The sequence below is a fragment of the Triticum aestivum genome, chromosome 1A (genome assembly GCF_018294505.1).
Source record: "Triticum aestivum cultivar Chinese Spring chromosome 1A, IWGSC CS RefSeq v2.1, whole genome shotgun sequence".
NCBI classification, from domain to species: Eukaryota; Viridiplantae; Streptophyta; class Magnoliopsida; order Poales; family Poaceae; genus Triticum; species Triticum aestivum.
In genome coordinates, this window is record NC_057794.1 from 133,402,187 (window position 1) to 133,474,275 (window position 72,089).

Here is a 72,089-nt window from a genome sequence, read left to right on the forward strand (position 1 = left end):
CTGTTTTTCACGTGTTGTTTGCTTATTTTGATGCATCTATGGCTAGTATAGAGGGTATGAACCAAGGAAAAGTTGGAATACAGTATATATTACACCAATATAAATAAAGAATGAGTTCACAACAGTACGAAAAATGGTGATTTATTTTCCTACACTAACGGAGCTTATGAGATTTTCTGTTGAGTTGTGTGTTGTGAAGTTTTCTAGTTTTGGGCAAGGATTTGATGGACTATGGAATAAGGAGTGGCAAGAGCCTAAGCTTGGGGATGTCCAAGGCACCCCAAGGTAATATTAAAGGAGAACCAAGAGCCCAAGCTTGGGGATGCCCAGGAAGGCATCCCCTCTTTCGTCTTCGTCTATCGGTAACTTTACTTGAGGCTATATTTTTATTCACCACATGATATGTGATATGTCCATTTTGCATCATGCTTTTATATCGATATTTATTGCATTATAGGATGTTATTACACATTATGTCACAATACTTATGCCTATTCTCTCTTATTTTACAAGGTTTACATGAAGACGGGGAATGCCGGCAGCTGGAATTCTGGGCTGGAAAAGATGCAAATATTAGAGACCTATTCTGCACATCTCCAAAAGTCCTGAAACTTCACGGGAGCACGTTTCAGAATATATAAAAAATATTGGGCGAAAGAAGTACTAGAGGGGAGCCACCCACCTTCCACGAGGGTGGGGGGCGCGCCCTACCCCCCTGGGCCCCCTGGTGGCCCTCTGATGCCCATCTTCTGCTATATGAAGTCTTTCATCCAAGAAAAAATCATAAGCAAGCTTACGAAGCGAAACTCCGCCGCCACGAGGCGGAACCTTGGCGGAACCAATCTAGGGCTCTGGTGGAGCTGTTCTGCCGGGGAAACTTCCCTTTGGGAGGGGGAAATCATCACCATTGTCATCACCAATGATCCTCTCATCGAGAGGGGGGTCAATCTCCATCAACATCTTCACCAGCACCATCTCATCTCAAACCCTAGTTCATCTCTTGTATCCAAACCTCAGATTGGTACCTATGGGTTGCTAGTAGTGTTGATTACTCCTTGTAGTTGATGCTAGTTGGTTTGTTTGGTGGAAGATCATATGTTCAGATCCATTATGCATATTAACACCCCTCTTATTATGAACATGAATATGTTTTGTGAGTAGTTACGTTTGTTCCTGAGGACATGTGAGAAGTCTTGCTATAAGTAGTCATGTGAATTTGGTATTCGTTCGATATTTTGATGAGATGTATGTTGTCATCCCTCTAGTGGTGTCATGTGAACGTCGACTACATGACACTTCACCATTGTTTGAGCCTAGAGGGAGGCAATGGGAAGTAATAAGTAGATGATGGGTTGCTAGAGTGACAGAAGCTTAAACTCTAGTTTATGCGTTGCTTCGTAAGGGGCTGATTTGGATCCATATGTTTCATGCTATGGTTAGGTTTACCTTAATACTTCTGTTGTAGTTGCGGATGCTTGCAACGGGGGTTAATCATAAGTGGGATGCTTGTCCAAGTAAGGACAATGCCCAAGCACCGGTCCACCCACATATCAAATTATCAAAGTACCGAATGCGAATCATATGAACGTGATGAAAACTAGCTTGACGATAATTCCCATGTGTCCTCGGGAGCGCTTTCCTTCAAATAAGAGTTTTTCCAGGCTTGTCCTTTGCTACAAAAAGGATTGGGACATCTTGCTGCACCTTATTTACTTTTATTACCTGCTACTCGTTACAAATTACCTTATCACAAAACTACCTGTTACCGATAATTTCAGTGCTTGCAGGGAACACCTTACTGAAAACTTCTTATCATTTCCTTCTGCTCCTCGTTGGGTTCGACACTCTTACTTATCGAAAAGGCTACGATAGACCCCCTACACTTGTGGGTCATCAAGGATCTTTTCTGGCGCCGTTGCCGGGGAGTGAAGTGCCTTTGGTAGGTGGAATTTGGTAAGGAAAAATTTATATAGTGTGCTGAAATTTACTGTCACTTGTTACTATGGAATATAATCCTTTGAGGGGCTTGTTCGGGGTATCTTCACCCCGACCAGTAGAGCAAAGAGTTGCTCCTCAACCTACTGAACCTACTGAAACTGTTTACTTTGAAATTCCTTCGGGTATGATAGAGAAACTGCTAGCTAATCCTTTCACAGGTGATGGAACATTACATCCCGATTTGCACCTAATCTATGTGGATGAAGTTTGTGGATTATTTAAGCTTGCAGGTATGCCCGAGGATGTTATCAAGAAGAAGGTCTTCCCTTTATCTTTGAAGGGAGATTCATTGACATGGTTGAGGCTATGTGATGATATTGGATCATGGAACTACCAACGATTGAAATTGGAATTTCATCAGAAGTTTTATCCTATGCATCTTGTTCACCGTGATCGTAATTATATATATATATTTTGGCCTCGCGAAGGAGAAAGCATCGCTCAAGCTTGGGGGAGGCTTAAGTCAATGTTATATTCATGCCCCAATCATGAGCTCTCAAAAGAAATGATTATTCAACAAAATTATGCTCGGCTTTCTCTCAATAATCGCTCCATGCTCGATACTTCTTGTACTGGATCTTTTATGATGAAGACTATTGAATTCAAATGGGATTTATTGGAAAGAATTAAACGCAACTCTGAATATTGGGACCTCTACTAAGGTAAGGAGTCAGGTATAATACCTAAGTTTGATTGTGTTAAATCTTTTATGGATACCAATGCTTTCCGTGAATTTAGCACTAAATATGGACTTGACTCTGAGATAGTAGCTTCTTTCTGCTACTCATGTTGATCTCCCTAAGGAGAAGTGGTTTAAATATAATCCTCCCACTGAAGTAAAAGTAGTTTCACCTATTAAAGTTGAAGAAAAGAGTATCACTTATAATGATCATGTTGTTCCTACTACTTATATTGAGAAACCACCTTTCCCTGTTAGAATAAAGTATCATGCTAAAGCTTCAACCGTGGTTAACAAAAGTAATATTAATACACCCAAACCCCCTGAGCAAATTAAAGTTGAACCTAGTGTTGCTATGGTTAAAGATCTCTTGGCCGATAATATTGATGGGCATGTTATTTACGTCTGTAATGAGTTTGCTAGAATTGCTAGACCTGATACTAAAAATAAACATAGACTTGTTGTAGGCATGCCTGTTATTTCTGTTAAAATAGGAGATCATTTCTATCATGGCTTATGTGATATGGGTGCTAGTGCAAGTGCAATACCCCATTCCTTATACCAAGAAATTATGCATGATATTGCACCTGCTAAGATAGAAGAGATTGATTTTACAATTAAGCTTGCCAATAGAGATACTATTTCACCAGTTGGGATTGTTAGAGATGTTGAAGTCTTGTGTAGGAAAGTTAAATACCCTGTTGATTTTCTTGTTCTCAGTTCCCCACAAGATGACTTTTGTCCCATTATATTTGGTAGACCCTTCTTGAATACTGTTAATGCTAAGATAGACTGCAATAAGGATATTGTTTCTGTTGGTTTAGGTGATATGTCTCATGAGTTTAATTTTGCTAAATTTCGTAGATAACCCCATGATAAAGAATTGCCTAGTAAACATGAAATTATTGGTCTTGCTTCTATTGCCATGCCTCCTACTGATCCTTTATAACAATATTTGCTAGACCATGAAAACGATATGTTTATGAATGAAAGAAGGGAAATAGATGAAGTATTCTTTAAACAGGGACCTATTTTGAAACACAACTTGCCTGTTGAAATCCTAGGGGATCCCCCTCCACCTAAGGGTGATCCCGTGTTTGAGCTTAAACCTTTACCTGATACTCTTAAATATGCTTATATTGATGAGAAAGAGATATATCCTGTTATTATTAGTGTTTACCTTTCAGAGCACGAAGAAAAGAAATTATTGAAAACTCTGAAGAAGCACCGTGCTGCTATTGGATATACTCTTGATGATCTTAAGGGCATTAGTGCCACTCTCTACCAGCACAAAATAAAATTGGAGAAGGATGCTAAACCGGTTGTTGATCACCAACGACGGTTAAATCCTAAGATGAAAGAAGTGGTAAGGAAAGAAATACTAAAGCTTCTTGAGGCAGGTATAATTTATCCCGTTGCTGCTAGTCAGTGGGTAAGTCTTGTCCATTGTGTTCCTAAGAAGGGAGGTATTACTGTTGTTCCTAATGATAATGATGAATTAATCCCACAAAGAATTGTCAGAGGTTATAGAATTGTAATTGATTTCCGCAAATTAAATAAAGCCACTAAAAAGGATCATTACCCTTTACCTTTTATTGATCAAATGCTAGAAAGATTATCCAAGCATACACATTTTTGCTTTCTAGATGGTTATTCTGGTTTCTCTCAAATACCCGTGTCAAAAGAGGATCAAGAAAAGACATCTTTTACTTGCCCTTTTAGTACCTTTGCTTATAGACGTATGCCTTTTGGTTTATGCAATGCACCTGTTACTTTTCAAAGATGTATGACAGCTATATTCTCTGACTTCTGTGAAAAGATTGTTGAGGTTTTCATGGATGATTTGTCCGTTTACGGAACTTCTTTTGATGATTGCTTAAGCAACCTTGATCGAGTTTTGCAGAGATGTGAAGAAACTAATCTTGTCTTGAATTGGGAGAAGTGCCACTTGATGGTTAATGAAGGTATTGTCCTGGGGCATAAAATTTCTGAAAGAGGTATTGAAGTTGATAAAGCTAAGGTTGATGCTATTGAAAAGATGCCTTGTCCTAAGGAAATTAAAGGTATAAGAAGTTTCCTTGGTCATGCCGGTTTTTATAGGAGGTTCATTAAGGACTTCTCTAAAATCTCTCGGCCTTTGACTAATCTCTTACAAAAAGATGTCCCTTTTGTCTTTGATGATGACTGTGTAGAAGCATTTGAAATACTTAAGAAAGCTTTGGTTTCTGTACCTATTGTTCAACCTCCTGATTGGAATTTACCATTTGAAATTATGTGTGATGCTAGTGATTATGCTGTAGGGGTTGTTCTAGGACAAAGAGTTGATAAGAAATTAAATGTTATCCAATATGCTAGTAAAACCCTAGACAGTGCCCAAAGAAATTATGCTACTACTAAAAAATAATTTTTAGCAATTGTATTTGCTTGTGATAACACTACAAAAAATACACTTCCGTGATGATACGTGTTTGTCACAGTAGGTCATGTTTTCTGTCATACATGTACATCCATGACAAATTTATGACAAAATCAAGATAGTCATACCTATGCTGTCGTAGAAGTGTTCCATGACATTACCAAAATTATCATCACGGAAGTGTCTGATATGTCCATTTTGCATCATGCTTTTATATCGATATTTATTGCATTATGGGCTGTTATTACACATTATTTCACAATACTTATGCCTATTCTCTCTTATTTTACAAGGTTTACATAAAGAGGGAGAATGCCGGCAGCTGGGATTCTGGGCTAGAAAAGGAGCAAATATTATAGACCTATTCTGCACAGCTCCAAAAGTCCTGAAACTTCACGGAAGTCATTTTCAGAATATATAAAAAATACTGAGCGCAAGAAGTTCCAGAGGGGGGCCACACCCTAGCCACAAGGGTGGGGGCGCGCCCTACCCCCCGGGCGCGCCTCCTTCCTCGTGGGCCCCTTGTGGCCCTCCGATGCCCATTTTCTACTATATGGAGTCCTTCATTGAGGAAAAAAATCATAAGCAAGCTTTCGGGACGAGACTCCGCCGCCACGAGGCGGAACCTTGACGGAACCAATCTAGGGCTCTGGCGGAGCTGTTCTACCGGGGAAACTTCCCTCCGGGAGGGGGAAATCATCACCATCGTCATCACCAATGATCCTCTCATCGGGAGGGGGTCAATCTCCATCAACATCTTCACCAGCACCATCTCCTCTCAAACCCTAGTTCATCTCTTGTATCCAATTCTTGTCTCCAAGTCTGGGATTGGTACTTGTGGGTTGCTAGTAGTGTTGATTACTCCTTGTAGTTGATGCTAGTTGGTTTACTTGGTCGAAGATCATATGTTCAGATCCTATATGCACATCAATACCCCTCTGATTATGAACATGAATATGCTTTGTGAGTAGTTACGTTTGTTCCTGAGGACATGGGAGAAGTCTTGCTATTAGTAGTCATGTGAATTTGGTATTCGTTCGAAATTTTTATGAGATGTATGTTGTCTCTCCTCTAGTGGTGTTATGTGAACGTCGACTACATGACACTTCACCATTATTTGGGCCTGGAGGAAGGCATTGGGAAGTAATAAGTAGATGATGGGTTGCTAGAGTGACAGAAGCTTAAACCCTAGTTTATGCGTTGCTTCATAAGGGGCTGATTTGGATCCATATGTTTCATGCTATGGTTAGGTTTACTTTAATACTTTTGTTGTAGTTGCGGATGCTTGTAATAGAGGTTAATCATAAGTGGGATGTTTGTCCAAGTAAGGGCAGCACCCAAGCACCGGTCCACCCACATACCAAATTATCAAAGTACTGAACGTGAATCATATGATCGTGATGAAACCTAGCTTGACAATAATTCCCATGTGTCCTCGGGAGCGCTTCACATCATATAAGAGTTTGTCCAGGCTTGTCCTTTGCTACAAAAAGGATTGGGCCACCTTGCTGCACTTTATTTACTTTTGTTACTTGTTGCTCGTTACAAATTATCTTATCACAAAACTATCTATTACCTACAATTTCAGTGCTTGCAGAGAGTACCTTGCTAAAAACCGCTTATCATTTCCTTCTGCTCCTCGTTGGGTTCGACACTGTTACTTATCGAAAGGACTACGATAGATCCCCTATACTTGTGGGTCATCAAGACTCTTTTCTGGCGCCGTTGCCGGGGAGTGAAGTGCCTTTGGTAGGTGGAATTTGGTAAGGAAAAATTTATATAGTGTGCTGAAATTTACTATCACTTGTTACTATGGAAAGTAATCCTCTGAGGGGCTTGTTCGGGGTATCTTCACCTCGACCAGTAGAGAAAAGAGTTTCTCCTGAACCTACTGAACCTACTGAAAATGAAAATGTCTGCTTTGAAATTCCTTCGAATATGATAGAAAAACTGCTAGCTAATCCTTTTGCAGGAGATGGAACATTACATCCTGATGAGCACCTAATATACGTGGATGAAGTTTGTGGATTATTTAAGCTTGCAGGTATGCCCGATGATGTTATCAAGAAGAAGGTCTTCCCTTTATCTTTGGAGGGAGATGCATTGACATGGTATAGGCTATGTGATTATATGGGATCATGGAACTACAAACGATTGAAATTGGAATTTCATCAGAAGTTTTATCCTATGCATCTTGTTTATCGTGATCGTAATTATATATATAATTTTTGGCCTCGCGAAGGAGAAAACATCGCTCAAGCTTGGGGGAGGCTTAAGTCAATGTTATATTCATGCCCCAATCATGAGCTCTCAAGAGAAATGATTATCCAAAATTTCTATGCTCGGCTTTCTGATAACAATCGCACCATGCTCGATACTTCTTGTGCTGGCTCTTTTATGATGAAGACTATTGAATTCAAATGGGATTTATTGGAAAGAATTAAACGCAACTCTAAAGATTGGGATCTCGATGAAGGTAAGGTGTCAGGTATGACACCTAACTTTGATTGTGTTAAATCTTTTATGGATACCAATGTTTTCCGTAAATTTAGCACTAAATATGGACTTGACTCTGAGATAGTAGCTTCTTTCTGTGTATCTTTTGCTACTCATATTGATCTCCCTAAGGAGAAGTGGTTTAAATACTATCCTCCCATAGAAGTAAAAGTAGCTACACCTATTAAAGTTGAAGAAAAGACTATCACTTATAATGATTCTATTATTCCTACTGCTTATGTTGAGAAACCACCTTTTCCAGTTAGGATGAAAGATCATGCTAAAGCTTCAACTGTGGTTCGTAAAAGCAATATTAGAACCTATACACCTCCTGATCAAGTTAAAGTTGAACCTAATATTGCTATTGTTAAGGATCTCTTGGCTGATAATATTGATGGGCATGTTATCTATTTCATTGATGAAACTGCTAGAATTGCTAAACCTTGTGCTAAAGATAAACATATACCTGTGGTAGGCATGCCTGTTATTTCTATTAAAATAGGAGATCATTGTTATTATGGCTTGTGTGATATGGGTTCTAGTGCTAGTGCAATACCTATTGACTTATACAGAGAAATTATGCATGATATTGCACCTGCTGAGTTAGAAGAAATTGATGTCACCATTAAACTTGCCAATAGAGATACTATTTCACCAATGAGATTTGTTAGAGATGTTGAAGTCTTGTGTGGGAAAACTAAATATCCTACTGATTTTCTTGTTCTTGGTTCCCCACAAGATAGCTTTTGTCCCATTATATTTGGTAGACCCTTCTTAAACATTGTTAATGCTAGGATAGACTGCAAAAAGGATGTTATTACTATTGGTTTAGGTGATATGTCTCATGAGTTTAACTTTTCTAAATTTCGTAGACAACACCGTGAAGAAGAATTGCCTAGTAAAGATGAAATTATTGGTCTCGCTTCTATTGCCATACCTCCTAGCGATCCTTTAGAACAATATTTGCTAGACCATGAAAGTGATATGTATCTGAATGAAAGAAGGGAAATAGATGAAGTGTTCTTTAAATAAGGACCTATTTTGAAACACAACTTGCCTGTTGAAATCTTAGGGGATCCTCCTCCACCCAAGGGTGATCCCGCGTTTGAGCTTAAACCATTGCCCGATACTCTTAAATATGCTTATCTTGATGAAAAGAAGATATATCCTATTATTATTAGTGCTAACCTTTCAGAGAAGGAGGAAGAAAAATTGTTGACAACTCTGAAGAAGCACCGTGCTGCTATGGATATACTCTTGATGATCTTAAGGGCATTAGTCCCACTCTATGTCAACACAAAATAAATTTGGAGAAAGATGCCAAACCAGTTATTGATCACCAACAACGACTGAATCCTAAGATGAAAGAAGTGGTAAGAAAAGAAATACTAAAGCTCCTTGAGGCAGGTATAATTTATCCCGTTGCTGATAGTTAGTGGGTAAGTCATGTCCATTGTGTTCCTAAGAAGGGAGGTATTACTGTCGTTCCTAATGATAAAGATGAATTGATTCCGCAAAGAATTATTACATGTTATAGGATGGTAATTGATTTCCGCAAATTAAATAAGGCTACTAAAAAAGATCATTACCCCTTACCTTTTATTGATGAAATGCTAGAAATATTATCTAAACATACACATTTTTGCTTTCTAGATGGTTATTCTGGTTTCTCTAAAAAACCTGTGTCAGCTGATGATTAATCTAAGACCACTTTTACTTGCCCTTTCGGTACTTTTGCTTATAGACGTATGCCTTTTGGTTTATGTAATGCACCTGCTACCTTTCAAAGATGCATGATGGCTATATTTTGTGATTTGTGTGAAAAGATATGTGAGGTATTCATGGATGATTTCTCTGTTTGTGGATCCTCTTTTGTTTATTGCTTAAGCAACCTTGATTGAGTTCTGCAGAGATGTGAAGAAACTAACCTTGTCTTGAATTGGGAGAAATGCCACTTTATGGTTAATGAAGGTATTGTCTTGGGCACAAAATTTCTGAAAGAGGCATTGAAGTTGATAAAGCTAAAGTTGATGCTATTGAAAAGATGCCGTGTCCCAAGGAGTTGATACGTCCATTTTGCATCATGCTTTTATATCGATAATTATTACATTATGGGCTGTTATTACACATTATGTCACAATACTTATGCCTATTCTCTCTTATTTTACAAGGTTTACATAAAGAGGGAGAATGCCGGCAACTGTCATTCTGGGCTGGAAAAGGAGCAAATATTAGAGACCTATTCTGCACAGCTCCAAAAGTCCTGAAACTTCACGCAAGTCATTTTCAGAATAATAAAAAATACTGAGTGCAAGAAGTTCCAGAGAGGGGCCACACCCTAGCCACGAGGGTGGGGGGCGCGCCCTACCCCCTGGGCGCGCCCCCTGCCTCGTGGGCCCCCTGGTGGCCCTTCGATGCCCATCTTCTACTATATGGAGTCCTTTGTTGAGGAAAAAATCATAAGCAAGCTTTCGGGACAAGACTCCACTGCCACGAGGTGGAACCTTGGTGGAACCAATCTAGGGATCTGGCGGAGCTGTTCTGCTGGGGAAACTTCCCTCCGGGAGGGGAAATCATCGCCATCGTCATCACCAACGATCCTCTCATCGGGAGGGGGTCAATCTCCATCAACATCTTCACCAGCACCATCTCCTCTCAAACCCTAGTTCATCTCTTGTATCCAGTTCTTGTCTCCAAGTCTGGGATTGGTACTTGTGGGTTGCTAGTAGTGTTGATTACTCCTTGTAGTTGATGCTAGTTGGTTTACTTGGTGGAAGATCATATGTTCAGATCCTATATGCACATCAATACCCCTCTGATTATGAACATGAATATGCTTTGTGAGTAGTTACGTTTGTTCCTAAGGACATGGGAGAAGTCTTGCTATTAGTAGTCATGTGAATTTGGTATTCGTTCGATATTTTGATGAGATGTATGTTGTCTCTCCTCTAGTGGTGTTATGTGAACGTCGACTACATGACACTTCACCATTATTTGGGCCTAGAGGAAGGCATTGGGAAGTAATAAGTAGATGATGGGTTGCTAGAGTGACAGAAGCTTAAACCCTAGTTTATGCATTGCTTCATAAGGGGCTGATTTGGATCCATATGTTTCATGCTATGGTTAGGTTTACCTTAATACTTTTGTTGTAGTTGCTGATGCTTGCAATAGAGGTTAATCATAAGTGGGATGTTTGTCCAAGTAAGGGTAGCACCCAAGCACCGGTCCACCCACATACCAAATTATCAAAGTACCGAACGCGAATCATATGATCGTGATGAAACCTAGCTTGACGATAATTCCCATGTGTCCTCGGGAGCGCTTTACATCATATAAGAGTTTGTCCAGGCTTGTCCTTTGCTACAAAAAGGATTGGGACACCTTGCTGAACTTTGTTTACTTTTGTTACTTGTTGCTCGTTACAAATTATCTTATCACAAAACTATCTATTACCTACAATTTCAGTGCTTGCAGAGAATACCTTGCTGAAACCCGCTTATCATTTCCTTCTGCTCCTCGTTGGGTTCGACACTGTTACTTATCGAAAGGACTATGATAGATCCCCTATACTTGTGGGTCATCAGTGTCCACTTCCATGATGATAAATCGTGCGTCACAGAAGTGCTTTCGTCAAGGGTGACCAACACGTGGCATCCACCGTAACGGAATGCCGTTAAGCTATCGGGTCCGGTTTTGGATCCGATAACCCGTTAACAGCCCCAACCAATGGGGATTTTCCACATGTAAAATCATCATTGGCTGGAGGAAACACGTGTCGGCTCACCGTTGGGACAGATGTCATCCACTCATTAGACCCAAAGCGCCTATGATACGTAGACACGTGGCACGGCCCAACAGATGCCCATTCCTGTGAAAAGGCCGACCCGTTTGACTTGGTCAAAAGGTGGCGGGCCGGCCCACAGCAAGCCTGTTAACGGCCTGTTCGCATATAGCCCATTTACATCCCGCTAACCTAGGGCCCGTTTATGGCCTATCCGAATTAGGCCCAGTAGCGTCATCTGGGCCGTCCAATATAATTCCAGCCCGTTTTAACTTCCGGCCCATGTATGGCCCATGACGTCTTTTGGCCCATATGAGGCCCTTATTACTCTCGGCCCATTAATGACCCGTGGTAAAATTGGCCCGTAATGAACAGTGTATCACTTTAAACCCATTAACGACACGTGGTGAAACTGACCCGTAATGAACAATGCATCACTTTATACCCATTGACAGCCCATTATTCCAATGTGCCGTTTCCAGCCCATGTTATCTTTCGGCCTTCTCAGGGCCCATTTATTCTTGGGCTCATTTCCACATTCGTTTACTTACGGCCTGTTACTGTCATTTTCTGCTCGTGGGCCAAATTCAGCCCGTGGTTACAGTCGACCCGTTTGTGGCCCATTAATACGTTGGGTCGTTTTCATAGCGTCATCAAAATATGGCCGATTAACAACGGCCCGTTATGGTCGGCCCATGAACGGACGATTTCAACTCTAGCCCACGACCATGTTTGGCCAACCAATCATAAGCCCGTAGAAGGCCCATTGATGATACGGCCCATAGAAGGCCCATTGTGTCTACGGCTCATATAAGGCCCATTGTTTCTACGCCACGTAGATGGCCCATTGTTTCTACAGCCCTTAGAAGGCCCATTGTTTCTACGACCCATAGGAGGCCCATGTTAACTACAACCGGTGGGCATCAAAGTTCGCCACCAGTGAAAATATAGGGAACACCCTACACTATACAAAAATGGCTTGCTATTTTCTTCAGCCGGTGGCTACACGTTAAGAAAATTTTTGTATCGCACCAAAACAAATTACAACTATAAAACAAAAGGAAGGTTGGCATACAAGTTAACAGTCTAGCAAATAAATGCACCACCAGAATTTCAGAAGCTCAGTTCATTTGACATGACTGTTACGTTTTCATGCTGTATTGTCCGATGGAGCACCATAACCTTCGCCTTCAGTTCTCCTAGGCTCCTGAACAACATAGCAAATGTCTGATAGTCTGGTTTCAAAACCATGCATATCTTGACAACATCGAACAACGTCTCTCCTTGTTTCACAAAGGGTCTCTGTTAGGGAATGGACTTGTGTCTAGAGCGCAGATACAACATTGTTTTGAGCTTGCATATCTTGATCATGAGGCAGTTTGGACGAGATTGCCTTAACAACCAAGCCAATATTACGTAGGAACATGCTTTTGGCACTATTAGTGGACAACTACTGACCCACTGCAGCAAGAGCTGACATTGCGGTTATAGTTGCCTCGCCACCTTCAGAAGGTGGCGGTTCCACCATTTTTTCCATAGCTCGCTGAAAAGTTGTGGTTTTACATTAGTAGTACCAGAACAGAAGATATTAAGGAGGCAGCAAAACCAAACAAAATAGCTTTGGTCTATATACAGAACTTATTCTAGTGAAACAATGTAAAATAATAGTTGTATTTTATTGCAAAGTACATAATAAAACCAGGTTCCAAACATATGACCATGTACCATCACTAATGTATTGTCTATTTCTTCACATTGTATTGAGGGATAATGATAAAGAGACAAAGTTTATAATACGGTAAGCATAGTATGACATCATTCATATCACAAAACAACTGAGAACAGACAAACATGCAATTGTAACATTGTGTGGGCAAGTCCAGCATGGAACTAGATTACAGGTCAAGATAAAAGGAACGTCACTCCTCTCTTTTAAACCTTGTAAGGTGCAATGATACGCTAAGACAATTGTGTATAAAATTGAAAAGAGTAATAGACATTGGCTGCAAACCATGCAGTTCAAGGCATAAGTCAGAGTAAGTAGTAGTTAGAAGGCATGAGGATTAAGGACTTACAACAGCGGCTTTGACTGGTGTAGTCATGCCCTTCTTCTTGCTGGTGTGACAGTCCTTGAAGATTTCGACAACATTTGATTCAGGTACTTTTTGGTCCTTGCGGGCTTTCCTCTGCATTTGGAACAAGTCAATTTAGATCTGATAATATGGTACAACGAAAAGAGTGAAACAACAGCTAATTACAAGAGCCTCACAGTGTGCAATATAGCTACAAAGTTCATCTGATCTTGCCAACTCATCTTGTGTCAAGAGTGCTTCAGAAGTAGTGTTAGGTGGCAACGGAGCTTGGGAACGTGCTGCTAGCTGAGTTGACCAACGAGTAAATCATGCAACTGGTGGTACTGTGGAAGATGTTGCAACAACTAGGGTTGTCTCTGCTTGTTTGGTGGCAGCTATTTGTTTCTGTTTGGCTTGTTCTGCAGCTCGTGTAGCATGGGATACCTTGTCGGTACAATTTTTCGCTGGACTTTGACCTTCTATTGCACCATCAATACCAGCAGAATCTGCAGGATTGTTCCGCTTCCCTTTCCCTGTGGTTCTGTCTTGCTTCCTCTTTCTCTGTGCCATGTTAAGTCAAGACGACAAGAAAAACAAATAACAATTTAGTTCTTCAGAACAAATGTACTTTGATGTAAGAACATGGTGTGATAGACAGATATTGTATGTTCTAGAAACAGGAACACGTGTCTTAGTCACAAGTATAATGTGTAAAGTAAGCAGATGAAATTCAACAAAATTAGAAGCAATACAAGCTAGACATCATACATAACATGCAACCACATATAACCGTGCCAAGTTAGAGGGAGCACCTGTGATGGTGCGCTAGGGGAGACGTGCTCATCACCAACACAGCTACGTTGAGTGTCTATGCATGTGTTGTCTTGGAAATCATCTTGGGGGAATGGAGGAGTAAAATTTGTAGAGGCCCTCCATTTGGAAGGAGCACCTTCATATGCTGCCTTGCTAACTTCCTTCCACTTTATTGATTTTGAATTGTCAAGTAAACCGACAAGAAAACGCAATAAAATTCACTCTTTAGAACTCATTCGTGCATGATACTGACAATCACTACTTTGATGTAAGGCAAACACATGATTCCAGGATGGAATAATACGAAAAATAGGACGGCATAGCATATTCACAATTGTTTGTGTAAACTAAGCAGAAACCATTTCAACAAATAAGAAGCAATGCAAGCTAGACACCACATGAAGATGCAACCAATATGACTCTACCAAGTTAAAAGTGTCCCATCATAAATGGCATTTCAACAAATTAGAAGCAGCGCATGCTATAAATCATATCAAAGATGCAACTAATATCACACTGCATATACTGAAGGTGTCTCGTCATATTGATTTATGTGGGATACAAAAAAAACAATAGTTTTATGTGAGGACATGCTTAATAGACAGATGTACTATGTACTAAATACAGGAAGACATGTCACATTAACAGATATAATGTATAAGCTAAGCCGAATAGCACATGCAGTTTAACCAGATTGGAAGAATTACAATCTAGACACCATATGCAACATGCAACCACATATCACGCTGCCAAGTTAGAGCAAGCACCTGCGACGGTAGTGTAGGGGAAATGCGGTAATCAACTACAGAGCTACGTTCACTATCTTGATCTAGCCTTGCTATTTCTTGAGAATCATGTCGGGAGGCCGACGCTGCATTCTTTAAATAAGGAGTAATCCACTTGCCTGAGTGCCTCATGATAAGTGATTGATGAGGGATACACAAGAACATTAGTTTGATGTAAGAATATGGTTAATACACAAATGTACTAGTATGTTCCAAAAATAGAAAGGCATGTCATATTCAAAGGTATAATGTGTAAGCTAAGCAGATGCAATTTAACCAAATTGGAAGCAATACAAGTAGACATCCGGCTGGAGTGGTGATCATGATCATCTAGGACCTGAGAGCCTGGTGGGAGGCGGGCTGCTTCACCACCATCGCAAATTTTTAGTTGGCTTCCAGGTGATGCCTCTCTTTGCTGGGCTTGTCATTGGCTCGGCCAGTGCCCTGACTAGCTATTTGTCTTCTGGTGCTCACGGGATGGTGGTTCATGTAAAAAATATCTTTCCTTATCTTAATAAAGACAGACTTCGGTCTTTCGAATACAAGCTAGACACCATATGGAACATGCAACCACATATGACACCGCAAAGTTAAAGCAAGCACCTGGGATGGTGGTTCATTGCGAATGAGGTCATCAACTCCAGAGCTATGTTTACTGTCTCCATCTGCTGACACTACACCATTTATAGCATTGTAACATGCCGTGCTTACCCGCGTAGAAAGCTGGAGCAACTTCTCTCTTTTCTTTCCTGATTCTCTAGAGGCAGACTCTGAAATACCCTTGCATAAAAACACAATAGTGAGAGTATGTGTCGGTGTCAAAACCGGCGGATCTCGGGTAGGGGGTCCCGAACTGTGCGTCTAGGCCGGATGGTAACAGGAGGCAAGGGACACGAAGTTTAACCCAGGTTCGGGCCCTCTTGATGGAGGTAAACTGTAATGCCCTCGATGCGGCTATATCTCCTACATGTCGAGGCACGACTTAGAGGCATAACCGCGTTGAAAGCAATGTCGCAAGTTAGGCAATCTTCACAACATCCCATGTAATATAGATAATAAAAGGGGAAGGTACATAGTTGGCTTACACTCGCCACGTCAAACAAAGTACATAAATAGCATTACATCATTCAAACACTCATGGCCTGACTACGGCACCAAAATAAAAGATCAACCCAACATGCGACACGGTCCCGATCGCCCCAACTGGGAACCACTACTGATCATCAGGGAAAGACACATAGTAACGACGTGAGTCCTCATCGAACTCCCACTTGAGCTCGAGCGCGTCATCTGGAACAGAGTCATCAGGCCCTGCATCTGGTTTGGAAGTAATCTGTGAGCCACATGGACTCAGCAATCTCGCACCCTCGCGATCAAGACTATTTAAGCTTAAAGGTAAGACAAGGTAATATGTGGAGCTGCAGCAAGCGACTAGCATATATGGTGGCTAACCTGTTTGCAAAAGAGAGAGAGAAGAGAAAGCAAAGCGCGAACGAATAGCTAGAGAACAACCTGCGGCAAGCATTACTCCAACACCGTGTTCACTTCCCGGACTCTGCCGAGAAGAGACCATCACGGTAACTCACACAGTTGATTCATTTTAATTAAGTGAAGGTTCAAGTTATCTACAACCGGACATTAACAAATTCCCATCTGCCCATAACCACGGGCACAACTTTCGAAAGATCAAATCCCTGCAGGGGAGTCCCAACTTAGCCCATGACAAGCTCTCACGGTCAATGAAGGAATAGACCTTCTCCCGAGACATTCCGATCAGACTCGGTATCCCGGTTCTACAAGACACTTCAACAAGATAAAACAAATCGAGCAACACTGCCCGAATGTGCTGACAAATCCCGATAGGAGCTGCACATATCCTGTTCTCAGGGCACACTCAGATTGTCCAAACTTCCGGTAGGCCAACCCAGAGTTGCCCCTGGTGGCCACCGGCGGCTGACGAGGTGGACCAACACTCAGAGGAGCACTGGCCCGGGGGGGGGGGGGTTTAAATAAGATGACCCTCGGGCTCCAGAAGCCCAAGGGAAAAGAGGCTAGGTGGCAAATGGTAAAACCAAGGATGGGCATTGCTGGAAAAGCTTTAATCAAGGCGAACTATCAAGGGGTTCCCATTATAACCCAACCGCATAAGGAACGCAAAATCCAGGAACATAACACCGATATGACAGAAACTAGGGCGGCAAGAGTGGAACAAAACACTAGGTGAGAGGCCGAGCCTTCCACCCTTTACCAAGTATATAGATGCATCAAGATAACAAGGCAATATAACGATATCCCAACAAGTAAATAATGTTCCAACAAGGAACGGTCTCCAATCTTCACCTGCAACTAGCAACGCTATAAGAGGGGCTGAGCAAAGCGGTAACATAGCCAATCAACGGTTTGCTAGGACATGGTGGGTTAGAGGTTTGACATGGCAATTTGGGAGGCATGATAAGCAAGTGGTAGGTATCGTAGCATAGGCATAGCAAAAGAGCGAGCATCTAGCAAAGCAAAGATAGTAGTGATTTCGAGGGTATGATCATCTTGCCTGCAAAGTTGTTAGAGTTGTCTGGATCCTCGAAAGCAAACTCAACGGGCTCCTCGTTAGCGAACTCGTCTCCCGGCTCTACCCAAACAACATGAATATATGGCATATTGAAATAAACAGATCAAGGACTTAGTGGAAATGCTAAGTCCCTGAAATCAGCATTAACGAATGCACCACTTTGCAAGCTTGTGCTAGTCACCACACACATCACAAAAACACATGGGTTGCACCTCTAGAAAGATGGCAAAACATATAACAAAACATATGTAGAGCTCAGGGGCATATCATGCACACAATAATCATGGCAAAAATGACAAATATCTAATTGGAGCAGCAGATCTGACAATTATCTCAAATAGCACTCTTTCAACAGCATTTCGGGCATCAAGATGAACTCAAATGAAAATGATGCGCTGAGATGAAATGATGTACTCTCTGAAGCGAACATTTTGACATGCTATATGCCCAAAACGGAGCTACGGATGCGGAGATATGATGCGACGAACATAGCAAAATAATTAGGGTTTCGGGGCAAAAAGTCAACCGAGACAAGCTCAGATCCAGATCCGGCGCAGGTAACGAGGTTCACCGGCCGGAGTTACTGTTCACCGGAGTCGGACTTGCCGGCCGGCGCGGACGTCGAGGAGGGCGGTGAGGTGGCGCCGGAGCAGGACTCGCCGGGTGGCGCGGTGGAGCTCCGTGCGGTGGCGGGGCCGACGCGGTGGCAGTCGCCGGCGCGGGGCGGCGGCCGGAAAGGGGGTTCACTGGCGCGGGCGCTGCGGTGGAGGAGAAGTGGCGGCGCGGTCGGGCGATAAGGGAGACAGGCGGCGGATCCGGCGCGTGGGCCTCGGGGGCTCTCCTCGGGCCCGGCGGGCCTTGGTGGCGGCAGGTCTACGGGCGCCACGTGGCGGCGCCTCAGTGGCCGCGGGCGGCGGCGAACGCGGTGTCCGGCGCAGCGGACATGTCCGGCTCGCGACGGGGTAGGTGGACTAGGGTTTGGGAGGAGGAAGAGCCGGGATTTCGGAGGGGGGTGTATATATAGGCATAGGAGGAGCTAGGAGAGTCCAAATGAGGTGCGGTTTTCGGCCACGCGATCGTGATCGAACGCTCTAGATGATGGAGAGGGTTTTGGTGGGTTTTGGGCCAAATTAGAGGGGTGTTGGGCTGCAACACAAAAGAGGCCTTTTCGGTCCCTGGATTAACCGTTGGAGCATCAAACGAAGTCCAAATGGTACGAAACTTGACAGGCGGTCTACCGGTAGTAAACCAAGGACGCTTGGCAAGTCTTGGTCCAATCCGGAAATGTTTAATCCCCACACACGAAAGAAAGGTAGAAATGACCACCGGAGGAGAACGGAGCGCCGGAATGCAAAATGGACAACAGGGAAAATGCTCAAATGCATGAGACGAACACGTATGCAAATGCAATGCACATGATGACATGATATGAGATGCATGACAATGATAATAACACACGGAGACAAAAACCCGAACCCGAGAAAATAAAATAACTTAACGCCGGAAACGGCAAGAGTTGGATTACATATTAGGTAAATCATATCCGAGGTGTTACAACACTCCACCACTACGAAAGGATCTCGTCCTGAGATCTAGGACTGAAAGAACACCGGGTATTCAGAACGGAGGTGATCCTCACGTTCCCAGGTAGCTTCACGGTCAGAATGGTGTGACCACTTGACTTTGAGGAATTTGATTGACTTGTTGCGAGTCTTGCGTTCAGTCTCTTCAAGAATAGCAACAGGGTGCTCACGATAAGAGAGATCTGCTTGGAGCTCAATGTCTTCGAAGTTGATGGTGCGGTCAGGAGTCTTGAAGCACTTGCAGAGCTAAGAGACATGGAACACGTCATGCATATTTGCAAAGTTTGAAGGAAGCTCGAGTTGATAGGCGAGATCGCCTCTCTTGCTGACGATCTTGAAAGGTCCCACGTATCTAGGGGCAAGCTTCCCTTTGATACCGAAGCAGCGAGTACCTTTCATTGGAGAGACGCGGAGGTAAACATGATCTCCGATCTCGAAAGCCAAATCACGATGCTTACTATCATAGTAGCTCTTCTGGCGGGATTGGGCTGCTTTGAGGTTATCTCGAATGACTTTGCACATTTCCTCTGCCTCTGTGATTAAGTCATTGCCGAGAAGCTGACGTTCACCGGTTTCAGACCAGTTGAGAGGGGTACGGCACTTCCTGCCATATAGAATTTCAAATGGGGCCTTGCCCGAACTTGCTTGAAAACTGTTGTTGTAGGAGAATTCAGCATAAGGAAGACAATCCTCCCACTTCATGCCGAAGGAGATCACACAAGCCCTGAGCATATCTTCAAGAATCTGGTTGACATGCTCGACTTGACCGCTAGTTTGAGGATGGAAAGCTGTGCTGAAGCGGATGTTGGTTCCCATGGCCTTCTAAAAAAGAATCCCAAAATTTGGAGGTAAAAATGCTGCCACGGTCTGAAGAGATGACTTGTGGAATACCGTGCAGCAAGACAATTCAAGAGGTATAGAGCTCCGCCAATTGAGCTGCAGTGATTGACTCTTTGATAGGCAGAAAGTGTGCCACTTTAGTGAGTTTGTCGATGACAACGAATATAGCATCATTGCCACGCTTGGACTTTGGAAACCCAGTCACGAAGTCCATCTCAATGTGGTCAAACTTCCATTCTGGAATGGCAAGAGGTTGGAGGAGACCAGCTGGCCTTTGGTGTTCTGCCTTCACCCTTCTGCAGACATCACACTCATTCACGAACTGAGTAATCTCATGCTTCATTCGAGTCCAGCAATAAGCCTGCTTGAGGTCCTGATACATCTTCGTGCTCCCAGGGTGGATGGAGAGGAGAGAATTGTGAGCCTCGTCCATGATCACTTTACGAAGGTCACCTTTGGGAACAACAATACGATCCTCGAAGAAGAGAGTATCCTTGTCATCAAGGCGGTAGAACTTGTACTTGGGTTGACTCTTGGCAATCCCAATCTTCACCTTCTTCACCATAGCATCAAGAAGCTGGGCTTTGCGAATCTGGTCTTCCAAGGTAGGAGATACTTGAAGGTTGGCGAGGAAACCTTGAGGAACAACTTGCAGATTAAGTTTGTAGAAAGCTTCACAAAGGTCGGTTTGATAAGGCTTGAGAATGAGACTGTTGCAATACGCCTTCCTGCTCAATGCGTCAGCAATCACATTGGCCTTGCCTGGAGTATACTCGATACTCGGATTATACTCTTGAATCATTTCGATCCATCGAGTCTGCCTGAGGTTGAGATTAGGCTGAGTGAAGATGTACTTGAGACTCTTGTGATCAGTGAAAATGTCCACTTTTCTTCCCAATAAGAGATGTCTCCAAGTCAAAAGAGCATGCACAACTGCCGCCAACTCGAGGTCATGAGTGGGGTAGTTCTTCTCGTTGGGCTTAAACTGGCGAGAGGTATAAGCCACAACTTTCTTCTCTTGCATCAACACTGCGCCAAGACCTTGGAGAGAGGCATCGCAAAAGATCTCGTACGGCTTGGATTCATCAGGAGGAGTCAGAACTGGAGCAATGACCAATTTCTCTTTCAAAGTGTTGAAAGCGATGTCACATTACGGAGACCAAACGTACTTGACGTGCTTCTGGAGAAGATTTGAGAGAGGCTTCGCGATCTTAGAAAAGTTTTCAACGAATCTTCGACAATAGCTTGCGAGACCGAGGAAGCTACGGAGTTGCTTCACGTTCTGAGGTGGTTCCAATTCACAATTGCAGACACCTTCTCAGGATTCACCGCAATGCCCTTGGCAGAGATGATATGCCCAAGATAAAGAACCTCATCGAGCCAAAATTCGCACTTGGAGAACTTGGCGTAGAACTAGTGTTCCCTGAGCTTATTGAGTACCAAACGCAAGTGCTTGGCATGATCTTCCTTGTTCTTCGAAAAGACCAGAATGTCGTCGAGATAGACCAAAACAAAGTCATTGGTGTAGGCGTTGAAGATGAAGTTCATCATGCGAGAGAAAGTCGGAGGAGCATTGACGAGGCCAAAAGACATGACGGTGTATTCATATGAACCATAGCTTGTCCTGAAAGCCATCTTGGGAATATCTTGCTCACGGATTCGAATCTGGTGATAACCCATACGGAGATCAAGCTTGGAGAATACTTGGGCACCTTTGAGTTGTTCGAACAACTCATTGATGTTGGGAAGTGGGTATTTGTTCTTGATAGTCTTCTTGTTCAATGGACGGTAGTCAACACAAAGTCGGTCCGTTCCATCCTTCTTCTTCACAAAAAGAACACCAGAACCCCACGGAGAGGAACTAGGTCGGATGAGACCCATTCTCTCTTGAATATCGAGTTGCTTATTCAGCTCCTTCAACTCTTCAGGTCCGAGCTTGTAAGGACGCTTGCACACTGGTTCCGTGCCAGGCTCAAGATCAATGACGAATTCAACTGGCCGGTGCGGAGGCATTCCTAGAAGCTCTTCTGGAAAGACGTCTTGATATTCGCAAACGACTGGAATTTGAGAAATGGCGCCCAGTTCACCCTTCTCATTGAGAGAAAACAGACGGATGGTATTATCCCGAGCGGCAAAGACAATAACATCCTCAGACGAATGAGTCAATTGAATCTGCCTGGCTGCACAATCAAGCTGAGCCTTGTGCTTAGAAAGCCAATCCATTCCGAGAATAAGATCAATATCCGAGTTACCAAGAACCATTGGAGAAGCTAGAAACCTGAAATCACCCATCATGATAGAGATATCCGGAATCTCGTGGTTAGCGAGCAAACATTTACCCGGAGAGACAACTGCTAACGGTTTATGCATAACTTGGGAAGTCAACTCATGCTTAGATGCAAAAGGTTTCGAGATGAAACAATGCGATGCACCAGTGTCAAAAAGAACTTTTGCAGGAACATCGTTAACAGGAAGGTTACCCATGATGACATCTGACGAGTCCTCTGCCTGAGCTGCGTTCATCAAGTTGACCTTGGCGTGCTTGGGGTTATGCTTGACCACAGCTGTACTTGCCGATCTCATAGGAGGAGGAGGAGGGAGACGCCTCTGATTGAAGCATTTGTTGGCATAGTGACCCTTCTGTTGGCACTTGTTGCACATGACCTCTGAAAGCTGACGATGATACGGAGCACTCGATCTTGGAGCTTGAGACGAAGTCTTGTTCTGTAAGCCAGGGTTGGGTGGGTGGGAAGATCCACTGCCACCTTTGCTCTTCTGATACGGCTGATGGAATGGAGGAGGAGGAAGCCAATACTTCTGCTGCTTGGCCACTTGAGTAGAGGAGGAAGGAGTAGCATCTCTGACTCGCTTCTTGGAAGCATCACACCTCAGTTGAGCAGCCTCTTGCTTCAATGCCATGTTGTAGAACTCATCGTACCTCAAGGGCTCAAAGAGAACAAGAGCTAGCTGGATTTCTTCTCTGAGACCACCCCTGAACTGGTATATCATGCTCTTCTTGTCAGGGACGTCCTGCTTAGCAAAGCGGGCGAGCTTCTAAAACAACTTGTTGTAGTCATAGACAGACAAAGAGCCTTGCTTCAGGTTGCGGAATTCCTCACGCTTGCTTTCAACCACGCTCTGAGGAATATGATGAGCTTTGAAATCTTGACGGAATTCATCCCAGGTAATCACACGGCCTCCTCTGGAATCCTTGTACTGCTGAAACCATTCTGCAGCTTGGTCTTTGAGTTGGAAGGAAGCGAACTTGACAAAGTCCTCAGGCCTGACGTTACTGCACTCGAAATGCTTGCACAGATCCACGAGCCAATCGTCAGCATCAGTTGCCTCAACACAATTGCTGAAAGTCTTTGGCCCATTAGCAAGGAACTGGTTGAGTGTAGCAAAGTGATTCTGATTGTTGCCTTGGTTGCCTTGGTTCGCTTGATTGCGCTCTTGAAGAATTTGCATGATCAACTGCGTGTTTGCATTGGTTGCGGCCATCACAGCTTGCCATGCCTCCGGAGGAGGTGGAGGTGGTGGCGGATCCTGATTCTGATTCTGATTTTGATTGCTGCTCTTAGCGGGAGCCATCCTGAAGAGGGTGACAACCGTTAGCACATTGACAGATAAAATGAAGCTGAATCAAACGGGTTGAAATTGCAACATATAGTCTTCACATCCGAACAAAATGAACGAATGCATTCCACTTGAAATGGTCACATATCCATAAATTGAGAAGCCACTTAGAATTTAGGTAGAGGAATAAATCAACAAGGTACGGATCAAGAACGAATACTCGGTAAGAAATCCCAATTTCAAACCAAATATCCATGGAAGAAGAACTAGAGCTACAAGAATTCCCACCTATGAAACTCCCGAACCTTTCCGGTTATGCAATCAGGTGTTGGGGATACAGGGGAAGCATAATATCTCACCCAAATCTAGCAAATCCTACATCCAGCTATATCCATCCTTCAACACATAACCGAGAAAAACTTCGGAAACCATCTACCTCAACCTTCGAAAAACATCCGTTATACAAGTTATGGCAATACTCCCGAACTCCTGCCCCAGTACTGGGTGGCGTCGAGGTTATCTCACCAACGAACTGCATAAAAGAGATTTTTGATGTCGGCGTACTAAACTCAGGTATTCCAGAACTGCAACGATAAAATTATGATGACAACACCTCGGAGCTCAACTCCCCGGGACACTGCCACAACCCCTAAAGACAGGAGGCACCAAGAACAATGTTCTCGTCACAAAACCATCGGAACGATTCCAAAATACCCGCGTGATCCTAAATATTTTTTTTGTGAAATTTGAGAAGAGAAGAGTCAAAACTCTATGTCAGGATGCCTTACCAGAGCAATGAGGAGACTGGGGAGTAAAAAGAATTACTAAACTCTCCGATATATAATTCCTAAATGACTCAAAACATTTTTTTCTAGACTCAAACTCGGCTGCTAAAAATGATCAAGCAGTGGGGGCTCCTAAGGTCGGGGAAGGTTCCGATTACCAACTTGTAACGCCCTCGATGTGGCTATATCTCCTACATGTCAAGGCACGACTTAGAGGCATAACCGCATTGAAAGCAATGTCGCAAGTTAGGCAATCTTCACAACATCCCATGTAATATAGATAATAAAAGGGGAAGGTACATAGTTGGCTTACACTCGCCACGTCAAACAAAGTACATAAATAGCATTACATCATTCAAACACTCATGGCCCGACTACGGCGCCAAAATAAAAGATCAACCCAACATGCGACACAGTCCCGATCGCCCCAACTGGGCACCACTACTGATCATCAGGGAAAGACACATAGTAACGACGTGAGTCCTCGTCGAACTCCCACTTGAGCTCGAGCGCGTCATCTGGAATGGAGTCATCAGGACCTACATCTGGTTTGGAAGTAATCTGTAAGCCACAGGGACTCAGCAATCTCGCACCCTCGCGATCAAGACTATTTAAGCTTAAAGGTAAGACAAGGTAATATGTGGAGCTGCAGCAAGCGACTAGCATATATGGTGGCTAACCTGTTCGCAAAAGAGAGCGAGAAGAGAAAGCAAAGCGCGAACAAATAGCTAGAGAACAACCTGCGGTAAGCATTACTCCAACACCGTGTTCACTTCCCGGACTCCGCCGAGAAGAGACCATCACGGTAACTCACACAGTTGATTCATTTTAATTAAGTTAAGGTTCAAGTTATCTACAACCGGACATTAACAAATTCCCATCTGCCCATAACCACGGGCACGGCTTTCGAAAGATCAAATCCCTGCAGGGGAATCCCAACTTAGCCCATGACAAGCTCTCATGGTCAACGAAGGAATAGACCTTCTCCCGAGACATTCCGATCAGACCCGGTATCCCGGTTCTACAAGACACTTCAACAAGTTAAAACAAATCCAGCAACACCGCCCGAATGTGCCGACAAATCCCGATAGGAGCTGCACATATCCCGTTCTCAGGGCACACTCAGATTGTCCAAACTTCCGATAGGCCAACCCAGAGTTGCCCCTGGTGGCCACCGGCGGCTGACGAGGTGGACCAACACTCAGAGGAGCACTGGCCCCGGGGGGTTTAAATAAGATGACCCTCGGGCTTCGGAAATCCAAGGGAAAAGAGGCTAGGTGGCAAATGGTAAAACCAAGGTTGGGCATTGCTAGAAAAGCTTTAATCAAGGTGAACTATCAAGGGGTTCCCATTATAACCCAACCGCGTAAGGAACGCAAAATCCGGGAACATAACACCGATATGACGGAAACTAGGGCGGCAAGAGTGGAACAAAACACTAGGCGAGAGGCCGAGCCTTCCACCCTTTACCAAGTATATAGATGCATCAAGATAACAAGGCAATATAACGATATCCCAACAAGTAAATAATTTTCCAACAAGGAACGGTCTCCAATCTTCTCCTGCAACTAGCAACGCTATAAGAGGGGCCGAGCAAAGCGGTAACATAGCCAATCAACGGTTTGCTAGGACATGGTGGGTTATAAGTTTGACATGGCAATTTGGGAGGCATGATAAGCAAGTGGTAGGTATCGTAGCATAGGCATAGCAAAAGAGCGAGCATCTAGCAAAGCAAAGATAGTAGTGATTTCGAGGGTATGATCATCTTGCCTGCAAAGTTGTTAGAGTTGTCTAGATCCTCAAAAGCAAACTCAATGGGCTCCTCGTTAGCGAACTCGTCTCCCAGCTCTACCCAAACAAGACAAACAAGCAACAAGGACACAATCAACCACGTGCAAACTCAAACAACATGATGCAAACATGATATGCTATTGGGGATGCGAGATGTGATGCATATGCAAGATTTGACAAGGAATGAATGAACCTGGCCTCAACTTGGAAATCCAAGTGTGCCACTGGAAAGGTGGGATGACTTCGCTTGAAAATGATATAAAGATCACCGGAATCGGAGTTACGGTTTGGAAATGGCAAGCAATTCAAATATGACAACGGTCTGCGATAAACAGCAAGTAGCCATCTAAATGCAACAAGATGAACATGCTACAGCACCCAAACATGGCAAAAAAATACATGGCAGGGATCCAATCATGAAGCTTAACAAAAGATGAACACTGAGCTACGGCCAATTGATCCATTAATAGGTTCAAACAAGCATGGAAAAAATGCATTTGGTAAACAGATTTCAGATTTAGTGAAATTAACACTTGTCTGGAATTTCAGATCAGGTAGCACACTTTGGAGCATGAAAACTATATGCTACAGGACCTAAACATAGCAAAGTAAAGCATGGCATGGAGCTACTCAAAGAGCTTAACAAAAGTCCCTTAGTGACCTTGAGCCAAAAGGGATCAGAAAATACATTTGGAAGCATGTGAACATGGCTAAAACATAATCAGATCACAGACTTAGTGAAAAACTGGAGCATGCAAAACAGGTTTCAAGTAGGCATGTTTACGAGCTCGATGAACTCACTACAGAGCAAGTCATGACAATCTAAGCATACACCCATCAAGAATACACATTATACAAGCTAGACATGGCAAGAACAACAATATAGCATGCACGGATCAACTACAACATCCTCGGCAAAATCGCTAACAAGTAGACAATCTGCCCGATTCATGAAATAGCAAAAGTAGAGCTCGATTGAATCAAGCTAGGTTGCTCCATAATTGTAAACAAAGACATGGATGGATAGAGCACTACAATATTAACAAAACATCCTTACTGATCATCCTCAAAAGAGGCACGGATCACTAGGAAACAACATGAATATATGGCATATTGAAATAAACAGATCAAGGACTTAGTGGAAATGCTAAGTCCCTGAAATCAGCATTAACGAATGCACCACTTTGCAAGCTTGTGCTAGTCACCACACACATCACAAAAATAGATGGGTTGCACCTCTCGAAAGAAGGCAAAACATATAACGAAACATATGCAGAGCTTAGGGGCATAAATGATCATGGCAAAAATGACAAATATCTAATTGGAGCAGCAGATCCGACAATTATCTCAAATAACACTCTTCCAACAGCATTTCGGGCATCAAGCTGAACTCAAATGAAAATGATGCAATGAGATGAAATGATGTACTCTCTGAGGCAAACATTTTGATATGCTATATGCCCAAAACGGAGCTACGGATGCGGAGATACGATGTGACGAACATAGCAAACTAATTAGGGTTTCGGGGCAAAAAGTCAACCGAGACAAGCTCAGATCCAGATCCGGCACAGGTAACGAGGTTCGCCGGCCGGAGTTACAGTTCACCAGAGTTGGACTTGCTGGCCGGCGCGGACGTCGAGGAGGGTGGCGCGGACGCCGAGGAGGGCGGTGAGGCGGCGCTGGAGCAGGACTCGCCGGGCGGCGCGGCGGAGCTCTGTGCGGTGGCGGGGCGGACGCGGCGGCGCTCGCCGGCGCGGGGCGGCGGCCGGAACGGGGGTTCGCCGGCGCGGGCGCTGCGGTGGAGGAGAAGTGGTGGCGCGGTCGGGCGATGAGGGAGGCAGACGGCGGATCCGGCGCGCGGGCCTCGGGGGCTCTCCTCGGGCCCGACGGGCCTTGGCGGCAGCGGGCTGCGGGCGCCACGTGGCGGCACCTCAGTGGCCGCGGGCGGCGGCGGATGCAGTGTCCGGCGTGGCGGACATGTCCGGCTCGCGACGGGGTAGGTGGACTAGGGTTAGGGAGGAGGAAGACCATGGATTTCGGAGGGGGGGTGTATATATAGGCATAGGAGGAGCTAGGAGAGTCCAAATGAGGTGCGGTTTTCGGCCACGCGATCATGATCGAACGCTCTAGATGATGGAGAGGGTGTTGGGACAAATTGGAGGGGTTTTGGGCTGCAACACAAACGAGGCCTTTTCGGTCCCTCGGTTAACCGTTGGAGCATCAAACGAAGTCCAAATGGTACGAAACTTGACAGGCGGTCTACCGGTAGTAAACCAAGGCCGCTTGGCAAGTCTCGATCCAATCCAGAAATGTTTAATCACCACACATGAAAGAAAGGTAGAAATGACCAACGGAGGAGAACGGAGCGCCGGAATGCAAAACGGACAACGGGGAAAATGCTCGAATGCATGAGACGAACACGTATGCAAATGCAATGCACACGATGACATGATATTGTTGGGGAACGTAGTAATTTAAAAAAAATTCCTACGCACACGCAAGATCATGGTGATGCATAGCAATGAGAGGGGAGAGTGTGATCTACATACCCTTGTAGACCGACAGCGGAATCGTTAGCACAACGCAGTTGATGTAGTCATACGTCTTCACGGCCCGACCGATCAAGCACCGAAACTACGGCACCTCCGAGTTTTAGCACACGTTTAGCTTGATGACGATCCCCGGACTCCGATCCAGCAAAGTGTCGGGGAAGAGTTCCGTCAGTACGACGGCGTGGTGACGATCTTGATGTACTACCATCGCAGGGCTTCGCCTAAGCACCACTACAATATTATCGAGGATTATGGTGGAAGGGGGCACCGCACACGGCTAAGAATATGATCACGTGGATCAACGTGTGTGTATAGGGGTGCCCCTGCCCCCGTATATAAAGGAGAAAGGGGAGGAGGCCGGCCGGCCCCTATGGCGCGCCAAGGAGGAGTCCTCCTCCTAGTAGGAGTAGGACTCCTACTAGGAGTAGGACTCCTACTAGGAGTAGGACTCCTACTAGGAGGGGGAAAGAAGTGGGGAGGGAGAAGGAAAGGGGGGCGCTGCCCCCCTCTCCTAGTCCAATTCGGACCAGGGGGAGGAGGCGCGCGGCCCACCTTTGGCTGCCCCTCTCTCTCTCCACTAAGGCCCATATGGCCCATTACTTCTCCCGGGGGGTTCCGGTAACCCTCCAACTCTTCGGTTTTCTCCGAAATCACCCGGAACACTTCCGGTGTCCGAATATAGCCGTCCAATATATCAATCTTTATGTCTCGACCATTTCGAGACTCCTCGTCATGTCCATGATCACATCCGGGACTCCGAACTAACTTCGGTACATCAAAACTCATAAACTAATAATATAATTGTCATTGAAACCTTAAGCATGCGAACCCTACGGGTTCGAGAACAATGTAGACATGACCGAGACACGTCTCTGGTCAATAACCAATAGCGGAACCTGGATGCTCATATTGGCTCCTACATATTCTACAAAGATCTTTATCGGTCAGACCGCATAACAACATACGTTGTTCCCTTTGTCATCGGTATGTTACTTGCCCGAGATTCGATCGTCAGTATCTCAATACCTAGTTCAATCTCGTTACCGGCAAGTCTCTTTACTCGTTTCGTAATACATCATCTCGCAACTAACTCATTAGTTGTAATGCTTGCAAGGCTTATGTGATGTGCCTTACCGAGAGGGCCCAGAGATACCTCTCCGACAATCGGAGTGACAAATCCTAATCTCGAAATACGCCAACCCAACATTCACCTTTGGAGACACCTGTAGAGCTCCTTTATAATCACCCAGTTACATTGTGATGTTTGGTAGCACACAAAGTGTTCCTCCGGTAAACGGGAGTTGCATAATCTCATAGTCATAGGAACATGTATAAGTCATGAAGAAAGCAACAGCAACATACTAAACGATCGGGTGCTAAGCTAATGGAATGGGTCATGTCAATCACATCATTCTCCTAATGATGTGATCCCATTAATCAAATGACAACACATGTCTATGGTTAGGAAACATAACCATCTTCGATGAACGAGCTAGTCAAGCAGAGGCATACTAGTGACACTTTATTTGTCTATGTATTCACACATGTATTATGTTTCCGGTTAATATAGTTCTAGCATGAATAATAAACATTTATCATGAAATAAGGAAATAAATAATAACTTTATTATTGCCTCTAGGGCATATTTCCTTCAGTCTCCCACTTGCACTAGAGTCAATAATCTAGATTACACAGTAATGATTCTAACACCCATGGAGCTTTGGTGCTGATCATGTTTTGCTCGTGGAAGAGGCTTAGTCAACGGGTCTGCAACATTCAGATCCGTATGTATCTTGCAAATCTCTATGTCTCCCACCTGGACTAGATCCCGGATGGAGTTGAAGCGTCTCTTGATGTGCTTGGTTCTCTTGTGAAATCTGGATTCCTTTGCCAAGGCAATTGCACCAGTATTATCACAAAAGATTTTCATTGGACCCGATGCACTAGGTATGACACCTAGATCGGATATGAACTCCTTCATCCAGACTCCTTCGTTTGCTGCTTCCGAAGCAGCTATGTACTCCGCTTCACATGTAGATCCCGCCACAATGCTTTGTTTAGAACTGCACCAACTGACAGCTCCACCGTTTAATGTAAACACGTATCCGGTTTGCGATTTAGAATCGTCCGGACCAGTGTCAAAGCTTGCATCAACATAACCATTTACGATGAGCTCTTTATCACCTCCATATATGAGAAACATATCCTTAGTCCTTTTCAGGTATTTCAGGATGTTCTTGACCGCTATCCAGTGATCCACTCCTGGCTTACTTTGGTACCTCCCTGCTAGACTTATAGCAAGACACACATCAGGTCTGGTACACAACATTGCATACATGATAGAGCCTATGGCTGAATCATAGGGAACATCTTTCATTTTCTCTCTATCTTCTGCATTGGTCGGACTTTGAGTCTTACTCAATTACACACCTTGTAACACAGGCAAGAATCCTTTCTTTGCTTGATCCATTTTGAACTTTTCAAAACTTTGTCAAGGTATGTGCTTTGTGAAAGTCCAATTAAGCGTCTCGATCTGTCTCTATAGATCTTGACGCCCAATATGTAGGCAGCTTCACCGAGGTCTTTCATTGAAAAACTTTTATTCAAGTATCCCTTTATGCTATCCAGAAATTCTATATCATTTCCGATTAGTAATATGTCATCTACATATAATATCAGAAATGCTACAGAGCTCCCACTCACTTTCTTGTAAATACAGGCTTCTCCAAAAGTCTGTATAAAACCAAATGCTTTGATCACACTATCAAAGCATTTATTCCAACTCCGAGAGGCTTGCACCAGTCCATAAATGGATCGCTAGAGCTTGCACACTTTGTTAGCTCCCTTTGGATCGACAAAACCTTCCGGCTGCATCATATACAACTCTTCTTGCAGAAATCCATTCAGGAATGCAGTTTTGACATCCATTTGCCAAATTTCATAATCATAAAATGCGGCAATTGCTAACATGATTCGGGCAGACTTAAGCATCGCTACGGGTGAGAAGGTCTCATCGTAGTCAATCCCTTGAACTTGCCGAAAACCTTTTGCAACAAGTCGAGCTTTGTAGACAGTAACATTACCGTCAGCGTCAGTCTTCTTCTTGAAGATCCATTTATTCTCAATTGCTTGCCGATCATTGGGCAAGTCAACCAAAGTCCATACTTTGTTCTCATACATGGATCCCATCTCAGATTTCATGGCTTCAAGCCATTTTGCGGAATCTGGGCTCACCATCGCTTCTTCATAGTTCGTAGGTTCATCATGATCTAGTAGCATGACTTCCAGAACAGGATTACCGTACCACTCTGGCGCGGATCTTACTCTGGTTGATCTACGAGGTTCAGTAGTATCTTGTTCTGAAGTTTCATGATCATTATCATTAGCTTCCTCACTAATTGGTGTAGGTGTCACAGAAACTGGTTTCTGTGATGTACTACTTTCCAATAAGGGAGCAGGTATAGTTACCTCATCAAGTTCTACTTTCCTCCCACTCACTTCTTTCGAGAGAAACTCCTTCTCTAGAAAGTTTCCGAATTTAGCAACAAAAGTTTTGCCTTCGGATCTGTGATAGAAGGTGTATCCAATAGTTTCCTTTGGATATCCTATGAAGACACATTTCTCCGATTTGGGTTCGAGATTATCAGGTTGAAGCTTTTTCACATAAGCATCGCAACCCCAAACTTTCAGAAATGATTCTTGCCAAACCACAGTTCATAAGGCGTCGTCTCAACGGATTTGAATGGTGCCCTATTTAACGTGAATGCGGCCGTCTCTAGAGCATATCCCCAAAACGATAGCGGTAAATCAGTAAGAGACATCATAGATCGCACCATATCTAGTAAAGTACGATTACGACATTCGGACACACCATTACGCTATGGTGTTCCGGGTGGCGTGAGTTGCGAAACTATTCCACATTGTTTCAAATGTACACCAAACTCGTAACTCAAATATTCTCCTCCACGATCAGATCGTAGGAATTTTATTTTCTTGTTACGATGATTTTCAACTTCACTATGAAATTCTTTGAACTTTTCAAACGTTTCAGACTTATGTTTCATTAAGTAGATATACCCATATCTGCTCAAGTCATCTGTGAAGGTGAGAAAATAACGATATCCGCCACGAGCCTCAACATTCATCGGACCACATACATCTGTATGTATGATTTCCAACAAATCTGTTGCTCTCTCCATAGTACCGGAGAACGGTGTTTTTGTCATCTTACCCATAAGGCACGGTTCGCAAGTACCAAGTGATTCATAATCAAGTGGTTCCAAAAGCCCATCAGTATGGAGTTTCTTCATGCGCTTTACACCGATATGACCCAAACGGCAGTGCCACAAATAAGTTGCACTATCATTATCAACTCTGCATCTTTTGGTTTCAACATTATGAATATGTGTGTCACTACTATCGAGATTTAATAAGAATAGACCACTCTTTAAGGGTGCATGACCATAAAAGATATTACTCATATAAATAGAACAACCATTATTCTCTGATTTAAATGAATAACCGTCTCGCATCAAACAAGATCCAGATATAATGTTCATGCTTAACGCTGGCACCAAATAACAATTATTTAGGTCTAATACTAATCCCGAAGGTAGATGTAGAGGTAGCGTGCCGACTGCGATCACATCGACTTTGGAACCATTTCCCACGCGCATCGTCACCTCGTCCTTAGCCAATCTTCGCTTAATCCGTAGTCCCTGTTTCGAGTTGCAAATGTTAGCAACAGAACCAGTATCAAATACCCAGGTGCTACTGCGAGCATTAGTAAGGTACACATCAATAACATGTATATCACATATACCTTTGTTCACCTTGCCATCCTTCTTATCCGCCAAATACTTGGGGCAGTTCCGCTTCCAGTGACCAGTCTGCTTGCAGTAGAAGCACTCAGTTTCAGGCTTAGGTCCAGGTTTGGGTTTCTTCTCTTGAGTAGCAACTTGCTTGCTGTTCTTTTTGAAGTTCCCCTTCTTCTTCCCTTTGCCCTTTTTCTTGAAACTAGTGGTCTTGTTGACCATCAACACTTGATGCTCCTTCTTGATTTCTACCTCCGCAGCTTTCAGCATTGCGAAGAGCTCGGGAATAGTCTTATTCATCCCTTGCATATTATAGTTCATCACGAAGCTCTTGTAGCTTGGTGGCAGTGATTGGAGAATTCTGTCAATGACGCAATCATCTGGAAGATTAACTCCCAATTGAATCAAGTGATTATTATACCCAGACATTTTGAGTATATGCTCACTGACAGAACTGTTCTCCTCCATCTTGCAGCTATAGAACTTATTGGAGACTTCATATCTCTCAATCCGGGCATTTGCTTGAAATATTAACTTCAACTCCTGGAACATCTCATATGCTCCATGACGTTCAAAACGTCGTTGAAGTCCCGATTCTAAGCCGTAAAGCATGGCACACTGAACTATCGAGTAGTCATCAGCTTTGCTCTGCCAGACGTTCATAACATCTGGTGTTGCTCCAGCAGCAGGCCTGGCACCCAGCGGTGCTTCCAGGACGTAATTCTTCTGTGCAGCAATGAGGATAATCCTCAAGTTACGGACCCAGTCCGTGTAATTGCTACCATCATCTTTCAACTTTGCTTTCTCAAGGAACGCATTAAAATTCAACGGAACAACAGCACGGGCCATCTATCTACAATCAAACATAAACAAGCAAGATACTATCAGGTACTAAGTTCATGATAAATTTAGGTTCAATTAATCATATTACTAAAGAACTCCCACTTAGATAGACATCCCTCTAATCCTCTAAGTGATTACGTGATCCAAATCAACTAAACCATGTCCGATCATCACGTGAGATGGAGTAGTTTCATTGGTGAACATCGCTATGTTGATCATATCTACTATATGATTCACGCTCGACCTTTCGGTCTCTGTGTTCCGAGGCCATATCTGTATATGCTTGGCTCGTCAAGTATAACCTGAGTATTCTGCGTGTGCAACTGTTTTGCACCCGTTGTATTTGAACGTAGAGCCTATCACACCCGATCATCACGTGGTGTCTCAGCACGAAGAACTTTCGCAACGGTGCATACTCAGGGAGAACACTTCTTGATAATTAGTGAGAGATCATCTTAAAATGCTACCGTCAATCAAAGCAAGATAAGATGCATAAAAGATAAACATCACATGCAATCAATATAAGTGATATGATATGGCCATCATCATCTTGTGCTTGTGATCTCCATCTTCGAAGCACCGTCGTGATCACCATCGTCACCGGCGCGACACCTTGATCACCATCGTAGCATCGTTGTCGTCTCGCCAATCTTATGCTTCCACGACTATCGCTACCGCTTAGTGATAAAGTAAAGCATTACAGCGCAATTGCATTGCATACAATAAAGCGACAACCATATGGCTCCTGCCAGTTGCCGATAACTTGGTTACAAAACATGATCATCTCATACAATAAAATTTAGCATCATGTCTTGACCATATCACATCACAACATGCCCTGCAAAAACAAGTTATACGTCCTCTACTTTGTTGTTGCAAGTTTTACGTGGCTGCTACAGCTTAAGCAAGAAACAATCTTACCTACGCATCAAAACCACAACGATAGTTTGTCAAGTTGGTGCTGTTTTAACCTTCGCAAGGACCGGGCGTAGCCACACTCGGTTCAACTAAAGTTGGAGAAACTGTCACCCGCTAGCCACCTTTGTGCAAAGCACGTTGGGAGAACCGGTCTCGCGTAAGCGTACGCATAATGTCGGTCCGGGCCGATTCGTCCAACAATACCGCTGAACCAAAGTATGACATGCTAGTAAGCAGTATGACTTATATCGCCCACAACTCACTTGTGTTCTACTCGTGCATATAACATCAACACATAAAACCTAGGCTCGGATGCCACTGTTGGGGAACGTAGTAATTTCAAAAAATTTCCTATGCACACGCAAGATCATGGTGATGCATAGCAACGAGAGGGGAGAGTGTGATGTACATACCCTTGTAGACTGACAGCGGAAGCGTTAGCACAACGCGGTTGATGTAGTCGTACGTCTTCACGGCCCGACCGATCAAGCTCCGAAACTACGGCACCTCCGAGTTTTAGCACACGTTCAGCTCGATGACGATCCCCGAACTCCGATCCAGCAAAGTGTCAGGGAAGAGTTCCGTCAGGACGACGGCGTGGTGACGATCTTGATGTACTACCATCGCAGGGATTCGCCTAAGCACCGCTACAATATTATCGAGGATTATGGTGGAAGGGGGCACCGCACACGGCTAATAATATGATCACGTGGATCAACTTGTGTGTCTAGGGGTGCCCCCTGCCCCCGTATATAAAGGAGAAAGGGGAGGAGGCTGGCCAGCCCCTATGGTGCGCCAAGGAGGAGTCCTCCTCCTAGTAGGAGTAGGAGTAGGACTCCTACTAGGAGGGGGAAAGAAGTGGGGAGGGAGAAGGAAAGGGGGGCGCCGCCCCCCCTCTCCTAGTCCAATTCGGACCAGGGGGGAGGAGGCGCGCGGCCCACCTTTGGCTACCCCTCTCTCTCTCCACTAAGGCCCATATGGCCCATTACTTCTCCCGGGGGGGTTCCGGTAACCCTCCGGCTCTCCGGTTTTCTCCGAAATCACCCGGAACACTTCCGGTGTCCGAATATAGCCGTCCAATATATCAATCTTTATGTCTCGACAATTTCGAGACTCCTCGTCATGTCCGTGATCACATCCGGGACTCCGAACTAACTTCGGTACATCAAAACTCATAAACTAATAATATAATTGTCATCGAAACCTTAAGCGTGCGGACCCTATGGGTTCGAGAACAATGTAGACATGACCGAGACACGTCTCCGGTCAATAACCAATAGCAGAAACTAGATGCTCATATTGGCTCCTACATATTCTATGAAGATCTTTATCGGTCAGACCGCATAACAACATACGTTGTTCCCTTTGTCATCAGTATGTTACTTGCCCGAGATTCGATCGTCGGTATCTCAATACCTAGTTCAATCTCGTTACCGGCAAGTCTCTTTACTCATTTCGTAATACATCATCTCGCAACTAACTCATTAGTTGTAATGCTTGCAAGGCTTATGTGATGTGCATTACCGAGAGGGCCCAGAGATACCTCTCCGACAATCGGAGTGACAAATCCTAATCTCGAAATACGCCAACCCAACATTCACCTTTGGAGACACCTGTAGAGCTCCTTTATAATCACCCAATTACATTGTGACGTTTGGTAGCACACAAAGTGTTCCTCCGGTAAATGGGAGTTGCATAATCTCATAGTCATAGGAACATGTATAAGTCATGAAGAAAGCAATAGCAACATACTAAACGATCGGGTGCTAAGCTAATGGAATGGGTCATGTCAATCACATCATTCTCCTAATGATGTGATCCCATTAATCAAAATACAACACATGTCCATGGTTAGGAAACATAACCATCTTCGATTAACGAGCTAGTCAAGTAGAGGCATACTAGTGACACTTTGTTTGTCTATGTATTCACACATGTATTATGTTTTCGGTTAATACAGTTCTAGCTTGAATAATAAACATTTATCATGAAATAAGGAAATAAATAATAACTTTATTATTGCCTCTAGGGCATATTTCCTTCATATATGAGATGCATGACAATGATAATAACACGCGGAGACAAAAACCCGAACCCGAGAAAATAAAATAACTTAACGCCGGAAACTGCAAGAGTTGGATTACATATTAGGTAAATCATATCCGGGGTGTTACAAAAACCCTACGTCCTGCTTGATTAATATTGATGATATGGGTAGTACAAGAGTAGATCTACCACGAGATCGGAGAGGCTAAACCCTAGAAGCTAGCCTATGGTATGATTGTTGTTTTGTATGTTGTCCTACGGACTAAAACCCTCCGATTTATATAGACACCGGAGAGGGTTAGGGTTACATAGAGTCGGTTACAATGGTAGGAGATCTGCATATCCGCATCGCCAAGCTTGCCTTCCACGCCAAGGAAAGTCCCTTCCGGACACGGGACAAAGTCTTCAATCTTGTATCTTCATAGTCCAGGAGTCCGGCTAAAGGTATAGTCCGGCCGTCCGGACACCCCCTAATCCAGGACTCCCTCAGTAGCCCCTGAACCAGGCTTCAATGACGACGAGTCCGGCGCGCAGATTGTCTTCAGCATTGCAAGGCGGGTTCCTCCTCCAAGTACTTCATAGAAGATTTTGAACACAGAGATAGTGTCCGGCTCTGCAAAATAAGTTTCCACATATTGCCATAGAGAGAATAATATTTACACAAATCTAATCTGCCAACATATTCCGTAGTGTGACATCGCACCACGGCCAAGCCTTTATTCGAATTGTTTTATTGTCCCACCTCAGCGTGTCATGCGAGGCGGTTTCCTTGGCACGTCTTGTTAAAGCAGAGATCATGTCCCCTTATTCCGGGATTCTTATCAATACGGGCGTGGGTAACCCAACCGCTTCTAGGACTCCTAGACTATAGGCAAGTCCAAACGGCCACAGAGAGGACACTTGATATTCACCCTCTTTATAAAGAGACAAGGCTTTTATTTTTTCCCTCCCGTGCTCAATCGAATCCTTCCCCCACCTCAAGCTCAAACACCCAAAGTTCAGGTCAGGTGCTCCGAACCTTCAATCATGTCCGGATCTAGCCTTCAAGGCCGACGGATGCCTTCCTCCCTCACGGAAGAAGACTTCAAAAAGTTGAGGGAGGCCAGATATCTGACCGCCGAGGTTTTGCATCGGCTGCCTGCCCGAGGGCAGGCCGTCCCCTCCCCTGAACCCAATGAGAACGTCGTGTTCATCTCCCACTTCCTCCGAGGTCTAGGCCTTGCTCTGGATCCTTTTGCCAGGGATTTGATGTTTTATTACGGGCTAGATTTCCATGATCTAGCTCCGGACTCCTTTCTTCATATCACAACATTTATTGTCGTGTGTGAGGCCTTCCTCCGAGTTACCCTCACTTTGGCCTGTGGCTCAAGACCTTTGAAGTAAAGCCGAAGATGATCGAGGGGCAACATGCAGCGTGCGGAGGTGCCGCAATACGCAAGATGACGGGAGCTCCATGGCCCAAAGGTTCCATTCCAGAGGTGTCTGAATTGTGGCAACATGAGTGGTTCTACATCAGGGCTCCTAGAAGTGCCAAGTGGGTGGCCGCCCCTGTTTTCCGCTCGGGACCTCCACCACAACTGATGTCATGGATCAGCAGAGGTCTGAGTAGGGGTCCAGCCAAGGACGTGCCTATACTGCAAAGCCGCATTCGAGATCTCTTCAATGGAGATTTTAGTTTGGTTGCGGTAATACAAGTTATGTTGGTTCGTCAAGTCCAGCCTTGCAAACGCCGGCCCCTTCGCTTGTGGGAGTTCAATCCCAAGGGACCGCGTGTCATTCAAAATTTCCTCGGCCTGACGCACGAGGAGATGTACAAGTCATTCTTCGGACCTCAGGTAGAGTGTCCGGAAATCACCGAGGACGTGGGCCTGAGCAGTAACCACGCCGCCGAACAGGTAAGGAATCTTCCGGCCGAACATACTATCTCTCATTTGTTATGAAGTTATTTCTGAGAGTTCGCTTTTTGACTAGGACTGTCTAACAAAGGCGAAGTTGATTCGGTGTTCGGCCCCCCTCCCTGAGGGTTTGGACAATCCGGTATTGGAAAAGATACTCCAGGTCTCACCTTGCCCGGAGCCCTTGAAGGAAGATACTGAGGAGGATAATACGGGCGGATGCGGGCCCCCAACGCTGCCCATTCTAACCGAGGGAGCGAGCGTCTCCATGAAGGAAGACGACCGAAGGAGGAAAAGGACTGCGCCCGGGGATTCGGAAGCCGAAGCTTCCAAACAGGAGAAGAAATCTCCCACAGAGGGTCCTACCTTGGGGGGTGCTTTTGCCGCACAAAGTCCGGCGGGGGATCAATTCTCCAGCGAGTCGTAAGTGACCCGAAATACTTTAATAGTAAAGGTATGCCATCTTTTTCTTCTGAGAAAATAACCACCGCATATATCTTTGTAGTTTGGGCCTTAGCCCCTCTCAAATGAGCTCGTCTTCGGGGGATCTTCTTCCAGAGATGATGGAGAGCGAAATGCCTCCTCCGGACTCCTCCGCTCCGGAAGCAGGCGACCCCGAAGTGTCGCCGCGGAGGGCCTCTCCGAGTCCAGTGAGGCCAGAAGATAATCCCATTGACCCCCGAAGCTCCCAGTGTCCGGCTCCCGAAGAGAGCAGACAAAAGAGTCCGGCACCGTCTGGTGTGCGATCGGATGTTCTGAGGGAGTTGGTGGGGCGAGCGGCCATCTCAGATGAACACCATATGCTGATGAATACGGTGATGGAGAGAATCTCGTCCGCTGAAAGCGGATTGCATGAAGCTTTCATGAGTCTACTGACAGGCTTTGAGGTACGTAAAATAATGTATGATAGTCCTGCACATGCTAGGTGTGCCCTATGTAGATAGTAGCCCCTGAGACTCTGGTTGTCGTCGGAAATGACGACGAACAGAGGATCATATTCCCAGGTAATAACCATACTGCCTCTATGTGCAGGTGATGGAAGCTCCGGTGGCTAGCCGGACTAGCGAGTTTGCCCATTTAAAACGGCAGTTGGATGCGGCAGACGCCAACATCGAGCTTGTTAACAAAAGGCTTGACGAGGCACAGGGTAAGTGTCATTATCTGGTAAACGCCACATAGTAAGAGCAGCATGAAGCCAGTATCTTTAATATGTTGTGACTGCAGATGGAGCTACCACTGTTGAAGCCTTGCGGGCAGAACTTGCCCGAGCCAAGGAACAAGCGAGGTTTGGTAATGCGGCTGCTTTGAAGGTGGCCGAAGAGTTGAAAGCCGAGAAGGCCGCGCATGGCGAGAGCCGAGATAAGATGGCCAAGATGGCCATAGAATTAAAAGCCGCCGCCGACCGTTGCTGGGTTCTTGAAAAGGAAAACCTAGCGAAGGCATCGGACCTTGAGAAGGATGCTTCAATGAGAAAAGACATCCGCTCTGCTACGAGGGCGAGGAGGAGGCGCTGCGGGAAGCCGGGGATATTGTAGCTGGGAAATCCTTTATGTTGCAGAGGAAGTTCGGAGATCCACGGTATGCCCCTCTAGATCGGCTGTGGAGTTCGAAGGATGTGTATATGGATTTGGCGGCGAGCGCTGCCGATGCGGCCAAGTACTTCCAGGGTCAAACGGACCGTGAAGTGGACCAGCTGTTTTGGACACAATTCCATTCTCCCGAGCGTCCGCTTTCATTGACTGACCAATTAGCCGAACGGGACGAACTGAATAGGTTGTTCGGACGTGCCATGAGGTATGTTGTGGATCAGCTATGGCCGGAAAGGCCAAAACAGAACAACTATTTCAGCTTGGTGCAGCAGTTCCTTGACGTGGTGCCGCGCATTAATGCAATGAAGAGGTCAGCGTGCATAGAGGGCTCACGGATGGCCTTTGCCCATGTTAAAGCATACTGGGCGGAGATGGATGCTACCACTGTTGCAGCACGGGATTCGGCCATAGGCCGAATGGCTGCTGAGCACTACTTTGAAGAAGTTCTTGAGGATGCTCGTTTGATAGAGACCGAGTGCTCAAAAAATATTATGTTTGAGTGATATGTAATCTCATTGTAAGCGAAATGCTTTTAAAAATTTTTATAAGGCTATTTTTATACTTTTGCCTGAAAGTAATATGATGCCTCCTGGGCGGCCGTTTATGTATACATGTGTATAACCTGAAAGATTGCAGCCGCCGGCTTCAACCCCCACGCATTTAATGCGGAGGTGCTCGCAAAAAACACGCGTTCACACTTAACCCAACGTCTTGGTCCTATTAAGGAGGTGATAGCGGAGCGAGTGAGGCAACCGGACTATAATGCTTTAGCACTTTCACTTAGCCATAGGAGTTTGACAGTGGGGCTACTAGATAGCCCCTGGTGGCTCCGCACTCTCCCGATCCCGGGGTGCGTACATGCCTGGCCGGAAAACGGCCCTTCGTTAAGGCGGAGGAATTCTAACATTCCAACAGGTCATCGAGTGGTTGACCAGTCTCACGCTATATCATGACAGTCAGTTTTCGGCTTTCTCTACTGAGGTGCTCGTCCGGATGAACCAGGGCACAATCGCAGTAGTTCTCCTGGTGCTACCTTAGCCGGTAAAGCGGAACGTAAGGCACCAAAACACAGGAGCCGGGCAAACCCAACATTTGACCAAAGACAATGATTCGGAGCTGATGCATATAGGGCCAAACTCGCGACGCCGAACACTCCCTAAGGTATTCGGTCTTTGTGGTATAAACCGGGCCTAAATAATGGCCTTTGTAAGAAGCCCCTTGTGTCCAGGTACGTGCATTGTTCTGGCGTGGCCACATGCCAAGACGTCAGCATCCTTCTCAACGGTGGATATGTATCAACAAGAGACAGTAAAAAAGGTTTACGCAGGGTCTTAATCTAAAAAGAATCCTTGGAGCGGGTCCCTGCTGCACGTCTGCGCCTGTGTCTCCGTTGTGCCGTATCCTGGACGGGTGTAGCACGATGATCGTCTGTAAAAGAGAGGAATTTAGGTGAAAAAGTTGTCGTGCAAAAAGATAGTTTTTAAAGAAACCATGTATAATTCAAGATGAGAAAAATTGCCACTTGTCTGCGCGCGTTGAGCCCCTTGTATTGACAAATAGGGGTGTGACCATTATTCGGTATAAATAGCGGCGCCGGACTTGATTAGTTGTGTCTGAGGTCTTGACGACCTATTGGATGCTTTCGCTGGTCCGGGCGCCTTTAGTGTGCGGCTGCCAAGGCAGCCGCACTCTCTTCGGCGCGCAGAGATCGCTTGATATTTCCGTTCACTGAAATGATGCCACGTGGACCGGGCATCTTGAGTGTGAGGGAGGCGTAGTGTGGTATTGCATTAAAGCGAGCGAAAGCTTCGCGTCCGAGCAGTGCTTGATAGCCACTTTGGAACGGAGCGATGTGGAAGGTTAAATGCTCGCGACGGAAGTTATCGGGGGAGCCGAATATAACTTGTAGTAGGAGGGAGCCCGTACAACGAGCCCCTGGGCCTGGCGTTACTCCTTTAAAGGTAGTATTGCTATGGCGAATTTTTGTTGGGTCTAACCCCATCCCGCGGATTGTATCCTGATATATTAGGTTTAGATTGCTGCCACCGTCCATCAAGACTCGTGTGAAGTGATATCCGCCAATTACTGGGTCTAATACCAGGGCAGCCCATCCTGCGCGTCGGATACTTGCTGAGTAATCGCGATGGTCGAAAGTGATCGGTTGAGACGACCAGTGGCAGGACTTCGCGGTGACAGGCACTTGGGTATATTTTCCTGGGAGTGCCGCGTTGTTTTTTCCCTTGATCACGTGTAACACGTTTACTGTTTTGACTTCTGGTGGAAATTTCTTTTGTTCCCCAGTGTCTTGCTTGGGAGGCTCGTCCTCGTCTTCACTTGGTGTATCCTCCCCCTTGTGTACGGCGTTGAGCTTGCCGGACTGCTTGAAGACCCAACATTCTCTGTGGGTATGATTAGCAGGTTTACCAGGGGTACTATGGATCTGACATACTTGGTCCAGAATTTTGTTGAGGCTGGACAGTTCATCCCTGGTGCCTTTAGAGGGCGGCTTTTGCTGACCTGGCCGAGAGCTTTTGAATCCGGCGTTTACTGCCGTGCCCTTCGTGCTGTCTTCTTTATTCCGGCGTTTGTTATTGCTGTTGCGCCGTGATTTCCCGTTTCCATCTCTAACTTCAGATGTACTGGGGTCGCTGGTGCTGCATCTGGCTAGCCAGCTGTCCTCACCCGCGCAAAAGCGGGTCATGAGGCTTGTTAATGCGGCCATCGTTCTCGGCTTATTTTGGCCGAGGTGTCTGGCGAGCCATTCGTCACGGACGCTATGCTTAAAAGCTGCCAAGGCTTCGGCGTCCGGACAGTCGACAATCTGGTTCTTTTTAGTAAGAAACCTGTTCCAAAGCTTTCGGGCTGACTCTCCGGGCTGTTGAGTTATATGACTCAAATCGTCCGCATCCGGAGGTCGGACATAAGTCCCTTGAAAATTTGCCCGAAAGGCGTCTTCGAGCTCTTCCCAACTTCCAATGGAGCTTTCGGGGAGGCCTTTAAGCCAGTGACGAGCTGGCCCTTTGAGCTTGAGGGGTAAGTACTTGATGGCGTGGAGATCATCTCCTCGAGCCATATGGATATGAAGGATGTAGTCCTCAATCCAGACCCCAGGGTCTGTTGTTCCGTCGTATGTCTCTATGTTTACGGGTTTGAATCCCTCTGGAAATTCATGGTCCAGCACCTCATCGGTGAAACATAGGGGGTGTGCGGCACCCCTGTAGCTGGGTGTACCGCGTTGTTCGGATGTTTGTTGTGTTGCATTGTATGCTGGGGCGCGCTTGCGTGGTCCATAGATGGATCTTGTTGCGCCGTCCTTTGGGTGCGAGCCCTCGCATGGGTCGCGTGTTGTATTGTGAGTGGCGTTGTATGCCGCTCTGTGTTGGTAGAGGGGTCGTCTATCCGGCCAGGTGGCTGCTTTGATATTTGGTTGTGGGGGGTCTGAGGCCTCCTCATTGAATTCAGGTAGCAGCTTCCACTTTGGGTAGCTCTTGGAGGGGCGATTGTCGCGTACCTCGCTGCTGTGTTGAGTATTTTGCTCCATCTGATTTGGAGTGTGTCTTGCGCAGCCTTGAGCCTTTGCTTCTGCTTTTTAAGACTCCTCGCAGTGGCAACAAGCCTTTTATGGGCATTCTGCTGCTCCGGGTGCCTGTCCGGCGTTATGTCGTCCGGACTATTATCCTTGATAGAATTTGTTTGTTCGGTTTGATTATCTGGATTGCCGTTGTCCGGCAGCGGTTCGCCCTGCTCCAGCGCTGGGTCTGTGTGATCGTTATTTCTGTCGAGGAGGGATTTGGGGCGGCGCTTGCGTCGCCGCTTTGACTGCTTCTCGAGGGAACAAGCCTTCGGTGCGTCCTTCCGCTCCTCGTCGTCATCTTTTGGTGCGTCCACCATGTATACGTCATATGATGAGGTGGGCGTCCAGCGTCCTGTGGGTCGCGGTTCTTCTTCGCCTCCTGCATCGTCGTCCATACCGTCGATGTTTTCAGAGTCGAAGTCGAGCATGTCGGTTAAATCGTCGACAGTGGCTACAAAGTGGGTGGTGGGTGGGCGTCGAATTTCTTCGTCTTCCGCATCTGAATCCTGCTGGCCATGATCCGGGCAGGGCTCTCTTGACAAAGAGAGAGACATTAGTGTCTTCAGAATATCGCCGAAAGGCGAGTGCTGAAAGATGTCCACGGCAGTAAACTCCATGATCGGCGCCCAATCGGATTCGATCAGCAGGGGCGCGGAGGGTTCGGAGTCCGGAGAGGAGTCCGGCTCCTTGGAGTCACGAGTCTCGTGGAGTGCGGGGCTGGTGTTCGGCTCGATCGCCGTTGGGATCGTAGGCCCCGAGGCGGCGTCCAACCACCCATCCTCGATCGGCGCAGTTGGCTCCGAATTAAGGGTCGAAGCCGATGCGGGTGCGGCCTCCAAGGCACTGTTCGGCGGCAGAGCTAGATCATGCTCGTCGTGACAATGCGGCGTGCTCGACAGTGGCTCGAATCTGTTGAAGATCAAGTTCCCGCGGATGTCAGCCGTGTAGTTTAAACTTCCAAATCTGACCTGACAGCCAAGGGCATAGCTTTCGATCTGCTCCAGATGGCCAAGTGAATTGGCCCGCAGTGCGAAGCCACCGAAGACGAAGATCTGTCCGGGGAGGAAGGTCTCACCCTGGACTGCATCGCTATTGATGATCGTAGGAGCCATCAAGCCTAACGGCGACGACACAGAGGAACTCTCAATGAAAGCACCAATGTCGGTGTCAAAACCGGCGGATCTCGGGTAGGGGGTCCCGAACTGTGCGTCTAGGCCGGATGGTAATAGGAGGCAAGGGACACGAAGTTTTACCCAGGTTCGGGCCCTCTTGATGGAGGTAAAACCCTACGTCCTGCTTGATTAATATTGATGATATGGGTAGTACAAGAGTAGATCTACCACGAGATCGGAGAGGCTAAACCCTAGAAGCTAGCCTATGGTATGATTGTTGTTCTGTATGTTGTCCTACGGACTAAAACCCTCCGGTTTATATAGACACCGGAGAGGGTTAGGGTTACATAGAGTCGGTTACAATGGTAGGAGATCTGCATATCCGCATCGCCAAGCTTGCCTTCCACGCCAAGGAAAGTCCCTTTCAGACACGGGACGAAGTCTTCAATCTTGTATCTTCATAGTCCAGGAGTTTGGCTGAAGGTATAGTCCGGCCATCCGGACACCCCCTAATCTAGGACTCCCTCAGTATGGGTGAAGTGTGTGCAGAACTAGTGCACTGTAAAAGTAGCAGATACCAGGTGGCTGAAAAATAAAGGAAAGGAGACATATGATAGCTCTACAACATTGCATGGCAAACAAAATTAGATTCTACTCCATATGATTTTGTAATATATGAGCACAGGAAATGCAGGTACTACTCCAGCACAGCACCACATGTGGCCATATCAAGATAATAGTCAACTGAAAATAAATAGGTTAGTCGATTTTTTTAATGAACCGTCCGATCTATAAGGAACGGGCAGATGGCCTTCGTCTACCTCCCGCCGGTCACTGTTGACGATCTTTCTCGAACCGCCAGCGACCACCGGCCCAGACCCCTGCCTCTGCGCCCCACCCTCCCCTCGACCTCACACTACCGCCATGCTTGGAAGAGCCCCCAGGCCATCCCTTTAATCCCGGCCGACCTCCAGATCGGGCGCCAGTAGCTCTAGGCCCCACATGCCCCTAAGATAAACACCGAGGCACTGCTTGCCCAGCATAATAGGCAGACTAGCGCCTGTTACGCTGGGGAATGCTTCCGTTAATTGGGAATCAACTAACCAGGAATTGAAATTCAGGGGGCGGCGGACCTCTAGCTAAGGTGAAATAGTATATGAGGAGAAACCTTGTGCATCGTGAGTTACTAGGAACATCTAGTATCAAGAAGAAGCGGTCAACTAATGTCTTCTGTGGTATGAATATTGTGCAAGAAGACACATAAGATTTGCATGGATAAGGGAAGAGGAGTACCATTTTCGGTTGCCGGTGTGGTCGCCTCCACATGTCGCGCCGATCTTCTTCTTTTTGCCGGGGAAACCGATGTTCTGGAGGGTGCAGGCTTGGACGAACCCATGGCCAAATTGTTGACTTTGTTGCCATGGCCGTATGTCGGCGGAGGGGAAGAAGATCCGAGGCGGCGAAGGACGGCGTAGCAGGAACAACTCCGGTGCGGTGGAGGGTGGCGAAGTTGGAGTGGCAGCGGTGAGGCACAGGACGGCGTGGTTGAACTGACTCAGGTATGGACGGCTCGGCCTCGGCTTCAACTACTAGCCAGGGCATTGCGGTTGAGGTTGCGGTGGACGACGACGTCGGGGTATCGGCTCTGGCGTGATGGAGGAGAGCGGAGGTTGATGGGTGGAATGGGGTGGTGGACGGAGGATGTCAGGGTTTCGCGGCTGGTGGAGTGGTAGTTTTTGCGCCCACGGAGTACGAATGGGGAATCGGATGGGTGGGTGGGGGGGAGGGGGAGAACCATGTTTCGGTCTGGGATGCGCTTGTTTTTGGCTTTTTTGAACAAATGATGGGACGCGCTTGTTTGAAATTTGGGGAAGGTACAAACTTTGCCCCCCTCTTATATTTCGGACCTACTGCAGGTCGGGGTAGGATGGTAATCCCAAATGTCCCAAATAGTGGGCGGGAGCAATTTCGGCCGCGCGCATGTGTGTTTAGGCGGCCATTCTGTATGAATGTTTTTCGGAGGCGGTTGCGTGGCGTCTAGATGAAGCTACAAACCTACCCCGGTTTAGACCTTTGGACGTCGGGCCAGTTGGTTTCACGGGTCGGAGTTATTAGAAAAGTAATTTCCTTGTACTACCAAACATTGGTCTCACGCGGTTTCAGACGAGTAGAGGCTCTTTTGGCGCTTTGTTCGAAATTTTGAAACACAAGCATTCACGTTTAGAGTACTCTTGAACTTTGAGGATTGACCTAAATATACAACGTTAAATTTGACCTTGTATGTTTGAAAACCTCATTAAATTATCTGCTTCTTTTTGAAATTTTGACACTTGAAAATCCTATAGCTATGATTATTTTGGAATGGAGGAGCTAAATTAGAATCTATTTTGTACACGACTACATATGCCATTATGTACAAAATTAGAGCAAATATTGGTGCCCCCATAATTTAGGTATGATTTACAAATGCCATGATATCAAATTCAAATAATTGAATGGACTTTATGCTGAATTTGATTTTTTAAAACCACCTTAAGTTGAATTCAAATGTATGCTAGTTCATAGGTAGCTATTTATAATGTTCATTGTGTAACTTTCATATGTATAATGTGCTTTACACACACAACATGAACTATACTCACGTTTATATTCGATTGCTAAAGCGATGAATTGTCTGGATTCAAAAAACTAACTATGTGGATCAATTGTGTCGAATAATAACATAGACATGCTCAAATTCAATAGAATTGAGATGTCCGATGGATCAATGACAGTTCCTTACGCGAATTGCAAATATCATGATCCCATCCTAATATTTGGATACAATTTATATCTTTAATCAATGTGTACAACAGTCTTGTACATGTAGTTTCACTCTCCATCGGTGGTCTCTCACACATGCTCACACACTCTCTCCCGAGGTATCTTTCTCGCACACATGCTCTCAATATAACCCTCCCTCCCTCTCGTAACCATTTACGACTGTTTTCACTAACCTTTATCACAAGCACTCTTCCTCTCGCAAGCATACACACACACACAATCCCCATCGACCATTTCTATATACATAGACCTGCCTACGTGTCTCATGTACGCACATTATCTTTAGGCTTGTCTCTCACGCATTGTCTCACACCTCTCTTCCTAATTGACGAGTATGATTCTAGCAAAGCATTCTGTAGGCTGCACCTTAAATTTAGGTTGGATCAATAGTAATATCAGAGATAAAGGGGTTACCTTAGTATGAGAACCTAGGGTTACAAATCCTAGCCGGCTTTGTCAGTGGACATAGAGTCCTTCACAATTATGCTATCTTTGTCTTGTACGACTAGTCATCCATGGGTCTCCCTAAATGCGTCACGGGCCGACCAATTGGCGCAGGACGAAACTGAACGAAGGGCCTCACCTCGACCCACCGGACCTCACATGGTGACACACCCTTTGCCCCCACATCTCGTTATCTTCTCACACCCACACATACCAACACAGTCACCACACACACAAAATATATTCTCCTGATGCCTCTATCCACTCCCCCTTGCATATACACACTCAAGGGAATCTCTCGCTGTGACGTCATATTCGTCTCTCTCTCTCTCTCTAGACCACTCTCATTTCTTGTGCTATCTCTCCCACGCCCCCCTGATGGCCCCTCTATCCATGCCTCTCTCGAATATGTAATACACACACATACCTCTCTAGGCCTTGCCAAATGCATCAACTACACATTCACACATGTTACATCACATACCCCATTGATCTAAAAGCCCTCCCTTCACGCTTATTTCGCATACAACATTCCTTTTGAATAAAGTGTGGCCAAAAATGTTTTAGAATTTCTACATATATACAACATTACAAAGTTATATGGAGGAGTACGAACGCTTGCATTGCATGGTTCCCACAATGATATTTATTCCGCACTGTGAATTTGTATATTTTTATACTATATATAAAGTTAGTCATAATAAAGAGAAACGAAGAGCATTTCTCTCTCCATCGCATACCCCCCTCTACGCCCCTTTCACGTACACACACAAACTATCTCCAGGTCCTCTAAAAGTAAGCCCCCAACACACTCACGCATGTTTCATCTTTCTCTCGCGATATATACAGTGACGATCATTGTATTTGAAGCGAAAGCACGATACATACATTGGACTTCAGAATCCACTCATTACGGTCACCATTTTACGGTTTGTGGTTATTATACAGTCACGGGCTCACCGTACAACTCTGTATTTGCTCAAGACATGACTAGTTCACTAGTTAAACGCTCCACGTGGCACCTCTAGTGTTGCATCACATTATCTCACTACCATCGGGCCCACCTGTCAGCTTGTATCTACTCTACATCTACACTCTTATAAAATACTAGCAAGATGCCCATGCGTTGCACGGAACATCAAGATGCATTTGTATTAGTAGTTTATCTTGTGGAGAAGAGAATGAACAAGGGAAGGCCTTATTTGCAAGTGTGGAGAGGGGTGTGGGTATCTTTTTGCAAAATTACCATAGTTTCCTTCCTATCCGTTAGATATAGATCGGACGGCCTATATTGCAGGATGGGAGGCACACGATCATCACTGACTATGCTTTTTATAAGAGTAGGGATAAAATACACTTATAAAAAACTGAGTTGGTGATGATGGTGTGCCTGCCATCCTGCAATATAGGCTGTCCGATTTATATCTGACGGATAGGAAAGAAACTATGACAATTTTGCAAAAAAGTACCCACACACCTCTCCACATTTGCAAATAAGGCCTTCCCTCGTTCATCCTTTTCTCTCACAAGATAAACTAGTCATACAAATGCATCTTGATATTACGTGCAACGCACGGGCATCTTGCTAGTAAGAATGAAAACAAACGACAAAAAAATATTGGACGGTGGTTCGAAGTCATGACCGCGAGCACAACGGACAAGGTAGCCTTGTATTGGTATGATGAGCCGTCCGTTTTAACACACAAGAGATGGTGTGGTGATTATACACACATGCACACATGCACATGAACTGCATGCACGCAACACTCACGCGAACACATGCACCCACGCACGCACGCAAAACTCACACGTACACATGCAGCCATGCACGCACTCAACACTCACACGCACACACGCACGCATGCATGCACACACCAGTACACCACATGGCCAACACACACTCTCACGCTCAAGTGCTCAACCTACACGTGCATGCGCACACATCAGGCCCTGACAGACACATACACAACCAGGTGATTCCCGTGCACGGGGTGGAGTCTTATCGCGCCTGCGTAAATTTGTGTTTATCTGACCTTTTCCCTATGCGAACTGACAGGTGGGACCCACAAGGAACATGGTCAATTTAACTAGTCAACATGGTGCCACGCAGACTATTTGGCCGGTCAGCAGAGTGCAATCCGATGCTGATCCGTGAGCAAGTGAGCGTATAATCACCGCAAAACGTATATAGTGACCATAATCAGCTTATTCTGAAGTTCGGTGAACGTATTACACTTTTCTCTCTATAGTCCCTCCAGAACTACATCTCTACACATTCTCGCATGTTACATCTAACAACTATGCAATACAGCACTACTACTACACTCTAACACAATAAATCATATGTGTTTTTAGTTTTACTAGATATCATATTGTTACTTAATTATTCAGTTTGCATACATTAAAATTGCCTTTGAAATGTATGGCCAGTATCATATACCGCGCGGGAAAAATCCCGCCCTTTCCTGTTTAATCGGGTTTGTATCGATGGATCGTGCGAAACAGCAAAACTATAGTACTATATACAGTACAAGTGACAGTTCACTGGGCCGTCGTGTCGTGTACTCCTCCGTCGTAAGAGTGGAGCGCTCGCTTTCATAAATCTTCTAGTCCCTTTCGCCGACATGTGGGGCATTAAGCTACCGGTTCCACGTGCCATACCGGAATACAGTGTAGAGCAGCCGGGGTGAAGCACCCAGTCATGGCGCCGGCGTAGTAATGAGCAATGAGGCGTCAAATCACAAAGCTGCACCTTTCCCGCAGTTAAGTTGGAGGGACGAAGTAATAATGCTAAAAAAAGAAGTTGGAGGGATGAAGCAACCATCATTTCACTCGTTGCTGAATCCGCTTCTCCCTCATCTTCTTCAAGTTAACCACGTGTTGCTTCTGCCGTTGTTCTGCCTCATGTGGGAAGCGGATCGGCTTGGTAAAGCACTGACACGTGGGACCGCATGTTAGCAAACCGCCAGGACAACGTCCCCTAAAAATAAGAAACCTCCCCCGCCATCCGCGCGGCAAAATCACCTCCTTTTTACTAATCTTGATTCTATAATTTTTTAGATCAATATAATTGAGATTTGTATAGATAGCACACAGGAGCAAAACCAAGTGGTACGGTTAAGGGCATCCACAATGTGTAGCCAAATGTGAAAATAGCTTTTGGCATCGTGGGAACCATTGTGGACGGTGTTGCCAAAGCCAAAAGGATGGAACCGAAGCTCCCTGATTGATTGATTGAAGGAATAGAAAAATGCAACGTCTCTCCTCTTTCTCCCGTGCTTGGACGCATGTACAGTATAGAGGACAGAGTCTACTCCCCTGTCCCTTCTATCACAAATCACAAAGCAGTGAGGCGTCAAATCACAAAGCACGGATGAAGCAACCATCATTTCACTCTTCGCTGACTCTGCTTCTCCATCGTCTTCTTCGAGAAACCATCTCACCACACTAAGCTGGACGGACGACTCTATTGTCTATGAGTAGTACTAGTACATTTACGCGTCCTTTGGTTCAACAAACTTCCTGGATGCAAATAAGGCGGTTGTCTCGGCTTGCAGGCGGCACTTGCGAATGACTTACCGTGGTGTCCCTCAATGGTGTTCTCCGTCGAACGCACTTCGCCAAACCACAACGTTCGAGATATCGTCGACGTCACCGCAACGGGGAAGGAAGTCAAATACAGTTACTACCTCCATTTTTTGTACACAAGGCCAGTATATCAAAATTACAATTTGCAAAAGGCCACTAACACTAATCGAGGCAAAATTGATGGGGTTTGCCTCGTACTAGCAACAAGGACATTAATATCCCCTGCATGCATGTGGAAGTGAGAAGGTTGGTTTGCATGGCGCTGCATTAATCAAGCGATGAGGACTAAGATGGTTAGATATTTGGGCTTTTGAGAAAAAAATACGCATTAATTGACACGTGAAACAAGGATTTGTATCGATTAATCCCGCGAAGGAAAACCCTACCTTTCTTTTTTAACACTAGTACTCCTAGTACGTAGTACTACGTAGTTATCCTTTTTGGGTCTAGGCCTTGCATTGCCATACTTCGCAACACATTTTCGCCAAGCTTGCCTAAAGTTTTCAAAATGAAAAGGAGGTACACTTGCGCACGGCTGTCGCGGTCGTCCCGCACCCTCACACGGTCGCTCCTGCACGGCGCGGGCGCACCGCACCCTCACATGCACAGTCGCTCCTGCACGCCGCAAACCCAACCAAGGGAACGCACCCTCACTGACACGTGTTGTCGCATGTGAACAAACCAAACTCGGCCATCCTACCGCTGACACATAGTTTTCGTTCATAGAGTATTTTTATCCAACTGCATGTTGGGGAGTATCCGTACAACCCATGCGGTGGTTTGTTGGGGAAGAAGAAGAGGTGAGGAAGAAGGGTTAGGAGACGTAGGATATTCATCCAACTGCCTGAAATGGTAGACTGACCCAAGTCAGGCGACTTTCATAACAATATATGTTTTTACTACACAGCAAAAGATCCAAAAAAACAACAACATAGATAAAAACTATCACTGCTCACGGAACGAGACGGCCTCGTCGTCTTTGGCTGCCGGCGCGAACCAGTCGTAGCTGCCGACGTGTGTCTCCGCACCGTGGTTGTCCTCGGCCTCCAGCCACTCGTTCACGCGGAGCGTGCGGGCGCTCTGCACGGACGAGAGCACCGCGCGGTTCAAGTCGAGGACGTCCGGTTCCACCGGCAGGAAGGCCTCGATGCTAGCGGCATCCGCGCGCTCCGCGTTGAGTCGAGCCTCCGCCGCCCGGTTCAAGTCCAGGACATCCGGTTCCACCTGCAGGAGGGCCTCGATGAGAGCGGCATCTGCGCGCTCTGCGTCAAGTTGAGCCTCTGCCGGCCGGTTCAAGTCCAGTACGTCCGGTTCCGCCTGCAGGAGGGCCTCGATGGCAGCGGCATCCGCGTGCTCCGCCTCAAGTTGAGCCTCCGCCGCCCGGTTCACATCCACGACATCCGGTTCTGCCTGCAGGAGATTCTCGATGGCGGCGGCATGCGCGCGCTCCGCGCCGAGTGGAGCCTCTACCTCCCGATCCTCCTTTAGTATCGCCAGGTTGAACCGCTGGTCCGCCTGCACCACGGGGACTCGGACGCCGGCACGAAGTCGACGTCCGTCGTCTCATACCCATCGGGGGCCTTCTGCGCCGCGACCTCCACCATGAACATTGGATCGGCTTCCTCCTCCTCGTAGCTTGGCTCCAGATAACTCGGGGATTGGCCCGCCGCAAAGCGAGCTTGGGAATGGAGGTCTATGGCGCAGACCACTGCCGCGATTTCTGCGTGGCGCTCCGGCGTCAGCATCTTGTAGTACGTGATCTTGCGGCGTACCATGGCTTTCCGGCGAACTAGGGGACACTTGATGCGGGCTAGGGGATCGAAAGGTGGGGGAATGAGCTGGAGATTATGTGTGGTTTTAGGGTAGTGGCTGGCGTAGGCCGAGCAGCGAAGGTTCTGGTGTGAATAGTGGTTCTGGTGACGACCGGTCAATCATTTTTGACTGTACATCGCTCTTGTCGCGTTCGCGTTGCAGCCCGGCACGCTGGACCCTCCATGTCGCTCATCGAATGGAACACGCTTTGTCTTGCGTTTTTGCTCGCTTGTGGGACCGTAGTTGAGAGCAAACCGACGTCCCTCCCCCTCCCCCGCCCACGTCATTTTATGCGGAGTAAATAAAAACAAAGAGAGTATACTATGGATGAGGATCCCCTGACGTGGCCGAACCCATTGAGTAACTGACATGTGGGGCCTAGCAAGCATGGGGTCCGCCAGTAAGTGACCGAAAGGGAGGGTAAGGCAGGGATACGTATGTGAAAGGAGCTTCCAGTGATATAATTTTCACATTATACATCTCATGTACTATTAATCTTGTCAATAGTCAAATGCAGTTTTGAAAAACGCATTAGAGCATGGTTAATAATATAGCCACTCGATGGCTATAAGGAACCACCATGTCATCTATAGCCATCATCTATTATATGCACTCATACAGTAGTGTGGGCTATAAGGTTGGCTATTTCCCACAAAAAAATTATAAGGCTGGCTATTGTATTAGTACTTTTTTCCATCTCCTCTCCATCTCTTTCTTCATATTTATTGTACGTATTTAACTAGGAATGCGTTTATAGCTAGGCTTTTGCATGAAAGCTCACTCCCCTTACTTTTTCACATCTCTCTCCTCCACATAGGCCCTATATAAATGGAAGGAGGGAGTACAACTATGAGCACTTCATACTCTAGTACAGATGTTGTCAGTACTCCACTAGTACTATTGGACAGGGAGCTTAAAAAAAATTACTATTGGACTGGCTATACGTGGCGAAATCCTAGTAGGAAGAGCATGCGCGAGAACAAGCACATTCATGTGGTTGAAAACAAATTGGAAACCATCTCGAGTACAAATCTAGGAGTTCGTACGAATCTAACAATATTGATTGGGCGTTGTTGAATGTTGATACTTTTTTTATCAAAGTAGAGATACTTTGACTACACATAAAACTTGTGTGTAAACTAGAAAGGATAGGATGGAGTATATTGTACATTCAAAAACGAAACGAACATTGAATACCCTTTATATATGATTTGCGGATGCTATGATCACCAGTTCAAAATTTTGAATCCGCCTTAGGTATCACACATGCCCCCACTCGTTCTCTCTCAATTTCATCTCGGGGTCCGGAGATCGATTGAAAGAGGACTAGGGTGGGTACAATACGTTCATTTCGCTTATGAACGTACAATATACTCCCTCTGATCCCCACATACCTCCCCCCGCGGGTCATTTCTATCATAGAAACATACCAAACCTTTATCTCCTTGCATGACACACAATTGATCTCTGAACATCAATCAATCTCGTCAACATGTGTCAGGGCATGAACCGAATGGGATGTCAAAACTAAGACGCGAAGCGACACGTTGTGGAGGCAAAGTGAAACTTCAAATGAACCGTTTGTTTGTATGCATGTCAGACAAATTACAAATAAACATTGGAAATTCAAGCATGGTCTAGGCCCACATGCGAATGATACTCGGCGAAATGTTCAAATGAGGCATGCGGGAGGATGGACTCGACCGGAGGGCGACATGATTGATGGAGAAGATTGTTGGAGAGGAATGAGAAGTTGTCTCGCTTGGCCTACATACTGAAAGGCCTAATGCGCAACGCGGAGCACTGACGCTCGAATATGGCTGGGAAAACAGGGAAACCAACATGTGGGGCACACCTGTCGGGACGACGTAGCGCAAACTAGTCCAATGGAGGATCTGGCCCACGACCTCCTCGCCACCAGCAACCGTTCATGTGGGTCGTGGGGGCCAACAATGTGGCGCAGCTCCAGCACTGCCTCTGGACACGGCAACCGCGGTGAGCGACACACTCATCATCACTAGATACGGTATGTTTCAATGTGCCGAGGGTGGCATTAGTGCTGTGGCACAACCAACAGTATGTTTGGTTTGTGCCCAAGGTTGCCCATGATTTGGCCAACATCGGCAAGAAAAATGAACTAGAGTTGGCTAGAGTTCATTAGCATGCAACAAAAAAATGGCAACCATCCATTTTTGGGTCATGACCAAAACCTCAAAAAAAATGGCAACCATCCAAACAAAGACCAATCTTTGGGTCATGAATTTTTTTTTTGGTAAGGTGCACTTTGGCCACAATCCAAACACACCCCAACACCCGGCTCGTCGAGGATGCACGGGGCACCGGGACGCATCCGCGGAGTGGTGTAGCGCGGCCAACTGCATCCTCAGGACCTGAGACCATACCGGGTCGTCTTGCTTTTTCAATGACATGCATCGATCGCATGTGAGCAAAGGGCATCTCCAACGTTGCCACGACCACAGCTAACTACCCTGGCACACCAAAAACCCTCGTCCCTCGCGCCGTCATGCGGTGCGTTCCCATCCGGCACCAGCTGCCCGCATTCATGCCATTCGTCCATCCGTATGCCGTCGTTAAGAGGCTTGGTGCCCGAGGAACCAACTCCGGTGACTTAATGACGCACCAGGACGCTTGGCCTCACCGGAATGCGCTACTTAAAGCGGCAACGCCCAGCTAACCTCCACACCATAGCACATCATCCTCCTACCTGGCACCACATCTGCCATGACTGCAAGCGCGAACACTCTGCGGGAGAGCTTGTCTTCGGGGATGGAGCTCGAGGTCGCCGCCCTCGCTCAAGTCGCCGCCCTTGCTCAAGTCACTGCACAAGCGGTGGCCACGCTGGCGGCCGATGACAGGAGCACCGTCAGCCACGCGTCCTACTTGTCGTCGTCCAACGTCCGACATTGCCGAGGTCGGGGACTCCTCCGTGGATGAGTAGGGCATGGGAGGCGGCAGGGCACGGTGTGCCAACTGGCTGGTCCGTCTCCCGTGTTCTACTTTTCCTCGCCGGAGACCGCACCTTCACTTCACGGGTCTTGAACCCCGCCCCCGTACATGGAGATCGCAGATGAAGGACGTCGGTCGCCGCCGTAGAATATTTTTAGGGTCGGGTTTCTTTTATTTTTCTGTCCTATAAAAGTTCGAAATGTAATGAAAATTTGCCGTGTTTGCATTAATCTCGGCCGGTGTATATGAACTTTCACAATAATAAAGTATATTGTAGGAGTAATAGCAAGATGCCTGTGCATTGCACGGAAGATCAAGATCTTGTGGGAGAAAAGGATGAACGAGGGAAGGGCTTATCTGCAAATGCACATTCACGCATTTCACATTTTTCTACATCTACGGGAACCTACGAAAGGGTTAACGTAAATTGCCTCTCTCTCTCCTCCCTTGATTTTCATGGTGGTGGGCCCCTCCCTCCCACCAATCTACAATCAACAGCTCACACGTTTCACATTATGTTAATTATGTAACTGGGACTACGTAGGTGTAGCATTACTCGTCCTAAAAAAACCAACTAAGCCAACCTCCCAGCATATCGCGCGGGAAAAGACCCGGCCGGGCCGTTTAGTCGTGATTACCGGATTACTAGTAGTAGTATCGATGGATCACGCGAAGCAACAAGTTTTTTTTGAGGGGGCGAAGCACCTAGTTTAAAAGGAAAAAGGCGGTACACTCATAGCACCGCTGTCGCGGTCGCATTGCACCCCACACACGTTCGGTTCTGCACACGGCTCACGCAAACGGAACGCGCTTCAGCTTGCCTCTTCACTGACACGTGGGAGTGCACTTGGAGAAACCGACCATGCGCCAAACTCCCCCCGCCCCCGCGCGAAATCCTCCCCCACCCAAAAATTCCCCCAAATCCTAGATTCAACCGCCCTTCGGCCAACTAGCCAATAATATTCCCCAAACCCCCGCCCCTGTCCCCCTCCACTCCATTCGCTCCGCCAAAGCCGCCCTCCCCGCCACGCTGATACATACGCACCGCGGTTCGTCAAGGGGACACACGGCGATCCTCTCGCTCCCACAAAACGCTCTCGTAGACTGCCGTCCTCTAGCCGCGCCGCCACCGCTGGCGACGTTCTTGTGGAGGTGCACGGCGGTCAGCGCCGCCACCGCTGGCGATGTTCATGTGGAGACGCACGGCGGTCAGCTTCTCCCATGGTACGCGCATTCTAGACTGAGGCCCCGTGCATGTTGGTGTAGCGCTGAATGTTAGCTGATAGACGCTGTTAATCTCACTATTTGCCGAAGTAGTTTGCAGTCAATACGCTCTTCTTAAGAAGCTTCGTTGCCCTGTTCTGCACTCAATCTACTTACCTGAGATGGCATGCCAAGGCCAATTATTTGCTAAAATATCCTGCCATATATTTATTGTGACGTAGATTGCCATGGTCTAGTAGCCAATCTGTTAGGTGAAATAGCTCTACACCATTTTATACTCGATATTTGTTGCTGCGATGGCCTTCGATAGTTTGATGGTTGTGTGCTCGGCCACATTGACTGCTGAAACAGCCTGCCATAATTTAGGACTCAAATCTGTTTGTTGAATTAGCTTTACATATATTTCGTTACTTAGATCTGCTCGTCCAAATATCTTGCCATAGCTTTAGACATCGACCTAGGTATTTTCTTCTGGACTTCATAAAAAGCATATATGTTTTTTCTGTAATATCTAGTAGAAGAACTAATTTGTATGTCTAACAGATGGAAATGACTTGGATAACTTCTGCTCAAAGATTCTCCGCTGCATATGTAGAGGGGGTTGAAAACATCATGAACTTTATTAGAGCTGAGTACGATGGTCCGAAATCAGATGTGCTCTGCCCCTGTAGCAGTTGTATGAATTCAGTTACAAGACCCCAGTCAACTGTGCAGAATCATCTACACTTGTATGGGATGTCGGTCACCTATACTAGGTGGGTTCATCATGGTGAATCTGTGAACGTCAATGTTATTGACTACGTGGAAGGAGCAGATCACCATCTTGATCTGCCTGATGCTCAGGTGGAAGAGGAGGAGGAGGAGGTGGTGGCAGAGCCAGTGAGTTTGACCAACATTGAAACAATGCTACGAAATGCTCATGCATTCCGTGAACTTTCACCCGCAGAAGAAAAACGGTGGGCCCGCATGTTGGAACAATGCAACATGGCTGTCACCCCAGGAAATAAGCTGTCAGTATTCTCAGCTATGGTCACCTTTCTTCAGGTGAAGACATCTGAGCGGGTGAACAACAATTCATTCGATGCGATGTTGGCTGCTTTCTGCAAAGCTTTCCCAGATGCGTTTGAGCTGCCACACACCTACAGTAAAATGAAGAATTTCCTTCGTGTAGTTGGAATTGGATATGATATGATCCATGTTTGTAAGAATAATTGTGTTCTATTCCGGAAGGATTATGCCAACTTAAGTGAATGCCCGAAATGTGAATCATCAAGATGGAAAGATGGCGATGCTGTGAAGAGGATTCCTCATAATGTTCTGAGACATTTTCCAATTACACCAAGATTGCAGAGGTTGTTTCATGATGCTGAAACAAGAGAGGATGTATTGTGGCATTCTAGGAACCAGGAGTACAGAGATCAGAATGTAATGAGCCATCCATCACATGGTAGTGAGTGGAAAAGCTTCAATCAAAAGCACAAAAAGTTTGCTGCTGACCCGAGAAACATTAGACTTGGCTTAGCTTCAGATGGATTTAACCCATTTGGCCACCAGAGCGCCACATATAGCTTGTGGCCAGTGCTTATTATCCCTTACAACATGCCTCCAAATGTCTGCACCAAAGAATCAAACTACATGATGGACTTGCTCATCCCAGGTCCAAAAATTCCTAGAAAGGATTTTGATTTGTTCATGGAGCCTCTTGTGGAGGAACTTCAACAGCTATGGAGGGGTGTTCTCACTCGAGACCTATATAGCAGCCCACCAGCTGATTTCTTTCTGTGTGCTGTTATAATTTGGTGCATCCATGATTATCCGGCTTTGGGCGCTATGTCAGGGCGAACGGCACATGGTTACAATGCATGTGTTCGCTTAGGAATCCGCTGTCATACGCAATACTTAGCAAGATCTGTTACATTGGACACCGCTGTTTCCTTGCCAAGGACAAGCCGCATCCTAGAAAATACCGAAGACATGTGTTCAATGCAAAGCATGAAAACCGTGATGCGCCAAAGAGGCTCACCACTGATGAGTTGCAAGTGGAATTAGAGAAGGTCAGGCATATTACACCAGGAAACCATCCTGATAATGGTAGCGGGAAAAGGAAGCATGGCAGGGCAGAAGAGAGATTATTGTTTACCCGCAGGTCCACTTTGTGGGACTTGGAGTATTGGAAAGATTTGGATCTGCGCCATAATCTTGATGTGATGCACATCGAGAAAAATATATGTGACAGCATTATCGGTACACTTCTTAATATTGAAGGCAAGACGAAAGATACCTTACAATCTAGGATTGATTTGACACACCTGGGTATCATACAGGATTTGCAGGTGCAAGATGAAGGTAAACCATGAGATATGGCACCAGCTGTGTACGTCTTGGACAAGGTAAAAAGAAAAGAATTCTGCAAGGTCCTGTCACGTGTGAGATTCGCACATGGATTTGCTTCCAACCCTGAAAGGAGAGTCAGTGCAGATGGAGACAAGGTACAAGGGTTGAAAACTCATGACTGCCACATCCTACTTCAAAGGGTTTTACCTGTTATCCTTAGAGGATTGGGCCGCCCTGACTTATACAGAGCAGTTGCAGAGTTGGGACAATTCTTCAGGGAACTCTGCAGTAGAAATATCAGGATAGATGCTTTGGAGCGTCTTAGAGACAAGATACCAACTATCCTATGCGACCTTGAGAAGATATATCCTCCAACCTTCTTTGATGTGATGGTGCATTTGGCTATTCATCTACCTGATGAGGCACTACTTAGAGGTCCAGTATGGTATGGCTGGATGTACCCTATTGAAAGGCGGCTAGGCACTTTCAAGGCCTATGTTAGGAATAGAGCTAGACTCGAGGGTTCCATTGCAGAGGCCTACATTGCTACAGAAGCGTTGACATTCTGCTCAAAATACATTGAAATAGCTGATCAGCTTAGCAAAGACGTGGATGAAGACAATCATGGGCTCAATGTTTTCGATTATTCTGTTCGATTTACAGGGAAGAGTCGAAAAGAGGAAAAACCTAAAGATTTGGACAAAATGGTTTGGTATGTGTTGAATAACTGTCCTGAGATACTACCTTATATCAAGTAAATGCCAAGTACTGCATCTTATACACCGTAATCTACTAAACTTGCAACACATTCTTATATATTTAGATGTTTGACGCGATCACTATGTTGTGCAGCATCTACAAAAAGGAGTTACTGCCGCAAAATCCAAGAAAAATTGAGAAACTAGTTATGGCAGGATTTGCGAAATGGTTCAAGAGCCATGTAAGCTTTTGAATTGCACTGTCAGTTTTTTAATATATTGAGTACATAAGATGATCAACTTGTCTATTTTCTAACCATAGGTTAAGAATATGCGGGAGGATGGGTAGGCAGTTGATGATGCCCTTTACTCACTAGCAATGGGTCCTGATACTCGGGTAAGACATTATGAATCTTGAGTTGTTGGAGATATGCGCTACAACACCCTTGCACGAGACGAAGGCAGGAAGACACAAAACAGTGCCATCATGAGAACGAATACCTATGACAAAGAGACAACTGAAATGTATGCTAACATAACAGACATTGTTTAGTTGCAGTCTATCTCCAGTTTCGAGGATCATTGATGTGTGGTTCAGTTGTGCTGTCGTTGGTATGACATGTTTTCTAGGATCGCAAAACCCAGAGCTGATGATTATTTCAAATCCATCAATGTCAAGGCGGCGTACCAGACCAACGAGCCTTTTATTTTGGCAAATCAAGCAACACAAATATTTTTCTTGGAAGACACATTTGCAGGTAGCGATGACTAGAGAGTAGTGCAAAGGATTGAGCAGAGGAATTCGTTTAATGAAGTTGCACAACAAGATGATGCTTACACTGCTCCTGATGCACAAGATAACACAGATGTTCCTAATATCTTTGAGAACCATCAGGTCAATGACACTGGCGAAAAGATTGCCTGTCGTGCTGTGGACATACAAGAGATGATCAAGAAGAAGCCAACGTTCAAGGACGTTGAGGACGAAGAAGAAGATGATACCATGGGGAATTATGATTCAGACTGATACACATGGCAAAGATGTTGACGCTGCTGCTGCGGATCATGATTACATTGCTTTTGTCGTATTTGCCTGTTAGAAGACGTTTTTTTATCTACTATGTGAAATTGTGTTTGCTATGACAACTAAAACCTGATGAACATGTTGTTTAGTATTTTCCTGTGAGAACATCACTTGTTATGTATGCTGATTTGTGTTTGGTAATTGTATGACGACTAAAACATGATGACATTGTTGTTTAGTTGTACTCATATTTGGCTGTGAAACTTGAATTTGATGACATAGTTTGCTGTTGGGCTGCAATTTTCTCGACGTCTTCGAATGAGAACAAAGCTGACCCAACAGGTCCCTGCTAATTTATTTATTTATTACCAAAAGGGCCTCTGCTATTTATTTATTTATGAGCAAAAGGGGATACCCCCTGATTTCCGTTAATAGAAATCATTAGGTGTTCACAACACTACACCCAGCCTGCTATACAGGTTTCATTCATTACTAGTTTCAGCAAAGTGCTCATGTCATAGCCACTGAATACATCACGGGTGCTACATACACTGCAAATAAAGAGACAATCATCCTACAGAGCACATTGATTTTGCCCATTATCTTCACGAGATCTTTCATCTCCTCATTGCGGTCAAGGCCATTCAGCAGCTGTTGCTTGGCCATGATCAGAGGAACTGCATCTTTAACCTTCTGCTCTGCATCTTCCTCTTCTGCCGTTCCTTCAGTTACTTGTCCAACACCCCAACCTGCTGCTATTGGGATTCCTCGGCTAACCAAATAATCAGCGTAGTTGCACTCCCGCACATCAGCAACTTCCCAGAAATACAAATCACACGAATCTTCCCTTTTCTGCACGAATCAAATTGGAAGATCATCAACCAAACTATTAAAAAAATTAGCAACTGAAAGCAACAAAACAACACTTAAACATATTATTACCCCATGATTCGGGCATTTGTAGAAGACTCGGCCAGGGTTGAGCATTGTGGTTGAGACGCAACGGATGACTCTGCATGATTTGTAGCAGTGGCACCACACCAACGGCAGCGGGTTGCGATGAGCAACCGGCTGCGTTGCGCGTGCCGACGGGGGTGTGATGAGACCCACAGGCGATGGTACGTGTGGCGACTTGGCACATATTTGGTTGTTGCCTACTAAAGAGCAGGTGGACGAGCAGCCAGCGGACATGGTTGCTACAGCCAGAGCTTCTGATGGTAGGCAGAGTAAGAGGAGAAGAGGAGAAGCGAATGTTGGATATGTCAGTTTCATTACTTGTAGAGTAGCATAGCACCATATATAGCCATAGTCTAGGTTTGTATTCGAACCAGCTACAGGAGCACGCCTCTCTTTTTTCTAAAACTCAGCAACGTCTCTTTACTAGTACACTAGCTTGTTCTGTATGCCTTCTCAAGTCTTTAATTCCTCCACCTGACATCTGGGACCCATCGGAAGGGCCTCTGTATTTCACAAAAAAAACATGCCCCCCCCCGCTGACAGGTCGGACCCACCAGCTATCTTCACACTCAAGGAAGTGCCTCCTTATTACGCACAAAAAATGAATACTCCCCCTGCCAGCTGGAACCCAGCATCGTGGGAGGCTGACTTGTGGGCCTACCAAGTTGACGGGGACGGAGGGCTTTGTCAACTTAGTCAATATGAACGATTCTAGCTCTAGTTACTGTACTATGTTCATCCAACAGCAGTAGTGCTTCTTCAACCTCTGGTCTTCTTGCTCCAGCTGCCCAAACTAGCGTCGGTCGTGCCGCGTTCTCCTGCGTCCCGTGGCCGGCTGTGATGCCGTAGAGGTCTCACCACCCCCTACTACTCCCATTGCTGGCCAAGCCATCCCTCTACTCACCCACACCCCCTGTTATTCTGGGGCGACGGCAGCCTCACACCGCAGCCGAACCAGTGAACCCTCGTACTCCTCTCCGCATGGGCATCCACTGCCGCATCTTCCCCAGCTCCGCGTCGTCCCCTTCCTAGGCCTTGTTGTCGTTCACCGCCTTGGTGCTCTCGGCGCGGCGTGGTCAATGTGGTCAACGACCAACTTCCATTGGAAGAGTACTGTACGTGGAGAGGCTGACAGCTGGGTCCACGGCAAGAGCCCTGTTTTTTTGTGATTTGCCAAGTAAGTCGCTTTGTCAGGCCTGTTGGGCTGCAAATCTTTCAAGACGAGGAGAGCTTCATTCGGCTGGCCGAGAAAATGGCCTATTAGTAATGAGAAATGGGCTGTACCGTTTGAAAACACATCAAACCGGCAATTAGTTTCAAATTTCTCTTTTTCATTTTGAGATTTTTAATTGCATTGATTTTTATGCGTGGACAATTTGTTGGATTTTATATTGATATACATTTATTTTTAAAATCAGTTTGAATGTGACTCGAAATTTCAGGATTAAAAACAGTTCGGACCGCACCGAAATATGCAAAATTTCGTATAATTTTTTAACCGTGGCCACAATATGGGCTGTAATGCTAACAAAAACAATATGGGCTCCAAAAAAACCTGAAGTATTAGCAAATGGGCTGTAAATTATTAGAAATAATGGCAGATGGGCTGTATGATGTTTTCCACAGATTTGAGGCTTTCCTAAAAAAAGGTTGACGCACAAGCAGTGACTGTTGGATGTCCATCCAACGGCCATCGTGCTTCTTCAATCTCTGCTCTTCCTGCTCCAGCCGCTCAAACAAGCGCCGGCGGGACTGCCTGCTCTCTCCTCCCCGCGGCCGGCTGTGCTGCCGCACAGGCCTCACCGCCCCACCGTACTCCCATCGCTGGCCTAGCCATCCCTCTACTCACCCACACCTGCTGTTATTCTCCGGCGATGGCAGACGAACCAGTAAATCCTCATACAGTCGTACTCCCCTCCGCGTGGGAAATAACTACCGAGTCTTCCCTCCCTCCATGTCGTTCCCTTCCTAGGCCTCGCCGTCATCCACCACCCTGGTGCTCTCGGCGTGGCCTGGTCAACGTGTTCAACGACCGACATGCATCTGAAGTGGACTGTACGTGGAGAGGCTGATAGCTGGGTCCACGGCCGCACGCAAGGAAATGCCTCCTTATTGCGCGCAAAATAATGATTCCTCCATCTGACATCTGGGAGCCACCGAAAGGGCCTCTGTATTTCGCGAAAAAATGTTACCACCACTGGCAGCTTGGACCCACCAGCTATATCTTGACACGCAAGGAAGTGCCTCCTTATTACGCACAAAAAAAAGAATACTCCCCCTGCTAGCTGGGACCCAGTTTAGTGGCAGGCTGACTTGTGGGCCTACTAAGTTGACGGGGACGGAGGGCTTTGTCAACTTAGTCAATATGCATGATTCTAGCTCCAGTGACCGTACGATGTCCATCCAACGGCCGTAGTGCTTCTTTAACCTCTGGTCTTCTTGCTCCAGCCGCCAAAACCAGCACCGGTCATGCGTCGTGCTCCTGCCTCCCGTGGCCGGCTGCGATGCAGCGGAGGCCTCACCGCCAACTACTACTCCCACCGCTGGCTAGGCCATCCCTCTACTCACCCACACCCCCTGTTATTCTGCGGCGACGGCAGCCTAACACCGCAGCGAACCAGTGAACCCTCGTACTCCTCTCCGCGTGGGCATCCACTGCCGCGTCTTCCTCGGATCCGCGTCATCCCCTTCCTAGGCCTCGCCGTCGTCCACCGCCCTGGTGCACTCAGCGCGGTGTGGTCAACGTGGTCAAGGAACAACTTCCATTGGAAGAGTAATGTACGTGGAGAGGTTGGCAGCTGGGTCCACGGCAGCCGCAAGGAAGTGCCTCCTTATTACGCATAAAATAATTATTCCTCCACCAGACAACAAGGACCCACCGGACGGGCCACCGTATTTGGCGAAAAAAATGTTCCCCCCTGACTGCTGGGACCCACCGGATGGGCCAACGTATTTCGCGAAAAAACGTTCCCCCCGCTGTCAGCTCGGACCGCCGGAGGTGCCTCCTTATTACGCACAAAAAATGAATACTCCCCCTGCTAGTTGGGACCCACCTTGGTGGGAGGCTGACTTGTGGGCCTACTAAGTTCACGGGGACGGAGTGCTTTGTCAACTTAGTCAATATGAATGATTCTAGCTCCAGTGACCGTACAATGTCCATCCAATGGCCGTTGTGCTTCTTCAACCTCTGGTCTTCTTGCTCCAGCCGCCCAAAGCAGCGCCGATCGTGCCGCATGCTCCTGCCTCCCGTGGCCGGCTGTGCTACCGCGGAGGCCTCACCGCCCCTACTATTCCCACCGCTGGCCAGGCCCTGCGACGACGGCAGCTTCACACCGCAGCTGAACTAGTAAACCCTCTTACTCCTCTCCGCGCGGGCTTCCACTGTCGCGTCTTCCCAGGCTTCGCGTCGTCCCCTTCCTAGGCCTCACCGTCGTCCACCGCCCTGGTACTCTCGACGCGGCATGGTCAAGGAACAGCTTCCATCGGACGTGGACTGTACGTGGAGAGGCTGACAGCTGGGTCCACGGCCGCAGCAAGGAAGTGTCTCCTTATTACGCACAAAATAATTATTCCTCCACCCGACAGCGGGGACCCACCGGACGGGCCACCGTATTTCACAAAAAAAACGTTCCCCCTAACCGCTAGGACCCACCAACTATATCTTCGCACGCAAGGAAGTGTGTCTGAAAAAAAAAACGATTTGGCCCCCTTACTACTGGGACCCACCAGCTACATCTTCGCACGCAAGGAAGTGAGTGACAGTCGGGCCCCACCTGGTCGAAGCATACGCAGCGTTGTCATTCTGGTCGCGAACATGTACGTACATACTAGTCGATGTAGAGGCGCACACGTGTCATAGTAGAGGCGCGCACGTAGCATGTACACATACGTACAACTGCCAGTGTGCAAGAAAGAAAGTACGGCCACATACGTACATACGGGCAGGGTCTCGAACGCCTACTCGCGCATACGTACGGCCAGGGCTCGTGTACATGGTTGGGTCAGAACGGAGAAACAACATCGTCGTCGTGTTCATGGGGAGCCAACCGGCTGGGTCGGAACGGAATGCATCGTCGTGTTCATGGGGAGCCAACCGGCTGGGTCGGAACGGAATGCATCGTTGTGTTCATCGGGAAGGCTTGAACAGAACGGCCGATGGAAACGAGGCCTGGCGTACCGCAGAATGGAGGAAACGACCTTGTGTTCAACCGGCCATGTTCGAAACGGGATCCTGTTCATCGGGAGGGGTCTGGCGTACCGCAAAATGGAGGAAACAGACCTCCTACAGTCGAAACGGGGGTCGTGTTGATCGGGAGGGGTGTGGTGTACTACAAAACGGAGGAAACAGACTTATGTTGGAGCGATACGGTCGAAACGGGGGTCCTGTTCATCGGGAGGGGTGTGGCGTACCACAAAACGGGACTCCACAGGATACTGTTCATCTGCACCGCCGACCCCCTCCAGCCTCCACGGGCTACTGTTCATCCACCGTCGACCTCCTCTAGCCTCCACCTGCAACTGTTCATCCACGGGCTCCTGTTCATCCAGCCTCCGCCGCGCGCTACTCCACCGGCTACTGTTCAACCAGCCCTCTCCACGGGCTCCTGTTCAACCACCCCTCCACGGGCTACTGTTCATCCTGCCCTCCACCGTCTACTGTTCATCCTGCCCTCCACGGGGTGGTCCTGTTCATCCTGCCCTCCACGGGATCTTGTTCATCCAGCCCCAACCGACTCAATCGATTGGGGTATTGTTCATCCAGAGGCAACACCACGGGGTCTTGTTCATCCACCCCCATAGGGAACTTTTCATCCACCCCCCCCCCCACAACGCTCACTGTTCATCCAGAGGCAGCATCGATCGGCTTCAGTTAGCAGCAGTAGCGAAGGAATCGCTCGATTGGGTTCAGTTAACAGCCATCGATCGATCGCTCGGGTTCAGTAACGCATAGCCTGTAGTGCAATCGCTCGGGTTCAGTTAGAGCCCAACGCCTCACTCGGGTTCAGTTAGAGCCCAACGCCTCGCACACATGCGCGTACGTACGAGAGAAACGCGCATCGGTCGGCCCCGACCACCCACCGTAACCGGGGACTCCCTGATATTTTCCGCGCCCTAGCTTCTACCATGGTTTTTTCCATCATGGACGGCCCAAAGAATGTCATGCAGCTGCGTCTCCGGCCCGCCCAGGACGAAAAGCCCATTTTCTGTCATGATTTTTTGTCATAGAAGTAGGACCCCACCACATCTATGATGATACCGGGTTTTGTCACAATTATCGTCATAGAAGTGTCATAAGTATGACAGAAAAAAATTCGTTCGGCCCAAAATGTCGCGGATGTGTCTTTTTTTTGTAGTGTAAGTTCAGACCTTATATTGTTGATTCTAAAGTAACTGTTCACACTGATCATGCTGCTATTAAATATCTTAAGGAAAAGAAAGATGCTAAACCTAGACTTATTAGATGGGTTCTCTTGCTACAAGAATTTGGTTTGCATATTATTGATAAAAAGGGAGTTGAGAACCCCGTTGCAGACAACTTGTCTAGGTTAGAGAATGTTCTTGATGACCCACTACCTATTAATGATAGCTTTCCTGATGAACAACTAGCTGTCATTAATGCTTCTTGTACTGCTCCATGGTATGCTGATCATGCTAATTACATTGTTGCTAAATTTATACCACCTAGTTTCACATACCAGCAAAAGAAAAAGTTCTTCTATGATTTAAGACATTACTTCTGGGATGACCCACATCTTTATAAAGAAGGAGTAGATGGTGTTATTAGACGTTGTGTACCTGAGCATGAACAGTAACAGATCCTACGCAAGTGCCACTCCGAAGCTTATGGAGGACACCACGCTGGAGACAGAACTGCACACAAGGTATTGCAATCCGGTTTTTATTGCCCTACTCTCTTCAAGGATGCCCGTAAGTTTGTTTTGTCTTGTGATGAATGTCAGAGAATTGTTAATATTAGTAGACGTCAAGAAATGCCTATGAATTATTCACTTGTTATTGAACCTTTTGATGTTTGGGGCTTTGATTATATGGGACCTTTTCCTTCCTCTAATGGGTATACACATATTTTAGTTGATGTTGATTACGTTACTAAGTGGGTAGAAGCTATTCCAACTAGTAGTGCTGATCATAACACCTCTATTAAGATGCTTAAAGAAGTTATTTTTCCGAGGTTTGGAGTCCCTAGATATTTAATGACCGATGGTGGTTCACATTTCATTCATGGTGCTTTTTGTAAAATGCTTGCTTAGTATGATGTTAATCATAGAATTGCATCTCCATATCATCCACAGTCTAGTGGTCAAGTAGAACTTAGCAATAGAGAGCTTAAATTAATTTTGCATAAGACTGTCAATAGATCTAGAAAGAATTGGTCCAAGAAACTTGATGATGCATTATGGGCCTACAGAACTGCATACAAAAATCCTATGGGTATGTCTCCATATAAAATGGTTTATGGTAAAGCATGTCACTTACCTCTTGAATTAGAACATAAGGCATATTGGGCTATTAAAGAGCTCAACTATGACTTCAAACTGGCCGGTGAGAAGAGGCTTTTTGACATTAGCTCACTGGATGAATGGAGATCCAGGCTTATGAGAATGCTACACTGTTTAACGAGAAAGTTAAAAGATGGCATGACAAAAGGATACAAAAACGTGAGTTTAATGTAGGTGACTATGTATTGTTATACAATTTTCGTTTAAGATTTTTTGCAGGCAAACTCCTCTCTAAATGGGAAGGTCCTTACATCATCGAGGAGGTCTTACCGTTTCGGTGCCATAAAAATTAACAACTTCGAAGGCACAAATCCGAGGGTGGTGAACGGTCAAAGAATCAAACATTATATCTCAAGTAATCCTATAAATGTTGAAACCAATGTTATTGAAACCGTAACCCCGGAGGAATACATAAGGGACACTTTCCAGAATGTTTCATACTCCAAAAAGGAATAGGTACGTGGTACGGTAAGTAAACCAACTCCAAAACAGTTCTAATGGCAATTTTTCTCTGTTTTGGAATATTTAAGAAAATAGGAAAATAAGAAGTAGACCGGAAAGGACACGAGGCTTCCATGAGGGTGGAGGGCCCGCCCTACCCCCTGGGCGCGCCCCCTGCCTCGTGGGCCCCTTGTGTGCTCTCCGGATTCCATTTTCTTGCACGATACTTCTTTTGGTCGGTAAAAATTCATTATATAATCTCCCGAAGGTTTTGACCACCGTATCATGCAAATATCCTCTATTTTTGTTTCGAGCTGTTTCTGCTGCAGATTAGAGCAATATGTGATCACAAGATTCAGAGGGAGAAAGCTATGTGGTTGATTACCTTGCAGATCATAAGGTCTACGGGGACTTGGAGCATTGTGGTAGGACCATGGAGGAAGAAGAAGACTATGATCCTAAGGGAAAGGAGGAGACGAGCTGAGATGAAGATGAAGTCCCATTACCTCAACCTGGGGACATGCATGTGGAGTTCAAAAAGCCAAGCCTCCCCAATAGAGCAAAGAAACCTAAGATCAAGTTTATCCCTTTTCGTCTCTTGCAGGAGAACAAACAAGAACTATGCAAAAAGGTACTAATCCTTGAGCGGGAGATCAAGGACCTAAAGGAGCAGAATTCTGTCCTCAAGCGCAAATTAAGGAAGAAGCACACGCCATCAACAACTCCTTCATCGCCACCTCTAAGGAAGGAAACATAAACACATGGGTATGGGCACTCCCCTTGGCAACTGCCAAGCTTGGGGGAGTGCCCCGGTATCGTATCACCATCACTTTTATCTTTACCGTTTTTCTTAGTTCGATCCTTTTAGTAATATCTTGATCTAGTAGAATAAAGTTTTGGCATGATCTAGTTTTTAGTTTTGCTTTATGATCCTTCTATGTAATCGAGTCCGTGAGCTATATATAATAAAGATTAGTGTTGAGTCAAGGGCTTGATTATTTTTCTATGATCTATAGGGAATAAAATAAAAGAAATAAAAATAAATAAAGAGATCATATGGATCTTATGGAGAGTAATGAGTTCACGTATAAAAAGTATCATGAATAAAAGTTGTTGAGAGTTGACAAACATAGTTTTGGTTATCGTTGCAATTAATTGAAAGTAATAAAGAAAGAGAGGTTTTCACATATAAATATACTATCTTGGACATCTTTTATAATTGTGAGCACTCATTAAAGTATGATATGCTAAAGAGTTGACGTTGGACAAGGAAGACAATGTAATGGGTTATGTTTTCTTACATCTGAGATAAATTATATTGTCATGGATCATCCAACATGCTGAGCTTGCCTTTCCCTCTCTTGCTAGCCAATTTCTTCGCACCAAGTAGAGATACTACTTGTGATTCCAAATATCCCTAAACCCAGTTTTGCCATGAGAGTCCACCATATAAAGTGACATTCTTTTGCATTAAGATTTCGTGCATCCAACCATAAAAGCACATGAAAACCTCTGCTTCCCTCTGCGAAGGGCCTATCTTTTATTCTTTTCTTATACTTCATGCAAAGAGTCATGGTGATCTTCACCTTTCCTTTTTACATTTTATCCTTTGGCAAGCACAATGTGTTGGAAAGACCGTGATATATATGGCTAATTGGATGTAGGTTTGCATGAACTATTATTGTTGACATTACCTTTGAGGTAAAAAGTTGGGAGGCAAAACTATAAGCCCCTA